General features: G+C 46.9%; 1 protein-coding gene and 1 pseudogene across 1 annotated transcript; one reads left to right on the forward strand and one right to left on the reverse strand.

The window, feature by feature from the left end:
- Positions 1–22515: 22515 nt before the first annotated feature.
- On the reverse strand, positions 22516–24596 carry LOC124655788. Its single transcript, XM_047194632.1, has 3 exons — positions 24338–24596; positions 23546–23807; positions 22516–23464 (listed from the first exon to the last, which is right to left on the reverse strand). The coding sequence occupies exons 1-3, from the start codon at positions 24594–24596 to the stop codon at positions 22903–22905; spliced, it is 1083 nt and encodes a 360-aa protein (XP_047050588.1). The 3' UTR covers positions 22516–22902.
- A 10340-nt stretch (positions 24597–34936) lies between these two features.
- On the forward strand, positions 34937–41343 carry LOC124655789 (annotated as a pseudogene).
- Positions 41344–72089: the final 30746 nt, after the last annotated feature.

The raw sequence follows: 72089 nt of genomic DNA on the forward strand, positions 1-72089 counted from the left end.
CAGCAGGACGTCTACAACAACTAGGATCACTCCTGACGTCAACAGTTGCCTGTGGAACAGATGGACCAAGATCACTACTACTTCGCTTCCACTATGTGTTTTGTATTTGAATCTCTAGATCCCCTATGTTGTAGTAAGACTGGATCAGGTGATCCTTTGTTGTAAGACGATGATGGTATGTAATGAATGATGTGTTGTGATATCAATCTATTATGTCTCGCAAAAACAATATTCCTGGGATTGCGAGGAATGGCATAATAGGCATCTGGACTTAAAAAACCGGTTGTTGACAAGTTGGTATCAGAGCCATTGTTGACCTTAGGAGACCCTAGTTAGAATGGACGTCTGAAAAACTTAGTTTCAAAACTAATGAAGTGATTATTTATGAAAACTTATTCTCACTCTTATCCTTGAGATCTTCTTCAAAATAAGAAAGTTATGCCCTATTCTTCTTATACTACTACATAAAATTTTGACACACTACTCACTTCTCTAACTTACTCATCATAATTCTTCACAGATGGAGTACACCTGCAAGTCCTATCAGCTTGGCCACGGAGGAAACCTCATGTTCGAGAAGGATCTGAAACAACTGGTTGAATATCTAGGACGCCCGTATCCCGAGTTCTTCGGAATACCCCTCAACCATCCATCAGGAAGACAACCTCGGTGGGAAGTTACTGCAGATCTGAGAGGAAAGCTCGGAGCCCCAATATGGGAAACCATATGGTTTTCTGTAACAGGAAACACTTGGAAGGAAGGACTAGTCAGAGCTATGCAAGAAGCAATTGCCCGTCTGTGCGGACAGAATGTGAACAAACTCAAGAATACCCGCTTCATCTACTACCCAAGACATGATCCCATGGGAAGACCAATAAACATGCCCCCGCACCCGGAGATGAACCACTATGTTGCATACCTCGACTTCATGCTGTACAAGACCCGCAAGGAGTTGGACAACGCCCTCGCCTTTCGCCAAGCACATTACCCGTGAAGACGAAGAATCCACCCTGAAGAGTAGTATCACTAAAACACTTGAGTAGGTGTGAGTTTGTATCAGGATCCCCTTGTATCGTAGAACGAATGAATGGTTCTTCAAACCAACGGTGTGTTAGATTTGTAATGTGTGATGCTTGGTATGAATGAAAAAGTGTTGTTGGTTTTTACCCCACAACACTACTCAAGTTTTCAAGTTATGAACTTTTAAAACTGTAACCAAACAAACCATAGAAATTTCCCTCTTATCCTATCATCTACCTCTATGTTCAGATGGCCCCTCCAACCCGCAGCACCAACCAAGACGCCATGCTGCAGATGTTGCAGATGATGATGGCAGACCGAGAAGCTGAGAGAGCTGAAAGACAAGCCAATATTGCTGCACTGCAACAGATAGCTCAGAACAATCAATGCCATGGAAACCACGATCACCCTGGATCGAAGCTGAAGAACTTTCAGAACACCAACTCTCCTATGTTCAGCAAGACCGAAGAGCCACTCGATGCTGATGACTGGCTCCAGACAATGGAGAACAACCTGGAAGTTGCGGGAGTAGAAGCCGCAGAAAAAGTACTGTTTGCCACCCACTACCTGTCAGGACCTGCCAGAGCCTGGTGGACAAGTGCCCGTGCCATGAATGCGGGACAGATGATGACCTGGGAAGACTTCAAGCTGAAGTTTAGCAAGTACCATGTGCCCCAAGGACTGATCAAGAAGATGAGAGACGAGTTCCAAGAACTCAAGCAAGGAAGGATGTCCGTGGTAGAATACCACGACAGGTTTCTTACTCTGTCAAGGTACGCCCCGGATGAGACCGACACCAATGAGAAGAGAAAGGAAAGATTTCTGAACGGACTGCATGATGAGATGCAAACTGTGTTAGTGAACATTCCGTTCGCTGACCTAGAAGCCCTTGTAGACTCAGCCATACAGATGGAAGGGAAACTGCACCAAGTCAACGAGAACCGCAAGAGAAGGATGATGAATCAGAATGGACCCCACCATACCCAGAAGTACCGCAACAACTCCTCTGGAGGATTCACCCCAAGATACAACAAGCCCACTGCTCAGACATATCGCCCAAACTACACCAACAACAAGGGAGGACCCCCGAAGCCTGGAGGTAACAACAACAACAGCCACCACAACAACAACAACCACAACAGCAACCAGAATGGTAACAACAACAACACCAACACTGGCCCAAGGACGGGAAGCAACGCTGTCCCCGTCACCCCAAAGGATAAGTCAACTATCATCTGCTATGAATGTGGAACTGTGGGTCATTACTCCAATGAATGCCCCAAGAAGCTCGCAAAGACTGCCCCCAATACTGCTGCACCTGCCCAGCAACAGCGCCGCTTCGCCGCCAGAAGGAACCAGCACAACCCCAACGACCGTCTCTACCACATGAATGCAACAGAAGCTCAGGAAGCCCCTCAGGCCATGCCAAGTATGTTTTCCTGTTAATCCAATTGCTCAATCTCTCTTAGGAACCTAACTTTTCATAAAATCTCGGGACGAGATTTGTTTAAGGGGGAAGGGTTTGTAACATCCCAAAAATTTCAAAACAAAGAAAATGAATTTCCCTTTTTCCAAATTTTGGAACCAACAAAAACTTTTATTAAATTAAGTTTGATACATAGTGATCATGCTTAATTCTTGTGCGATTGCCATGATTGTTGGTTGAAGTATTTTGAAAAGATCTTAAACCCTAAACCTCACCCCTCTTTTCACCACCCAAGATAAAACCAAATAAAAAGAAATTAAATAAGGAAAGGGCCTATGTGCCTATGTCTATTTTTGTGAAACTTTTATTTAGACCTTTCTACCTTGTGTAGAGGTTTTGAAAACATTAATCAACCCTACCTAGTGCTCAACACATCAAATCCAAGTTGAAAACAAAGTAAATTAAAAAGAAAATAAAAATGCATAGAGGCATAGGTGGCACTTAGCCATATTACCAAATCTTGCCCTATGCCCTCATACTCTACCCAAATGGTGTGAAACCATCTCTAAACCTAATCTCACACTAAATGGACCCTAAACCATGCCCAAGTAAAGCAAGGGGAACAAAATAGAAGATTAAGAAAAATTGGAATTTCACCTTTTATGTGCTTATGGCCATTTTTGCAAATCTTTGAGCTAGACCTTTTGGAATGGTTTCAATGGTTTGGAAATGTTCCTAAACTAATAAGAATCACTTTTGAGTAAAGAAAAATCAAATCAAATAGAGAGAAATAAAATAAGGAGAAAATGCCATTTTCCCTCACATACACTTTGGCCAACTTTTCAAATCTTTAAACAAGGCCCCAATTGCTTGTGCCATTGCTTGTGAAATACTTATATATCAAAAACAAACACTTTTGCATCCAAGAAACACAAATCAAATCAAAGGAAAAATCAGAATTCAATTACATGTGATAATGGTCACTTTGCCCTTTTATAAAATGTTACCCACTTTGCACCCCTGGTTTGGAAGATTCTTAAACCAAACTTGACCAACTCTTTCCACCTCATCCAAGACCATGTCAAGGTGAACATCTTTGGTGTTGACCATCAGGGTTGACTCTGCCTGGGTTGACCAAGTATAAAGGTGACAAGTAGAGACTTTGAATCAAAGAGAAGATCATCCCCTTTTTGAAATCTCACAAACTTACCCCATTTTGACCACCACCACCACCATTCTACTCCCCTATTTATTCAAAACAACTCCACCAAAAAGAATTTCAAAATTCAAAGAAAAGTTTCATGCGGCCATATTATCAAACACCTTGCGAGGCAACAATTTGGAATTGACACCCACCCTTTTACACAACAGATTTTAGCCTAAATCACTTTTGGTTTGTGATGATTTTGTCCCTCTGCATCTCCTGCATCGAGCCACGTACGAAACCTTGATGATTAAAGTCACAAAGCCACCACATCATCCCCATGCCGAGCTCATGCCAACACTCATGCCATATCTCTCTCTGACCCTCTCCTCTCTTTTTCTTCTTGTCCTGGAGAATCCCCTGGCACCACTGATGATCGTCGTGCACGGCCCTGGCTCATGAGAGGCTGGCACTGGCCAAACGACGCGTGCCCAGACCATGCCCAGGACGCCCAGTACATTGCCAGAGCGCGCACGGGCACAGCCCTGGACACGCCAGAGCGCACGCGTGTGCCGTCGCCTCCGTCAACCCCTATCCCTCTACTCCTGCATCAAGCTTCACCGCACCACCAGCTACACCGTAGACATGCTCAAATGCTCGCGGAAGCCCCGTCGACGTCGCCATGATCGCCGTCCTTCCGACAGTACACGCACGGACATGGAAGCAATCCGAGCCGTCCTCTCACCGATTCTCTGCGCCAGCTAGAAGTTGAGAACCACCATGATGCCAGGAAGCACACGCGCCCCTCACCTTACCCTTTCGCGACCCCGAACGCCATCGCCACCGTCGACCTCGCCCGCACCCCACGGCCACCTCGCGCTCCTATAAAAGGAGGGCCTCCCCGAGCTATCCAAGCACACCATCTTGCTCCCCTCCTTCTCCTTGATCTCCTTCACCCACTTCCCCTCTCCAATTTGCACCGTAGCTCGTCAATTGATCGCCGGAGTCCGCCGGAGCAGGAGAAGAAGGAGTCATCAAATTCGTCTACCCCCGACGCTGCCGCGACCACCATTGGCTTCCCCATCGTCCGCAACATCACCCTGCCTCGTCGCTGTTGATCGCCGGAGCCCTAGCTCGCCGTCGACTCCCTACCTCCGCCGTGCCAGTACACCCTTCTCGTCGACGACGACGACGAAGCTCCACCGTCCGATCTTCTTCTAATCCAGTGGCCCACGATCAAAGGTACCGTTTCGGTGAATTCGAGTCACCGACGCGCAGGCCCCACCCTCGTCGGGCGGCCCGTGGCGTGAGAAACGCTGCTGGGCTGGTTTTCTCCATTTTCAAACAAATTCGGCCCATTCGCTTTCCCGCCTAGCCCATTTAGCATTTTCGAATTAATTTGATTTAGTGAATTTCAATACTGGTCTTTGCTAGTTTTTAAATAGTTTCAAATCTACAAGTCCAAATTTAGTGATTCAAAATGTTCTAGAAAGCTTATGAAATGATCTAACTAATCCCACTGGTTTGAACCCTAGAACTATTATGAAATTTGAATGGTAAAAATAACAAGTCAGAGACTTTTCATATTTCAAATAATTATTAAAAATCAACCATTTTGAATTTTGAAATAAATCCAATTGCTATGATTCACATTTTCAATTCTCTAATTGTTTATGCAAAAATATCACATGGTTACTTTGTATGATCATGGGCTAGAATCAAAAATTGGCTATGTAGTCAATACTAGCCCATTTCAACTATTTCAAAATTTAGGAATTTAAATCTATGAGATGTAGCACCTCATTTAAATCACCTTCCCAAGTGTTATGAAGTAATGTGATGATCCCTATTGCATGGTCTCATAATTGCTCACTTGTGGAACTTAAATCAAAATAGTATTTAAATCACATGAGATGATGAATCTCATTTAAATCATGTTTCTCAACTAATAAGTGTGAAGTGTTGACCTTGGTCAACATGTGATCATACCTTGTTGTTTGAGAAGATTAAATCTTAACAAAGATTCAATGAGAGGAAATTATTACACCAAACTAAAGAGAAACCCTAATTCACATTTCAATAAGAGGAAATTATTTTCCTAATACTAAGTAAGGAAACCCTAGCATAATTTTGGATAAATAATAAGTAGTGATGCTAGATCATTTGAGTGGGCCATTAAGGCTAATTAAGACTACTTAAGTGTTGTTTGGTGATTATATCCTCGTATTCGTTTATAGACGCTAGTACCGGAGACTATCAAGAGGAGGAGGTTTTCTACCAAGAGGAAGAAGAAGAAAACTTTGATCACCTCACCAACCAAGGCAAGCTATTACCAATGCAAGCTAGACTAGTGCAAGGCTCTACAAGAGCAAGGCACCATTACATTTTACTTTATGCCTAATGATCCTATCCCAAGTTTTTACTTTACAAGTTTTATTGAATTTTATTTATCAAAGTTACTTTTTTTTTGATTTATGATTCACTTGGTTTAGTTATGGAGTAGTACAAGAGCATCACCCTTAGCCTAGAAAGCTATAAGCTATCTAGCACCCATCATGACTAGTTGCTAGTGCTAAACATTAAAAGTGACTACTCTAGTTGGGAACTGGTGAAATGAAATGACTTTGAAAACCTTGGAATGATGAGTCATTCTATTGAGAGATTTTGAAGGTGAATATGACTTGTGAAGGACTTGGTGAATTTTACCAAAACTGATGGTTGGGTTCGGATGCGATACCATTCCAATTTTACAAGTACCCCCACAATACCTGAATCTGGGTAAGGCTTAGCTGGAAACTTATGTATTTTAGTATGGGTTCCCTCTGAACAAGCGTCATAGGGGTTATGCCGAGGCTGCCTCCACTGAAAGTGAAATGACGTGAAATGAGGTGAATGTCCTACCCAAGCCCTGTGCAGTTCCCGGGTTGACGGTTTGTTTCCACCGGGAGGCCAAGCTCATGGGGAGAGGTGCCTATACTAGGATATGTAAATGAAAGGTTAGGATTGGTAGTTCGCGTCATCGCGTACGATAAATCAGGGCCGCTACTCCCCGACGAACTATTGCAATTGTTGTGGCACAAGTGTACAACCTCTGCAGAGTTTAACCTATTCGAATAGCCGCGTCCGCGGTCATGGACAGTTGGAAAGGCCATACTGTTCCGTCATCAGAAATTTTCTAAAAAAGTGAATGGTGACTGGTGACTTGAATTGAAAGGTGACTTTGACTTTGAATCACAACAGAGTTGTGGGAATGACACTAATGTTCCCACTTGAGCTAAGTTAGGCAAATGAAGAGGTTTTGATTATTAAAGTGCTTATGAAATAAAACTGGCTTTCCGCAAATGAAACTAGAGCTTAGAACCCCCTTACTATAGTTGATAGTATTTACATTAGTATTAGTTTGCGAGTACTTTAAAAAGTACTCATGGCTGTGTCCCTGGCTATTCAAATGGCCAGACTATGAAGAGGAATACCAGAACCCGGAAGAAGGACAACAGGACGTCTACGACAACTAGGATCACTCCTGACGTCAACAGTTGCCTGTGGAACAGATGGACCAAGATCACTACTACTTTGCTTCCACTATGTGTTTTGTATTTGAATCTCTAGATCCCCTATGTTGTAGTAAGACTGGATCAGGTGATCCTTTGTTGTAAGACGATGATGGTATGTAATGAATGATGTGTTGTGATATCAATCTATTATGTCTCGCAAAAACAATATTCCTGGGATTGCGAGGAATGGCATAATAGGCATCTGGACTGACACCGATCCGGTTCTTACCGCCAAGCGCCGCGAGCGAGCTTACCAAGTGGCCCATTATGCCTCCGTGAGCACTTTCATACCGTCGCCGGAAGATTTTGAAGATGCTGAAAGTGATGATGAAGTTGAAGAAACCGCTGAAGATGCCACTGCCAATGATGAACCAGCTGCGTCTAGCCAAGCTCCGGAAAGCTCTTCGCCAGAGTATGCGTGATAAACTTTGGTCCTGTCCTCAAAATCAATTCGTGAAATGCCCGGTATGCCGGGTTTGATGATGTAATATACAGTTTAAGTCCTTTCGGTCCGTTGAACTTATTAGGTCCGGTATGTTTGAACTTATTAGGTTCGGTTTGTCTGAACTTGTTATGTCAAGTACTCCGGGTTCGATCCCGAGTTCAATTTAGTGTTTGCTTAGCTTTTTGACTTTGGCTCTGTCTACCTCTTTTGGGTGTTTTGACGTATGAGGTCCAAAGTCTTTTTGCCAAACACACAATCTCTTGAACTTTAGAGAAAAAACTTCGAGTAACTCAAATTTTTTGCAAAAAACCGGTATAACCAGGGTTAGTTAAATTTTATTCTGGATTGTTTGTTTTCGTTCTCTCTTTCGTTTTTCATGTGTTTGGGTCCTTCCGGCTTTTCTTGCTTGCCATGAAGCCGGGTTGCGGATAGCAGCTAAGTCGAAGATCCACCTTTGGGTCAAACACTATACTAAACCGGAAAAGAAAATTTCAAACCAACCAACCGGCATACAGAAAAAATAAACACGTTACATGCTATTTCGGCAAAGGCAGTCCCCGAGATTCATTCGAGGTGCCGGCATTTCATTGATAGCAAATGTTCGAAAGGTACAAGAACTCCTTACATTACATCTTCAGGAATAGAAAGGGCGAAAGAAGGGCTACATTCCACGGTCGCTTTGTTTCCTCACCTGATGTGTCCTTCTTTCCTTCCTTCTCATCCTGTGCATCCATAAGATAGTAGGCATCATTGTGTAGAGCCTTGCTCACAATGAAAGGTCCCTCCCACGGGGGTGCGAGCTTGTGCTGTCCTGCAGTGCGCTACACCAGACGTAGCACTAGGTCTCCTTCTTGGAACACCCTTAGATTTACCTTCCGGCTATGATAGCGTCTGAGGTTTTGTTGGTATATGGCTGATCTTGCCAGTGCCAATTCTCTTTGCTCTTCGAGCAAGTCGACATCATTTTCTCTGGCCTCTTTGACCTCTTCCACTGTATATAGCTGAACTCGCGGTGAGTCATGGAGAATGTCGGTTGGTATGACCGCTTCTGCTCCATATACCATGAAGAATGGTGTATATCTGGTTGACCGGTTTGGTGTGGTCCTTAGACTCCACAGCACAGATGGTAATTCATCAAGCCAATATCCTGGCGTTTTTTCCAATGGCTCAATAAGCCGGGGCTTTATGCCGGACAGCACAAGTGCATTTGTCCTTTCCACTTGCCCATTGGCTTGTGGATGTGCCACAGAGGCAATATCAAGCCGGATTTTGTTATCCTCACAGAACCATGAATATTATCCCTTGGCAAAATTTGTGCCGTTGTCAGTGATAATGCTGTGCGGGTAACCATACCGCAGGATGATGTCCTTCAGAAACTTCACGGCCGTGTGCCCATCGCACTTCCGGATTGGTTTGACCTCCACCCACTTGGTAAACTTGTCCACCATGACCAGAATGTGAGTCATGTTTCCTCTCGCCGGCCGGAATGGGCCAACCATATCCAGGCACCAGACCGCGAACGGCCAAGTTATCGGAATTGTTTTTAGACCGGAGGCTGGGGTGTGGTTTTGCTTGCTTTATCTCTGGCATCCGTTGCACTTCCGGACCATATCCTCTGCGTCTTCCAAAGCCGTGGGCCAGTAGAATCCGTGCCGGAATACTTTGGCAACCAAGGCTCGTGATGAAGCGTGGTGTCCACATTCACCTTGGTGAATCTCTCGGAGCATTTCTTTTCCTTCATCCGGCTCCACACAGCGCTGCAGCACTCCTGTTACGCTTCTCTTGTACATCTCACCATTGATGATGGTGTAAGCTTTGGACGTTCTTTGGATCCTTCTCGACTCTGCTTCGTCAGCCGGCAAACCGCCATTGACCAGGAACTCCTTGATTGGTTTGACCCAAGTTGGTGCTTCTCGAACAACAAAGACCGGCAAATCTATTACCATGCAGTCCACCGACATAGTTTCTTCCGGCTTCTTTTCTAAAGTCCCCGGGATAGGCAAGGCAGTCCCCGGGTTCACCCTGTCAATGTCCATCGGAACAACATGTGATTCCGGAACAAAAATTGACTCGGACTCCGGACTGGGCTTAATTGACGGCTTCCTTAGATGGAATAGGGCTATTCCGGGAGGAATTTCTTGCCTGGATGAACCCAGCATAGACAAAGTGTCAGCTGCGTCGTTTTCTACCCGCGGCACATGGTGAAACTCGAACCCTTCAAAGAATCCGGCAATTTGTTGCACGTAGAACCGGTATGATGCCATGTTTGCATCCTTCGCGTCCCAATCTCCGGAACATTGCTGCACCACTAGATCCGAATCTCCGTAGCATATGATCTGGTGCACTCCGACGTCTTTTGCGACCATAAGTCCGTGGACCAAAGCTTCATATTCAACGACATTTTCGATGCCCTGAAGTGTATCTGCAGCACATATCTTAGGTTGTCCCCCTTTGGTGAGGTGAGAACCACTCCGGCTCCAAGTCCTTCCTTGAGCTTTGATCCATCAAAGTGCATCCTCCAGTACTCTATTTCCGGCAGAGGTGGCTTATACTGCATCTCGGCCCAATCCACCAAGAAGTCTGCCAGTGCCTGCGACTTAATCGCGTCTCTTCTCTTGTATAGCGGCACAGATGGTGATAATTGGATTGCCCATTTTGCGATCCTACCGCTTGCGTCCTTGTTGCCGATGATTTCCGAGATAGGAGCCTCGCATACTACCGTCATCGGGTGTTCCTCAAAGTAGTGCTTAAGTTTTGTGGCGGCCATGAACACGCCATAAGTCATCTTCTGGTAGTGTGGGTAGTTTTGTTTCAAGAGAGAGCACCTTGCTCAGGTAGTATACCGGCCTCTGCATGGTTTTTCCTTCCTCTTCCCTTTCTACCACAACCACAGCACTCAAAACCCGGTTTGTTGCTGCTATGTAAAGCATCATGGGTTCCTTTTCTAAAGGTGATGCCAGTATCGGCGCGGTGGCCAGCATCTTTTTTAGTTCCTTGAATGTCGTGTCAGCTTGGGAAATCCAGACAAAAGTGTCTGATTTTTTCATTAATGCATATAAGGGCAAGGCTTTTTCTCCCAACCGGCTTACAAACCGGCTTAAGGATGCCAAGCATCCGGTAAATTTTTGCACATCGTTTAGACACTGTGGTAACTCCATCCTTTCGATGGCTCTGATTTTAACCGGATTAACTTCTATGCCGCGGCTTGACACCAGGAAACCGAGCAATTTGCCGGCTGGTACTCCGAAGGTGCATTTTGCCGGGTTAAGTTTCATCCAGAACCTCCTCAAGTTATCAAATGTTTCCCTCAGATCATCGATCAGAGTGTCTTTCACTTTCATTTTTATCACGACATCGTCGACATACACTTGCACATTTTTACCGATTTGGTTATGAAGGCATGTTTGCATACAACGTTGGTATGTTGCACCGGCATTTCTCAAACCAAAAGGCATAGTGACATAGCAATAAGCCTCGTGCGGGGTAATGAAGGCAATTTTTATTTGATCTTCCTTTTTCAGTGGAATCTGGTGGAAGCCAGAGTAAGCATCCAGAAATGACAACAGTTCACATCCAGCAGTGGAATCGATCAATTGATCAATCCGGGGTAATGGGAACGGGTCTTTGGGACATGCCTTGTTCAAGTGCGTGTAGTCAATGCACATGTGCCAAGCCTTTGGTGCCTTCGGGTCTTCTTCCTTCATTTTCTTGACCAGCACGGGATTCACCAGCCACTCGGTATGCAGGACCTCGACAATGATGCCGGATACCAGCAGCTTGGTAACTTCTTCACCGATGATCTTCCTCCTGTCTTCAGCAAAGCGGCGCAAGGGCTGCTTCACCGGTTTAGCGTCTTTCCGGACATTCAGAGAGTGCTCAGCCAACTCCCTCGGCACACCCACCAAGTCATCAGTAGACCAGGCGAAGATGTTCCGATTCTCACGGAGGAAGTTGATGAGCGCGCTTTCCTATGCCTCACTCAGGCCGGCACCGATACGAACGGTGCGCTCTGGGTGAGCCGGATCCAGCACGGCGTCCTTCGTTTCCTTCGATGGCTTGAATGCCGTTCCTCCAATCGGGCTGCTCATTGCCGCTAAATTCAGTTGGGCTGACTGTGCCAGCGCGACAGCAGTTTGGATCCTCTTCTTTTCTTCCGATATGACCAATGATTCGGCCAAGTTTGATCCGGCTGAAGCGGTTTCCAGCAAGACCTTGTAGTTGCCCACCACGGTTATTGGACCATTAGGTGCCGGTATCTTCATTTTCAGGTAAGCTGTATGAGTAGAGGCCATGAACTTTGCCAACGCCGGCCTTCCAAGCAAGGCATGGTAAGGGCTGTCCAGATCAACCACTTCGAAGAGAATGTTCTCCAAGCGACAATTATCTCGGCCGCCAAACAGCACATCAACTCGGACTTTGCCCATCGGGGAGCAGGACAATCCCGGAACTATGCCGTGGAATGTCGTATGACTTGGCTCCAGCATGTTTTGAGTTATGCCGAGCGTGTGCATGGTGTGCCGGTACATGATGTTGATGCTGCTGCCATTGTCCACCAGCACTTTGCTGAACCGGACTCGCGATGACGGCCCGTGCATGATGGGATCCACCACCAAAGCGTATCCGCCCGAATTAGGCATCACCTTCGGGTGATCTTTGAAGGACCAAGTGATCTCTTGTTCTGACCACAACATGTATCTCGGTACCGCTGGTATGACAGCGTTCACCTCCATGGAATGGCGGTGCACACTTTGTCGGTCCATTGGCTCGGTCACGAAGACCACACAGCACATATCTGGGTCATGATACACATTCCGGCCTTGTGGTGCCTGAGGCGGGGCACTGTTGTTATTCCCTTGTACCACCTGGTGAACTTCTTCCTGCTGCTGCGGCCGGTTTGGCTGTGCATGAACCGGTTGCGCATTTGCCCCGGTAAGTGGAGGTGGTGGTGGTGACGTTTCAAAGCCTTCTTTCATCAACCTCTTGGTCCAGGAGCAATCTTTTGTTAAGTGGTTTGCCGGCTTTGTCGGGTTAGGAGTATGCTAGCGGCAACGCTGATCCATTGCGGATTCCATGATATACTTGGGCTGATCATGCCAAGGTTTCTTCTCCCCCATTGCTTCTTTTGGCCAGCCCACGGCTGTCCTCTAGTTTTCTGCCTTTGGCTTCCGCCGGCTTCCGAATTATCTTGCACCGCGGCCACTTGCTGCATTCCGTATCTTCTATCCGGAAAATCTTCCCTTCTTTTGTTGTGGTGGTTGTTCCGATATTGATCTTGACGCGGCGGAAACCTCGTCAGGGGGTCACCTGCGATTGCCGGCTGCATTGGATCTCCCAACGCATAGCTATCGGCCACCCGGATCATGTCAGCCAAGGTAGTTGGCATATTTCTCTGCAGCCTCAGCCACAGCGGTGAGCCTCTCCGGCATCAGTTACAGAACCAACTTATGGCCTGAGCTTCTATCACGCCCTCGCAGGAGTTTCTCGTTGAACTCCACCGGGTTTGATATTCCCGGTCGGTTTCGTTATCGCGCTGCTGGCACATGGCGAGCTGCTGCGGACGGTTTGGCCTCCGGTATGTGCTGCTGAAGTTGCTCACAAATGCCTCTTCAAAGTCAAGCCACCCATTTATGCTTCCTTTTGGCAAGTTGTTCAGCCAAATACGTGACGGTCCAACTAGCACCGACGGTATGAATCTTACCGCCCAGCGCCGGTTTCCTCCTCCAGCTACGGTTCCTCCACCTCCAGCGACATACACCGTTGTGATGTAATCTGCGAGCCAATCTTCCGGCTTAGTGCTGCCGTCATATGTTTTTGTATCCCGGGGCAACTGGAAGTTACGCACCGGAGGTTCTTCCCTCATGATCCGGGGGCCGAAACACGGCGGACCCGGTGGACCCTCAGAGTCAATCATCTCGGACAAGTATACTCTGTCCAATTTTTGTCACGCATCTTGTTCTGGCAGGCATCTTTCTCCGACACGTTCTCCCAGAGGATTCCTGTGATACCCGGCTCTTTCTAACCCGGAATTAGCCTCATTGTACCGGCTTGGCGCCGCGGCATTGCCTCTTGGATATCTAGGCGGCGGCATTTCAGCGCCGGCATATGCGGCTCTGGTCGGCCAATAGTTTTGCCCAGTTCCACCGTTTCCGGCATAGCCATTTTCGGCATAGCCGTGGCCTGCTCCCTGGATCCTCCTGCCGGCATTGTATTGCCCGGCTTTTTGTTTTCCGGCCAAAACCGGATCATACACCGTCATCTGTTGAGCATTCACATATTTTTCTCTTCTTCTGTCAGGATGGGGGGATGAGGCCTGCCCATGCGACTTACTTCCGGCATTTCTAGCCGAATGAACGATTTGGGATGCTCCGGTAGCTTTCTTGCTCCGAGCAACCTCTGCATTTTGCTCAACAGCCATATCAAGCAACTCTTTTACTCTGGCCTGTTGTTTTACAAGAGCATCACCCGACAGAGAATCACATGCTTCTACTGCAGCTCTAGCAGCCTTGAGAGTTTTATCCGGACTACTATATTTTGGTTTCTCTGCCGGCCCTAGCGACACCGACATAGTTTTACCGGAAAGAACTTCCCGGCGCAAATCCTTGTCTAGGTTACGACCTCTAAGCTGGGTTGCAGCTACTCTAGCGGGGTTTGCGCTAACTGAAGCAAAGCCATGTGCTGCATTGTACTCACGTAGGGTTAGGTTGAGCTCCTGCTGAGCTCGAGCGATGTCTGCGGCTCCGGTAAGAAGCGTCTGCCTCTGCACCTCCAGCTCGGCTTGAGTGGCCGTGGCATCGGCGTTGGGCGCGATGGGCGTGGCCAACACGCTCATGGCGGCTTGGAGCGGAGTTGCCATCGGCAGCATGTTGGAGGTGCCGGCGGCGTTCTCGTCCGGCTCGAGCGGGTGCTTCGCGTGGCGCCCGAACTTGGCGGGCCCAGCGTCTTCTGCTGCGCCGGCCATCATCACCTCGACGCTGCCAGCGGTGCGATCGGTGCGCGACCCGCGGATAGCTGCTGACCTTGGTAGATACGGTGCGAGCCGAAATGGACGATGCGGCCGTTCTTGGGGAAGCGGCCTCCGTTGGTGAAGCAGTCGGCGTTGTCGTTGACAAATTCCAGCGAGCCGAGGCGCTGCACGAGGCCAGACACCACGCGCTCGCCGGAGGCGGTGAGGAAACCCGTCCGGATTTGAACCCCAGCAAGCGTAGCTGCTGGCCCCACGGTGGGCGCCAACTGTCGTCGTGGTGAACAAACAGATGCCATGGGATGGATTAAGTTGGGGCCTGATGTGCGCAAGGGGATCCGGAGGAGGGGAAGGTTGAGAGAGAAAGCAGAAAAGCTCAAGGGGACCAGCCCAACACACTGTATGTATTAGGAGATGAACAGAGAGCTACAGAACTTGGCCTCTGGCCAGAGGTTGAAGACGTACGGCACAACTAGCCTAGCCCCCTGTAACTACTCAAAGGATTGATCGTCCCGCACAGGGGTGCCCCTCCTCTCCTTATATAGTGGAGAGGAGGCTTACAAGGGAAGGAACCCAAGGGGTATCTTTGATGATCTAAGCTACTTTATAAAGCTTTTTTGGCTCCAGGGGTGACGCTTCCTCCTGCATCGACGGTCTGGTGACCTCGTCCGGTACCTTTTACGTCATCTTCTTCTTTGGCCTCAGGGCTTCGATTAAAGATGAATTGCTTAGCTCCTCACGTTCTTTGGTCCTTGAGGGAATCTTTGACCAGGGTGCCGACATGCTACTGTTGAGGCTATGCCGGATCCCGGGTAATATGACCGGCATAAACCGGACTCTTGTTCTTTTTATCCTGAGACTTTAGTTAACCTAGGTGTTCCTCCGGCTTAGTTATCACCGGTTCCCCTTACTCCGGCATACCCCATCCGGTATACTGGATCATACCTTCCAATACTTTTAAACCGAGTTTTCATAATCCGGATTATCCTTTAATCTGGTTTATAAACATTTTATCATGGCATATTTGCCATAGTCTTGACCTACCGGGGGTCATCCCCCCGACAGCTCCACCTCAAGTGCTCATGGATAAAGAGTCTGAATATTTAGAAAGTCATCTTTTCCTTCATTTCATTGTCTTTGCATTTCTTTTTTTAAGTAGTATTGAATTTGAGAGTTTTACTCTTAATAGTTACACATGATCTCAAAGTGGAAACAACAACCGGTTGTCCAAACAAGTAATTAGTCAAGGAGCTCAAGTCTAGAGGAAAATAACTTAGGATCTTGCCACAATATCTTGCCGAAGTTGATTACGTGTATATTAGATATTCCCAACAAGAGTGCACAATATATGAGGAAAATGCTTAACCCTTGATTATGAGAGTGCTTAACTATAGATGGCAGGAGTGTTGAACCGGATTTAGTAACATGTTGTCATTTCCAGTCAGGCAACTATGGGCTTCACTCCTTTGTTTGTACACTTTACAGACTGTTCACATATGCCAAGATAGTAAGGATGGAAGCTATAGCTTTAGGCACACGATAGAAGATCATGGCGGAGAGTCTGATAATTTGCTTTTTTGTATTTGTACATTTAGTATGCACAAAACTTATTACTTTTTTTCACCATTATTATGATATTATGATTGGGGATAAAATACCATCTAATCTAGAGCAGAGTAACAGAGCTTGGAGAGAAAATATATGGATGCAATCCTATATAGCGAGTATATGACGATTGGAAACAAATAATTAGCCCCATCTGTATCAAGTTGTTAACCAATGGTGGTCAATCTGCATTTTGTAATATAACTTGATGGTCTCCTGTTTTTTTCCCTCAAAAGAACTATGAGCCAGTTCCTGTTTATGTTGTTGATGGTGAAATGGTGTTCGAGCCTTAATTTCTTTGGGTTATAGAGCCATTGCCAACACACGGGTCATTGATGTCATTGATCAAGGCAGAACTTAGAAGCTTACCGCGGCAACTGAGTGCTGGCTTCACTGGCGGTGACAAATGTTGAGCATCTGACAAAGGAAACAACAGTCCTCACAGTTATTCTGATGGCAGTCATGGCCATAGGGTAACATGTCATTCATTCATTGGATAGTTGACTCCAAAGCATGCATACAATGGATAGCCTGTACTAAGGCTTTTTGTAGAGATATGGGTGATTGCTCCACTAGGTTTACTTATCTATGCAGCCTACTAGATTATGCGGCCGGTTTTAGACAGATTGGCTGCATCATAGATCATATAAGTCTTAAAAGTGTAGGACCGTACGAGCATGTGTTATTTTGTGTGGGATAAGCCGCATTAACTGCTTACCACTGAACTATAGGTTCTGACTCATAGTTGTGTGCACCAGATATAGATTGATGAAATTTCAGTACATAGTTTATGTCACATATGCATAGAACCGCCAATGTTCTCTCACTGGCGCGGCATGCCGCCGCGCCCTGTCTTGCTAGTTTATTGAACTACAGAGCTTAACTGATGGCTCCAAACAGAATAGCCTAACTGATAGCAGGATACTTGCTCAAACAGCTGACCTAACTTATAGGAGCATGCTGAATATATGGAGTACTCAAGGTCAACACATGAAAAACCAAAGGGTTTCACAGTTGACGTCTCATCAAAAGCTGGCCAAACCGAAGTGTGGTTCAATAACAATCCCAGTCCACGCCAGCAGAGCCTGACACAAAATAAGCCCCCATATGCAGGTTAAAGCCTGCAATTAGATGCAATGAGAAATCATCGTCAGATGCTATACAAGCCATGTAATTTCTCGAAATAGGCTTTCGCCCCGCTTTATAAATAAAGCAACCACGTCCATATAAGGTTCAGATACAACACAGCCAGAACATATCAAGCACCAACGGTCTGCTGGGCAACAGCACAACATGCCCAAAGGTTCAGATACAAGCCATGTAATTCCAGTGAACTACTAGCAGTTAGTTTGCTGAAAATTTGAGTGTGCGTTTAGTTCCACTGGTTAAGTACAGGAAAACGCAAAATTGCACAAACATTTCTTAAATAGTTGCCTAACCAAGTAACCTTGTAATTTCATTTTAGGAGAAGGCATTCTACTGGGCCTATGTGTCAGAAAGACATCTGAATGCACAATTTACTGTCAAAACTGGCAATATGTCAACTGCCAATTCAAATAAAATTGAGTGTAATTTCATTTCAAGAGAAGGCATTCTACTGGGCCTAAGAGTCAGAAGGACATCTGAATGCACAATTAACCGTCAAAACTGGCAATATGTCAACTGCCAATTCAAATAAAATTGAAGATCATTTGCACACGATGCTCACAAGTGCATCATGAGATAAAAACACATATACTTACACAAATTTACCTAATATTACAAGAGGAAGCATCAATAGTGTGATCAGAAGTCCTAATTGCGCAAGAGCATCGTTCAAATTGATGCACAAATCATTACCATTTCTCATGTTATCCCACCAGGCTTAATAGCAAGGCAACTTCATAAAATCACAGCACCAAAACTCAAATTTAACATGCTAAATCTTACTCCTCAACTGAACTGTGGGTCTAACCAGCCAAGAGCATAACATTTACCACTATAAATGATGCAGACTGCAGCGCCAGCTATGCTCAACAACAAGTGGTTAAAAGTGCATGTTCTGATAAAAGGTGGGGTTTCCTGCTACAAGTATCATAAAACTCCATTTAATCTTAGCATGGAGAAACTTTACGAATAATTGGCAGGAGCATTGGCTTGAAATTAAGAAGAATATAAGTTTTTCTATAGAGAGGACAGTAAAACAAAGATGCTAAATCATCATGGAATAATCATGATTGACGTAAGAAAGGAATGCTAATCAGGCCTCGCGAACCAGATTGAGTGCTCGCCTTGGTGTGTAGCGGCAGGTTGCAAAGCCTCTGCCTGTAGCTTTTTTTCCTTCGTTTTTTAGGTTCTGTTCCTTTCTCTTGTTTTGTACCCAGGAAGATCTTCTTCCTTTTGTACTCTCTCTTATCTAATCGCAATGAAAGCAGCCTTGCTGCCTTTCGTCAAAAAAATATTGCAATGTGAAGTAAAAATAAGAAAAGACTGAGAGCAAGCTTACCGCATTAAATAGTTGGTGCAGACAAGGACGGTGGGAAACCAGCATACAAGGTGTTGTCCTCATAAATCGTGTCCGTGGCACCACAGAACGGCTCAAGCTGGAGAGTCTGCATATTGACTGAAAAAATGTCGATTTCATCACCTTCCGGCGAAGGGGTGGAGGGCAGATCTTTTGGGACCGCTTCTAGGAGGAGGTATCCCCCAGCTACACCAATAATTCTATAATGCCGACACGTTGAAGGCAAAGAAATCATCGCCTTCGATCGCCACCGGGTTGTCCTGTCCCGGCGTTTTCGCAATATGGCATACCCAAGATGGAAGATTTTTCCACCTTGCTCCTCATCAAAATCATCATAGATAGTGAACATCCCAAGCCTTCCTTTGCTTGCCTCCACAAAGGTCATATCATACTCTTCGGGCCAGGGCTCGGGTGGCAGGTCGACAGCACAGAACTCCATCTTGTCCGTGTTAAGCGTCAGCAACTTCTTCTCCGGCATAACTGCCCAGCAAAAGAATCTACGCCAATAGTAGCATCTGGATGCCCAATGCAACTTAAAACCTGGATCATACTCAATATAACGCCATTGTCCAGCACCCCGAGAGAAGGCGAACAGAACCAGCTTGGATTTGCGCTTCACCAAGCACATCACCCTGAAGGACACACCGTCGTCGTCCCCGGCGGCAGGAGGTGCAAGGAAGTACGCACCGTCATTATCAGTGATGTTCAGTTCATGGACTAGGTCATCAGGGATGGCAGGTAGCACAAGGTAGCGGCGGGAGAGTGGGTCGCACAAGGCGAAGTGCCTTAGCATGCCGTTGCTGCCCCAAGGGTAGGTCTTCCCCTCGGGGACGCCGACGAGGAGGACGCGGCCGTCGCGTATGTCCGTTATGCCCCAACGCTCGCGGGACGGGAGGAAGGAGCACCAGAAGTCGGCGCCGTCGGCGACGGCCCGGGCGGCAGCGGCGGACGGGTGAGGCGGCTTGGCCAGCAGGAATGGGTGATTGAAGATACCTAGGAGAGGCGGTGGGTGGAGCGCGCGGAAGCGGCGCAGGAAGGCGTGGCCGGCGATGACGCGGCGGAAGGAGACGCACGCCGTGGAGGCGCGGGCGAGGTCGGCGGCCGTAGTGAGGCGGAGGAAGATGTCCTCGAGGAGCTCATCCAGGATCGGTTGCTCCGACGGCGGGGATTGGAGTTGCCGCGGCGGCGACTGCTCCGGCGGTGCCATCGGGGCAGAGGAATGGAAATGTAAAAAAGGGGGATTAGGGTTTGAGGGGCGTGCTGTGTGCGAAGGCGGTCATGGCGGCTGCGGTTCAGCGATTTGGTTGTGGTCGCCGTCGGGACTGAAGCAGCGAATGTTCCATATCCAGATACAACAGTTTATTCTGTCAAAAAAAAAAGATACAACAGTTCCATATCCAGAAAAATGTTCAAAAAAATATTTTATAATAGAGGGAGTCGTGATTTTTCTAAATAATTAAATTAAATGCAAAATCTGAGTCTACATATAGGTGAATAAAATAAATAAGTTTTTTTTAAAAAAAGTGGAAGATCACAACCTCCGCTCTAGCAGCAAAACTCAGATAGCTCCATGATGCTGGTGAATGATGGCCCCGGCCCTTTATGAGGGTGCTCCCAGATTTTTTGGCAAAAAGATCACCTCTATGAGTAAATTGTTAAAAATGATCACCTTTGAGTGAAATTGAAAAAAAAGACCAGCTACACCATGGCGGCAAGCTCCCCAAGCAACACGTGCCACCTACACCGATGTTCCCTTTGCCATTGCACTTTTCGGTTTTGGGCTGATACATGGCACACTTTTACAAATTCAAGTTTGTGGTTACTAGAGCCCCTTAATATTTCTTGTACGCTATTATCAATAATTATCACTAAAGCAGGCAAATTTTATAAAAAAAAACTAAAATTAGTATGTCCATATTCCCCTCTCCAATGTATCGGTGTACATATTTCATCTCATTTCAACGCCAGGGAAGAATTAAAGTTACACAAATGACATGGTTTTGTGTTGGTATTCTGAACACCGGGGCCTCAAACTTTGAACACTTACACCAGAGCCACATCCACATAAACAAATTATGCAAACTGCAACCGTAAGCGTGCAGGATCTATCACATATGTAACGTCTTCTTTCAAAGTTATGAGTATAGATTGAGCTAAACAAGGAGGACATATTCTTATAGAAGAAGCTAAATGAGCTGTAATTTCGCGTCCGAGGAGATTCTAACCCGGGTTGTGGGATAACCACCAACTCAAGCTAACCATCTGACCATCCGGTCATTCTCTAAACACTACAAAGTAACGCGTGGGAGAAAGAAGAGAGTAGCAAACCAATGACAACAGGTATGTGATTATCACCAAATCAGCGTAAACTCAAAGTAGCAGAATAATCAGCGGTGGCCTCCGATGGCGCAGTGGTGATACGAATCACCCGTATCCGCTTATGTTTCCCTTCTGCTACATGCCTTCTTCCTCTCCGTCTACGTCCGCCGCGGCAGCTATTGGAGGGTTTTCACTTGCACCCATAGTCTAAGAAACGTTGAGCCCAGCCACTTCGTCCTATAAAAGGGAATCACTTTTTTTAGAATATGCATGAAACGGAAAAACTTTACTCGGCAATGAAGAAGACATAATTCTACATGTAAAAAAAGAAGACGGATTAGCCGGTTTGTGAAACAGGGAAGAGAAAAACCCTAGCGCCGCCTCCTTCATAGGTCGGTTCACCCTCCTCTGGTCTACCTTGTCGTCGTCGAGAGGGGTGGGAAACCTGATCTATATGTGATTTTTTAAAATAAAAGTAGTGTTTTCTGGGGATCTAGTAGCTGCCATTTTTTGGCTTCTCCATCAACAGAGATCGCACCGTCTACAATAAGTGATATTGGGTTCTTCATTCGACGTCGAGATCTCCTTCATGATGTCAATGGTGGTGTCATAAGATTATATTTTCTTTAGTTATATGGGCATTTAGATCTTGCTTCGCCGGATCTATTATGGATCTTTCTCATGGTTGCCGCGTGGAGGATTATCCTCGTAATATTTTTCCCAGCTGCTACGTCCTCGACAATGGTGATTCGTACTCTCAGCTCTCAGCTATATCGACCAAGATGTTTGGTTGTTTTTTCCTGATATACGGGTGTTGGTATTCTTGCAGATGTTGATTGACTATCCTAGTGGTTGTGCGTGTGCATTCAGACTTAGCATTGCGACTCAAATTATAATTATGAGAGAATCTTCGTTACTTTTTTCAGGTCTATAGTTTGGTATCTCTCTTTGGCTGCCTTCAGAAAATTACAAGATTATGTCACGAAAGACGAAAGAGTTTGTAAACCTCGAAGACTTGCTCATTTTTATTGCACTTTATTTTGCAATCGCTGGAGAAATATCATGTATCACTACCATGTAATATTTGTTACTATAAATATATGGTATTGGTTGTAAAAAAAGTCAGATTCTACAAGTGCCTAAAATTTGCACCAATGTTAAAAAAGAGAGTTAGATATCAGATTATGGAAAAGAAGAATTCTATGTGGAAAGTTCATGCAATTGAGATGCTCTGTTCTAGTTGCCTGCATAGCAACTGAATGACTCCATAAAGTGTTAGTTGGTCATACGATATCAACACGGGCTGTTGCAAACAAATGGGTTGGAAAACATGACACAGTCGGTATATATAAATAAGAGACATGGCATGTCGACTTGTCTGCCAATTTAGCGCAGCAGCAACAAGAATAGCTAAGGGAAAACAGCTATCTAGTTAGTTAGACAATGTGCTAATACAAGAAGGGAAGAAATTTATCAGAAGAAAAATATATTACGATGTTGGAGGGAACTGATATTGAGTTATCTTACTGGCATGTGCACTACGGGAAAACACGACTTTGCCGTGTTGGCAAAATACACAGCAAAGGCCCTTCGGAACACGGCAAAGCCTTTGCTGTGTGGCGGAACACAGCAAAGTTCACACGGCGAAAAACAGCTCGGCAAAGAACCTTTGCCGTGTGCCTTTCCGCGTGGAACACAGCAAAGCCTTTGCCGTGTGCCTCACTTTGAAGAACACGGCAAAAATTAACTTCACGGTTTCTCCACCTAACTGACGGTGCTACGTCAGGCCACCTTTGCCGTGTGCCTTGGAGGACTCACACGGCACTACCCTGCACCCTTTGCCGAGTGTTTTACAACCAACACGGCAAAGGCTAGTTTCAAAATTAAAAAAAAAAAGCTGTCTTGTCGCGTCGCCAGAGACGAGCTCAAGCCCCACCTTTGTCATTGACGATGCCGGGTAGTCGGGTACCCCCGCCGGTGACCCACGTCGTCGTTCTGGGACGCATCTCTACCGGCGAGTGTGAGCACCTGGCAACGGCAACGGTCGGCGGAGGGGCGATGGAGGAGTAGGCGCGACTGTGGCCGACGGGCCGCTGAATCCTGTACCAGGGCGTGCCGGGCAGGAAGCCAATCGCCGCCAGGAGCAGGCAGAGGGCGGAGACCCCGAAGCCGAGCGCCCATGACACGTTCTGCTGCAGCCAGGACACGAGCGTCCCGGTGACGAAGATGCCGAGGTTGATGGCGCCGAAGAACCAGGTGAAGAAGGACTGCTTCCTCGGCGCCTGCTCCGGGCCGCCGTCCACGTCGTACTGCTCCGCCGCGAAAGGGAGCAGCGCCGACTTGACACCCCCGTGCCGATGGAGGTCAGGTACAGCGCCGCGAAGAAGAGGAGAACTGCTTCCCGGTGGCCTGTGGGCACGAGATCCCCTCGCACGACGCCGGCCGCAGCGGCGAGATCCCCGCGGACAGGGCGAGCAGCACCAGGCCCTGCATCCAAAATAATTTCAGCTAATTGCTTCATAGAATCGCAGGGGATAGATAGTGAATTAAGAAGGGGAGGATACTGACGGCGAGGTAGAAGAGGAGGGAGGCGACGATGGTGTTGTACTTCCCCCAGCAGCTGTCGGCGAGGAAGGCGCCGATGACGGGGACGATGAAGGTGGTGCCGTTCCAGGTGTCGACGTGGGCGGCGTTGAAGGCGGTGGTGCCGTGGAGCACGGCGTAGGTGTCGACGTGGGTGGCGTTGAAGACTGTGAGCACGAATCAGAGGGAGGCGGCGGCCGGCGGCGAATCGGAGGGACGGGGCTGGGAGCGATGCGGAGGGCCGGGGCTGGGAGAGATGAGGCTTGTGCGGCTGGGAGAGAGAGAGGGGAGAGGATAAGGGTTGGGGTGGGCCTTTTTCTTTTTCTTTTGCTATGTCATCAGATCTCGTATTGAACTATTGATACATGTTTGCCGTGTTCTATCCTGGAAACACTCGGAAAAGACACGTTTGCCGTGTGTTTTGGAAGGGGACACACGGGAAAAGCCTTTTTTTATTTTTTTTTACTATTTCAGTTTCCTATATTTCTTTATTATTAAAGCTTGTACTATTATATAAATGTTGGTACTTCTATTGTTTTCACTTTTATTTTTCTTTAATTTAAAGGCTTCTTCGTTAGGGTTTCTGTGCGCTCTACCTATCTTGATTTCTCTGAACGATGGCGGTCTACCCTGCGAAACTCTCCAAACGACGGTTCGCCAATGGGATACTATATTCGTTTGTGTTTGTTTATCTCACAGAAACATGGAAATCAAAGGTTGATCCTAAGATAGCCTCATCCGTTTGTGTGCCTTTTCTCTTTTACACCACCGAATCACCCGATAGCCTCATCCGTTTTGATGATATGTTCGAATTTATTTGACCAATGATGAAGGAGAGATACCTCCTCCACATTCGAAGAAACCGAGGGTCATTTCTGAAAAGATGATGACCACGGGAGCCGAGGAGCCGGTGAAGGAGGCGTCGGTTCCGCCAGAAGACAAGGGCGTCTGAGCCCAGCTCGTGCCTGTTGTCGCAGCCGATGTAGTAGTAGGACGTTAGATCCGACGACCCCGAGTCGTCAGACCCGACAAACATCGTGGAAGGAGACGCGGTTCCGCGCGATGATGATGCTGATGAATAAGCTGATATGATCACGAGATCCATCCCGCCAAGTAGGCCTGAAAAGGCTGAGCACGGCGAGAAGGGCTGCTGAGTGAACACGAAGGATCCGAAGCAGATCGAATCCTCTAGGGCCGACAAAGACGATGCCGACGCAGATGTAGCCGACGCGAGATTTACCCATGTTCGGGGCTCTCGTAGAGGTAATATCCTTACGTCCTGTCGGTCTGATCTTGATTATGGGTGAAATTGATTACAATGGAGCAGCTAAAGGACTGCATGATGGTGTTCACGCCGAGAGGCAAGGTTGCTAGGGTTTGGTGCGTGCGTGAGTAGTAGAGAGAGAGAGAGAGAGAGAGAGAGAGAGAGAGAGAGATCTTCCAGGCTCTCTCCTAGCCTTTATATAGGACGCCAGGTTCCGAGAGTCCTGCACTTCAAGAAATCGTCACCTTCCACCTTTCCACCGCACAACCGACGTTTTGGACCTTCTTGGGCTGCGGCGTCCACATGGGCCCCTTGTTGGGCAAGAGGAGGTAGGGCAATATCGAGTACCCGAAGGGTAATGCCCACATCAACGACCCTGCGAGGTTGGTGGTGGCGGTGAGAGGGGCTATTGGAGGTGGGAACTGGTGGAGGAAGAACTGAGTGGTGAACCTTGTGTTCGATACATGGCAATATATAGTGGTGCGAGGACGAAACGATGGCAGGAGAAAACAACAGGGTTGCGAAGAGAAAATGGAGGAAAAAATAGGCGGGGATACCGTTTGTCGTGTGCCGGCGAAAAACACATGGCAAAGAGAAACACTTCATCTGGCCTTGCTTCCCGTCGCAAGGCACACGCACGTGCCCGATATGGGCTCGTTCCGACAAACTATGTGTGTCCGGAGGGCAATACCTAGCTCTTTTGCCCTAAAAGCCATATAACTCCAGACGTGATAGCTCATTTCGTGAAGGGGTTTTCAGAAGAACATCCATATCCCACATCCGTCTTTTTTCTCGCTACTAGGTCACATAAAACGACGTCCCACAACATCTCGCATATTTTTGACTTTGTTTCAATACATTTCTGCCCGAAATGGGACCAACGTGAAATGACGGGCCGCCATAACCGCTGGCCGGGGTTCACTGGGTTGGGAACGCGTGAAACCGAGGTTACCTTTACACATAAAATAACGTGTCCCGGTTCTAAAAATGATTTTTCCAAAAATTTTGGGGCGACAGAAAGTGGACGCTTAGTTCAAATCCGGGTAGTTTTTCCAGCGAAATCGACTGGACACCGCACGGAGCCGTAGGTCTACCAGGAAAGCTAACCTGTGCGGCACGCATGTGATCCGTGGTGTATATGTGTTCCTCTATCAACGTGCAGAGGTCCCGCTGAATTGTTGAATGTGCCTTTTGTAGCTGCTTCACAAAAATAGCCCGCTTCGGCACTCAGGAAATGGGAAACGGGTTTTTCGTGGCACCTAAAGGGAAACACTTCATACGGCGTTGCTTCCCGTCCCAAGTTACACGCACGTGCCCGATATGGGCTCGTTCCGACAAACTATGCGTGTCCGGAGGGCAATACCTAGCTCTTTTGCCCTAAAAGCCATATAACTCCGGACGTGATAGCTCATTTCGTGAAGGGTTTTTCAGAAGAACAACCGTATCCCACATTCGTCTTTTGTTCCCTCTACTAGGTCACATAAAACAACGCCCGAGACATGGGTATATATAGGTAGGACGAGTGATGGTGGTATTTGGAGGAGAATTGAAGGTGCCAGTGCTAGAGAGGGAGAAGTGCTGGTGGATGTGGAGGAGAAATGCCCGAGAGATGGGTATATATAGGGAGGGCGAGTGCTGAAACGGCGCGAAAGAAATGGGGAAAAGAAACGGCGGCCGAGAAAAAATATGGCGGAAAAGAAACGACGGAAAAGAAGAGAGAAATGGTGGGGAAGAAGAGAGAAATGGACCTTTGCCGTGTGCTTTTTAGAATAGCACACGGCAAAGCCATCTTTGCCGTGTTCTTTTTAAAATGGCACACGGCAAATACATCTTTGCCGTGTTCCTTGCTCTTTTGCACACGGCGAAGGTTTCACGCCAAAATGTTGCCGACATGCGGCCTTTGCCGTGTTTCCGTTAGGGGCACACGGCAAAGCCATGCCGTTATGACGGCGCCGTCTTGAGTGCTCGCCCGAGACACGTGTCGCCGCCTTTGCCGTGGTTTGGACCTTTGCCGTGTGTCTTGTACGAGTTTCGCTGTGTTCAACTCTTTGCCATGTTCTTTTTTGAACCTTTGCCGTGCTGCTTTTTTTGCCGTGTTCTTTTCCCAGATTTTGCCGTGTTTTTTTATCTTTGCCGTGTTCCTTTTTCGTGGAACACGGCAAAGCTCGTAATTGCCGTGTTCCGAGGTCTATGGCACACGGCAAAGGTTGGGCAACACGGCAATTGCCGTTTTTCCCGTAGTGGTGTGCGCCTCCGGTGGTAGCTCCCTGATCTCCGGTGCGGAGCTCAGCGCCCTCCAGGATGGTTGGCATAGGGTAGCTGCCCGCTCTGGTCTACCATCCGTTTGCCGGCGGCACCAGCAGGCGGTTCTCGTGGAGGATGAGATCCCCTCCCCAATACAGATGTTGTGCAAGTGGTTGATGCCACCGCCATGCCGCCTAGCTTCCTCGTTGTTACGCGCCACCGGGAGGCTGTGAGAATTACCAAATAAGTGGTCAGAGGTGACGAGCTTCGGTGAGTATGCTTTGTTCTTCGGGCCAGGAAAGTCTAAGGCGGTGCACGTGCCGATGGGCATGTAGCGTTGCGGTTTCGAGAGAAACCACATCTACTATTCTAAAGCTGCTCTTTTTAAAGAAATCCATGATGTCTGAAATATATATACTTTTTCTAATAGTACATAGCCCTGCGCTCTGGCCGGTACTCACCAGCCTATTTTGGTCTGCATTAATCTGCATCCGACTGATTCAGACAAAGGTGAGCTTTACTCGAGAGAAAAAGCCAATGACCCCCAACCGTTGGCGGCTTGGGGGCGAACACGTCGCTAGTCGCAGGAATCCTCCTCCCACACCCCCTTCCCGCCAGCGCCTGAGATCCATCCAGGAAAATCTCGGCCTGCGACGACGGAGACACAGACCTCTCCATGCACGTGCGGCGGTGGTGTGAGGTTCCGGCAACGAGGCAGCGGCGAGGTGCTGCAGGCTTCCTGAGGCAAGGCGTTTTGGCGCTGATGATCCTTGCTCGGCCGCCTCGGAGTAGAAGCGCTCTTGCAAGCGCGATGGTGAGCCCCGGGCCGGCTCGGGCCCAGATGGGCTTGGGCTGTCCAGGGTTTCTGGTCGTGGCAGCAGTCATGCGCGGTGCTAGCGCCGGTAGCGCTTGACCGCGGCGTCTGGCTGGCAGCGAGGTGGTGCTGGCCGCGGGGTGGTCTAGGCTTCGGTGGCCGTGGTGGTGCCATCAGAGCTGAGACGGATACCTTCCATGACTTGTGAACATCATCAAGGAAGTAGTTTACTTTGACTTCGTCGGGGAGTTCAACAGTAGTAACAACTGACCCAAAAGGTGTGTTCGGAATCCAGTTGTCTTTCAGAAATCAGAACAGATTTCGACCCATCCCTAACTCGCCAAAACAGTCCAAGCTGGAGCAATTTCTTTCCCTTGAGAATGCTGCGCCAAGTATATGATGCAGAACGAGGTTTTGATGCATTCAAGAAATCCTCATTCGGAAAATAACGCCCTTTCAAAACACGAGCACACGAAGAGTTTGGCTCGGTTAGAAGGCGCCAACATTGCTTCCCAAGCATTGCAAGGTTGAAAGTAGGCATGCCTCTGAAGCCCATGCCACCATAGTGTGCACATCCACCTTCAGGATCTCCAATGCATTTTCTTTTTGCCATCCTCAACTCCCCACCAGAAGTTGGATATTGGCCTTCTCATTTTATCACAAACTGCAATAGGGACCTCAAAGCAGCTCATAACAAAAGTTGATATGGCCTGTGCAACAGTTTTCAATAAAGCTTCCTTACCAGCACGCGAAACTGGACGGTCTGACCATCCATTTAAGTGTTTCCAAAGACGCCCGGTGAGGAAATTAAAGCAGCTCGTTGGTGAATTACCAATCCATGTAGGCATGCCCAAATAGGTGGATTGCAAAGTCTCATCATCGACATGTAGGAGAGCTTTCACCTCATTCTTAACTTGAACATTGCAGTGCCTCCCAAAGAAAATAGAGGATTTACTCATATTGACCTTCTGTCCGGAGCCTTGACAGTAGGTTGTTAGAGCATCCTTCAAATGTTCCACATTCCTCTTATTAGCTCTCGTAAAGAACACACTGTCATCAGAAAACAAAAGGTGGCTGATGGGTGGACCAGAACGTCCATTTTTCAGTCCAAGAAGATCTCCGGTTCTCTCCTTTTGTTGCAACAAGCACGATAAACCTTCCGCGCAAATAAGAAACAGATACGGACTAATTGGGTCCCCTTGACGAATACCTCTTGATGGAATAACGAGGTCTGTTAATTCTCCATTTACATGGACATAATTACGTACTGTTGTGACGCATCTCATCACCATATTGATCCACGACTGATCAAAACCAAGTTTCTGAAGAACATCGGCAAGATAACACCATTCAACTCTGTCATATGCCTTCATCATATCAATCTTTAGTACGAAGAAAGGTTGTTTAGATCTTTGTTTCCTAATCGTGTACAAGCACTCATAGGCAATAAGAACATTGTCGGTGATTAACCTTCCAGGCACAAATACACTTTGTTGCTCTGACACAATCTCCGGGAGATAAACCTTCAGTCTATTAGAAACAACCTTTGATGCAATTTTGTAAAAAACGTTGCATAAGCTTATAGGCCGGAAATTAGTCAATGATGTCGGCTTCCATACCTTGGGAATAAGGACCAGAACTGAATCACAGAAACCCTCAGGTATCACATCACCAGAAAGGAAGCCCCGAACAGCTGCACATATGTCATTCTTCAGCAGGTTCCAGTGCTTCTGATAGAAAAGGGCGGGGAAGCCACCACGGTTTACTTGGACGAATAAGAAAAAAATGAGTACAAGCAAGAATATGGATTAAGGCAAGACCTTTTTTTAATCGTGTACGGTTCTTCATATTTTGACGTAATCCAGTCCGTTGGTCAGAAATCGTGCCCTCTTGATTCACTTTTTTATGACAATTGATTGTTACGAATTGGATAATGGCAGGCCATGTAAATGCATATTCTTAGGACATCTCCAACGGGGCGACGCAAGTGTGACATGGAGCGATCGTTTGCGACCGCGCCGTCGAAAAATGTGCACATAGTAACCGGGCTGCCCGTTGAGACGCAAACACGGCTCAAATATGCGTCTCGGATGCGTTTCTGCGGACGCTGCGTGGTCGCGCCGCGTGACCGCTCGCGTCTGGGAGGCTAGTGCGCCTCCACCGTTGTCTCCACCTCCGACAATCCACCACCCCCGACCGACAGCTCCGATGAGGAGAAACGAACATAGCATGGACAACTTTATCGACGCGGCCATGGGCGCTTCGACGCGGAGCAGGAACGCCACAGGAGGCGGCGGTCGTAGAGGACGAGTCCGACAACAACGACTTCGAGTGGGACTGGAACATGACCTGGAGGAGAAGGCGGCGCAGCAGAGGGCTTTAGTCGAGTCCTTCGAAATGCTCAAGAAGGCCGAGGATGCCACCAACAAGGCGCTGCGGCAGCGGATGCTGGAGGACGCGGCGACCCACCGAGCTCTGGCGGCCGCATGGCGGATGGAGCGGCTGGCGGCGGAGAAGCTGAGGAGGAGGGAGGGAGGCAGCGATGGGGCCGGGCCATCAACCGCCCCGAGTGGCAACAAGTAGTATATGACCTTGTTCTTCCTTCTTGTTTTTCGTATGTACATTTCAAGCGTTTGAGTTATGAAAAAATGTTGGAAAAATAATATGGGTCGTCCCGCTGGGAGCACACCCAGACGCAAACGGATACGCGTTAAAGACAATCATTTTTGTGTCCACTAAAAGAACATGCGTGGCCGTTTTGAACATCCGAAATGTGTCACCCGGTGGAGATACCCTCAGTCTGAGAGCGTAGGAAAAAACACATGCTTAAGCATAGGTTTAAAAGAATGGGACTGTGGATGTGAAAAGTTTCACAATTTTCATTATATAATTAACTGCTTGACAAAAAATAAAATAAAGGCCCTCTAATTGAAAACAAAGAAATATCCTGGAAATTTAATTCAGCTCTCGGGTGCATATGCTTCCTCTACCAAAAAGTTATATTTTTTAATATCGAAATTTTTTGACAAAAATTCTACTTGTACATCTCCATAATATACGTGTGTTTGTCAAGTATCGCGAGGAAACAATATTTTGTGTGGTCTATTGAAAAACAGAAAATATATCACCCGAAAAGCCTTATTTATACCATTAAATTTTGTCTATTTTACACAGGCCTCACGAAAAATCGATTTTTTTTGTGATACGACTTTGTGAGCGCGTAGCACGTGAAGATGTACGTGCTAATTTTTCATCTTAATTTTTTAAATTTTTAAAATATGTATAACATGTATTTGAAAATAGAGGGAGCATGTGCTCCCATGTGCCAAAACACCTCTCTCGAAATGTCCAATTATCCTTTCCTTTTGAGGACCGAAAAAAGCTAATGTCGTGTACTACCTCTGTTTTTATAAATAGTGCACATGTATTTTAAGACGAACTTTGACAGAAAAAAAAATTAAGCAACGAAGTTTTGGTTATATTGTACGTAATTAGCAATTAGTATCGTTGGATTCGTATTGAAAAACACTCTCTAAAGATGCTAATTTTATACCAACAATCTTTACATGTTTGGAGCAATTCGTGATAAAAAAAACTCAAAAAATAAGGACGCTTTATTCATTAGAATGGACATCACAGACTGTAGGTGCTTTGGGTGCTTCGCTATCATCTTGTGCGTCGTCTACAGTAGGGTTCTGTGACAGTTCTTCATGGCCGGTCGCGTAGCGTGTCATTCTACACAACTAGTTACTCGAGCTGCGCATACGTCTGCACGAATCCAAACCAAAACTTGGGAGAGTTCTTCACGACGACGATCTGACAAGGATCGGATCGGAGTCATAAGTACGTACGTATGTTGTTGGAGTAAGTAGTAAAATATATAGAGCTGTAGGGTCTAAAGTGTAAAAGGGGTAGTCCATATAGAATAGCTTAGAAGGATCGAGAGGATAGAGGAGAAACAGAGAAGAACTCTCCCGTCCTCAACTCTGTAAGCCTAGCTAGTACAGACTACAGATCCAAAAATCAAGAATCTGAATATTTTTCTTCGTGTGTTTCTTCATGGTATCAGAGCAGGACGGTTCCTGCACGTCCTCCCTACTTTCTTGAGCGGAAATCGCTATCAGGCGAGGTGCTGTGTCACCGGCAACTGAAGAAGTTGTGGCAGCGGCTGCTTGATTCGCTTGGATCCAGGGGGAATTGGCTAGAAGAAGGCGGATCCCTAGTTATCTACTGTTGCCCTTTATCGTTTCACAGGTCACAAGCTCCAGCTGGCTGCTGCAGTGCTCCACTCCAAGCTTTTTATCTTTCGTCAGATCTTTCACAAGAAACAGAGGAAGGTATGAACTACACTGGCATTTATTTAGTATACGAGAGTTGAGCTGAGAGGTCGAAATTGCAGCCCTGTCTTGAAAGACAAATCAAATCAGATTAGCATACTGCAATTATTATCTGCTAGTGTGTGATTTCCCTGAAAGATGGGAGAACCAAACAAGGACTCGAGTATGGATAAGATGTATGAACTTTTTAGCAAGTTCTTTGAACAGCAACAGCTGAAAGCAATCCCTGAGGTGACCAAGTATGCCCTTGAACCCAATCCTGTGCGATTGTCAGGTCCAGGGAACTACATTAGCTGGGCAAGGCATGCTCAGCTCATTTTGAGCTCTCACGGATGTGAGAATCTGATTGTTGAAGAGGATGAGAAGCAAAAGAGTGGTGATATTACTGCAAAACAGGCTAATGATAGAGTTCTAGTGTGGATGCTAGGAAGTATGGACCCCGTTGTGCGACGAAGCAAGTGGAGATTATGCCAACCGTGTATGAAGTTTGGGCAACACTAGAGAAACAATTTGCTGGCAAGTCGAATAAGATGCGAGGCTACACGAATTATGGATGAGTTGACTCATCTAAATCAAGGGTCCAAGTCTCGTTACTCGAATTTGCAGGGCGAGGTCAAAAGATTGTACAGGGATCTTCACTATTATCATCCGTTCCAACCTGTTGATAAGAAAGATATGGCTGTTCACCATAAGTGGTTTGAGTCACTTGTAGCCAAACTTTTCTTGGATGGGTTAAACGAGGAACTGAATCTTCGGAGACAACTCATATTTTCACAACCAGAATGGCCAAGTCTTGATGACATTATATCTAGTGTGATTGAAGAAGAGACACGCTTGGCTCAACGCAAGGAGGAAAATCTAAACTACAAAGAAGAAAGAGCGGCCCTGTCAATGCGAGTCACGGCGTGGTCCAAGGTCCTTCAACAAGATTGACAAGAGCAGATTGTTCTGTGATCATTGCAGGAAAAATGGACACACAAAAGAAATGTGTTTTGAGCTGCATGGTTATCCATCTTGGTGGGACAAGGGAAAGCCACGGACAGGGGGAGTTCAGATAGAAAACAAGAAGCAAGCCAGTCATATTGCATCTCTACAGCAGCGACCCGTGGTAGATGTTCGAGCTCTTGAGGAGTTCAGTTCCAGGCTTCGCCTCTCAGAAGGATCTTCTTCCTCCCAGGGTTCCTCTAAACCAGATTCTTGCCTCGCCGCCACCTCTCATCAAGGTATGACATGTCCTCAGATTTACACTTCCACACATCTCCGAAACCCATGGATTATCGACACCGGAGCTACAAATCATATGACAGGAGCCTCCAACTTATTCACATCCTACACACCGTGCTCGGGTATGGACAAAGTGCGTGTTGCCGATGGATCGATGGCACCTATTGTAGGGCGCGGATCCATCAAGTGCACCAAGAATTTGTCCTTATCACCAGTGTTGCATGTTCCTAAGTTCCCAGTTAATCTCTTATCAGTTAGCTCTATGAACAAGTCCCTCAATTGTGGAAGTTGGTTTGATCCTACTCGTTGTGTGTTTCAGGATCTAGGAACAGGGAGACTGTTGGGGACTGGGACCGAGCATGAGGGGCTCTACTATCTTGACGAAGGAAGTGATGAAGTGGCGTTTGCATCCTGTTTGTCTCCAAGTCAAGAAATATTGTTGCATCATCGCAGGCTTGGACACCTCTCTTTTGCTGTTATGTCCCGCATATATCCTACTCTTTTTAAATCATGTACTAGAGAGTCCTTCGTTTGTGATGCATGTGAACTAGGTAAACATACTAGGGGCTCTTATCCTAGTAGGGGTTTAAGAAGTAAACAACCTTTTGATGTCATTCACTCAGATGTCTGGGGACCCTGTGAGGTCCACTCAATCTCTGGACATCGATGGTTTGTAACTTTCATTGACTACTTTAGCCGATATACTTGGCTGTATCTTTTGAAGCGAAAGAGTGATGTTCTATCCGTCTTTAAAGATTTGTGTGCTCTCATAAAAAATCAACATGGAACAACTATTAAAGTTCTACGTTCAGATAATGGCACTGAATATGTCAATCAGGAGTTCGAAAATTTTCTTTCTGAGAGTGGTATTGAACATCAGACTACTTGTGTTAATACCCCAGAACAAAATGGTGTCGCAGAGCGCAAAAATAGACATCTTCGTGAAGTTGCACGCTCACTTATGTTTACTATGAATGTTCCAAAATTTCTTTGGGGAGAGGCTATTAAAACTGCAGCATATCTGATAAATCGTATGCCTCTTCGCTCACTAGGTTATAAAACTCCCGCTGAATGTCTTTTGAATTCAAATGAATTTGTTGTTCCTCCAAAGATTTTTGGATGTGTTTGTTTCGTACATGATTATCGTAATTCCGTTGGGAAACTGGATCCACGTGCTTTAAAGTGTGTTTTTATGGGCTATTCTCCTTCTAAGAAAGGCTACAAATGTTGGTGTCCTTCTGAACATCGTTTTTTTGTGAGTATGGATGTGACATTTCGTGAACATGAACCTTTTTATGAGTCAATTAATGATACTGGTATTGCTTTATTACCACCTGAAGTGGAACAAGAGGGGGAGAGTGGAACTCGAGGTTCTTTGAGTAGCCCTGTTCTTGCTCCCACTCCAGGTGGTACTCTAACTTGTGATCGCATTTCAAGCCAGGGGGAGCCAAATGGCAATGCTGACAATAATTCCTGTCATGGAAACATAGAGGATGCAACAGCAAATTCACCACTTCCACATCAAGGAGCAGAGCCTCCATTGCATGAGGATCCAGGTACTGATAGTAATTCTCTTAATCCTACAAATCCTAGTAGCACTATGGGGCAGGGTCATAATCTACTTCCATTTGTTAACCCACAAGATAGCTTGCCTATTGCCTTACGGAAACAAACCAGAACACGTAGTGCCCCAGGATACCTCAAAGATTTTGTTACACAAAAACATGACATAGAAAATTATATGTCCTATAAATACTGTAGTCCTGTCTTCCAAAACTTTATTGCCTCGTTAGACTCTGGTTCCATACCATCCCACTGGAAACAAGCCATAGAGGACCCAAAGTGGAGGGAAGCAATGCTGGATGAGATGAGAGCTTTGGAAAAAAATCAGACTTGGGAGCTCGTGGATCTACCACAAAGTAAGCAAACTGTAGGATGCAAATGGGTCTTTACCATTAAATATAACCTTGAGGGTAAGGTTGAGAGATATAAGGCTAGACTTGTAGCAAAAGGTTACACACAAACTTATGGGATTGATTACGAGGAGACGTTTGCTCCTGTAGCAAAGATGAATTCAATAAGGACACTCATTTCTTGTCTTGTAAATCTTGATCTGGAATATTTATCAGATGGATGTTAAAAATGCTTTCCTTCATGGTGATCTCCACGAGGAAGTGTATATGGACATTCCACCTGGTTTTGAACCAAAGCAAAATTCTGGGAAGGTGTTACGACTATGTCGATCATTATATGGTCTAAAACAGTCACCAAGGGCGTGGTTTGATCGTTTTAGACAAGCCATGCTGAAAAGAGGCTACAAGCAGAGCAATGCTGACCATACATTATTCTACAAACATGTTGATGATAAAGTTGCTGTGTTAATAGTGTATGTTGATGATATTGTGATAACATGCAATGACCTCGAGGAAATCAATGAGCTGAAGCATCATTTAGCACAAGAATTTGAAGTGAAGGACCTTGGTCAGCTGCGTTATTTTCTCGGCATAGAGGTCTCAAGGGGCTCAAAAGGTATCTTTTTATCACAACGAAAGTATACATTGGACCTACTCAAAGAAACAGGTATGCTTGGGGTTCGTCCTGCGGCAACTCCTATAGAACAGAATCACCGCTTAAGCTATGATGCTGGCATACCTGTTGATCGGGAGCGCTATCAGAGACTAGTTGGAAGGCTAATATACCTCTCTCATACTCGTCCTGACATAGCATTTGCTGTGAGTGTCGTTAGTCAATTTATGCATGAACCAAAGACATCTCACATGAATGCTGCGAATAGAATTTTAAGGTACCTCAAAGGGTGCCCCGGGAAGGGCCTGTTATACACTAAGCAAGGGAACTTATTAGTTGAATGCTATACGGATGCTGATTGGGCTGGATCCCTAGATGATCGCCGTTCCACCTCAGGCTATTGTGCATTTGTTGGGGGAACCTCGTGTCATGGAGAAGTAAAAAACAGTCTGTGGTAGCGAGATCAACAGCGGAGGCAGAATTTCGGTCTATGGCTCATGGGATATGTGAGCTATTGTGGCTGCAAATTCTTCTAGTAGAGCTAAGGCTTTATAAGCATGGTCCATTAATGCTCTACTGTGACAATAAAGCTGCCATTGACATTGCAAACAATCCAATCCAACATGATAGAACCAAACATATTGAGATAGATCGCCATTTCATCAAAGAGAAACTTGACAGGGGGATTGTTTGCTTACCTTATGTAACCTCAGCAAGTCAGATAGCTGACATTCTTACTAAAGGTTTACCTGAAAAAAATTTCTCTGTATTTTGTAGCAAGATGGGTCTATTTGATATATTTGACCCATCTTGAGGGGAGTGTTGGAGTAAGTAGTAAAATATATAGAGCTGTAGGGTCTAAAGTGTAAAAGGGGTAGTCCATATAGAATAGCTTAGAAGGATCGAGAGGATAGAGGAGAAACAGAGAACTCTCCCGTCCTCAATTCTGTAAGCCTAGCTAGTACAGACTACAGATCCAAAAATCAAGAATCTGAATATTTTCCTTCGTGTGTTTCTTCATATGTATCTGAGCAGGCCAGTGAAAATGAGCCAAAGGCAGCAACCGCGGGTAATTAAACGATGGAAATGGGAATCACGCACTAGTAGAAAAAGAGGCTTCCGTTCACCCCTATTAGTCCCGGAAATATTTGAACCGCGACTAAAGGGGGCTTTAGTCGCGGTTCGGGAGGCGACCCGCGACTAATGCTCCATCCGTGACGAAAGGGTACCCCTTTAGTCGCGGTTGGTAACACCAACCGGGACTAACGGGCTATGGAGGGATGCGGCCGGTGGAAAAACCTTTAGTCGCGGTTGGGGACACCAACCGCGACTAAAGGTACTCTTAGTCGCGGTTGGTGTCCCCAACCGCGACTAAAGGTTTTTCCGAGTTTTTTTACTCCCACGCACCCTGCACACCCCCACCGTGGATCGCCTTTTTTTGGTTTGTAAAATACAAAAGAAAATGGTAGAAAATTCAAAAAAAAAATTGTTTTCAGATTCTTGTATGTTATGCAACCTACTATTCGGAGAAATTAAGAAATTCGAATTTCCACTTTTTTGCAAAAAAAGTTTAAAAAATGGTAAAACCGCAATAACTTTTGCATACGACGTCGGAAAAAAACGTATAATATATCAAAAAAATCCTGGGAAAAACGTATAATATATCAAAAAAATCCTGGGAAAAAGTTTACCCGGTTAGCCAATTTTTAGATTCTCAAAATTCCAAATGGAAATACAAAAGCAGGAAGATTTTAGTTTTTTCTGTAAATTATGGATTTTATATTTTTTTAATTTTTTAAAACCTAAAATTAATAATTTCATTCTGCATAAAGATTACTATCAGTTTTACCCAATTTTTAGATTTTCAAATTTTTAGATTTTAGGTTTGGCAAAAAAAATATTTAATTAATTAATAAAATTAAAAATAATACAAATTAAAAAGTTAATGTTTATTTATTTATTCAATATTATTATTACATCATTACTTTTGTTTATTAAAAGAATTATTTGAAATTCAAACAATAAAGAAATGTGACATCGATCAACATGTTAATAGGATTGATATGATACTACTATCACATACATGCGCGCGAAGCACTTGGATGCGGAATGGAATGGAACTTGGAAGTTAAGCGTGCTAGAGGTGGAGTAGTGGGAGGATGGGTGACCGAGCGGGAAGTTTGACCACGAGTAAGTAATTTGACTAGAGATAAGTGTAGTTAGAGATAGAGACTAAGCTATGCAAATAACTGAAATGAGAGAAATTCTGAAAAAAAAAAAAGGAAAAAAAAAACGGAGTGAAAAAAAATTAGAAATCCAAATGAATTTAAAAAATTTAACGAAATAGCCTTTAGTCCCGGTTGGGGACACCAACCGCGACTAAAGGTCCTTCGCCCGAGCGCACGGTAGCCGCCCACGTGGACGGGCCTTTAGTCGCGGTTCGTAAGCAACCGCGACTAAAGAGGGGCCTTTAGTCGCGCTTAATTAGTCGCGGTTGCGCAACCGCGACTAATGGCAGTTGCGAACCGCGACTAAAGGCCATTTTTCTACCAGTGACGAGCCAAGAGGCGCAAGCTCGCGCCAGGCGACCGCGGCCCTCGCCGCCGGCGCTGCCGTGCGCGGTTCATCTGCAGGTCACCGCGTTCTCGGTCGGCATCGACGCCATCAGCTGCCGCCGCGACGGCACCGTCAATCGTTGCCTCTACTCCGTCGCCGACCGCCTCCTCCGAGTGCGCGCGGATAACCGCCCGGACTCCTCCGGCGTCGGCTCGGCAGATTTCACGGTGGACGCCTCACGCGGCCTCTGGGCGCGAGTCTTCTCGCCACGGGCCGCATCTTCTCCCCGGCCGCCCCTCCCGCTCGTCGTCTACTTCCACGGCGGGGGCTTCTGATAGAATTTGCCCAAGGATCAACACACACATATGCTCATGGTAGAAGAAAAACACGCAGAGTTTTGTGGCACCGCACACTTGTGCCCTTTTCTCTTGTTCAACTTAGGAAACTCAACACATTACATGGGCTTAAATAGCCAACTCACACTCACGGCCAAGCCACACACACACCGGCTTGATCCGTATTTCACTCACACACGCACGCACATTGCATGCAACAACTTGATCCTATTTTTACTCCACTAGCTAGCTATCCAGCTCCGCAGTGTATGGGCATGCAGCTAGCTGACTCAACATGATTAGCTTTGTATTGTGCACGTGAACACAACTATACGTGCACACACTACCGCAGCTCTGACTACATGTATGACTGACGAAATTAAAACATAATAAACTATTAACTATCAAGATTAGTTCCAACAGCTTCGCGGTGTTCTCCGCGGCCCAATGCTACTTCGACCGTCTTTGCCGCCGAATCTGATGTGGCATCGGCGCCGTCGTGGTCTCCGTCGAGTACCGCCTCGCTCCCGAGTACCCTTACCCGGCCGCCTACGACGACGCCACGGACACGCTCCTTTTCATCGACGCCAACGCCGTCCCGGGCCTTGGCGACGGCGTCTCCTTGGACCTCTCCAGCTGCTTCCTCGCCGGGGAGAGCGCTGGTGGCAACATAATCCACCACGTGGCCAACCGCTGGGCTGCAGCCACGCACCAGCGCACCTCCGGCTGCGTGCGCGTCGCCGGCCTCCTGTCCGTGCAGCCCTTCTTCGGCGGCGAGGAGCGGACCGAGTCGGAGCTGCGGCTGGACGGCGTGGCGCCGATCGTGAACCTTCTGCGGTCGGACTTTGGATGGAAGGCATTCCTCCCGGCGGGCGCCACCCGCGACCACTCTAAGGCTGGACACGAGCTGGCTCGGTCCAGGCTCGGGCAGAGCCACACTTTGGCTCGCTCAATTTCAGCTCGGCTCGGTCTGGCTCGTTTTGCTGTCGAGCTGGAAAAATGGGCTCGGCTCGGGCTTGTCGCTGGCTCGGGCTAACTCGGGCTGGCTCGCGAGCCAGACGGCTAACAGTCACTGACACTGGGACCCACCTCATCTTCTTGTCAAAGGTTCGGTCTGCAGCTCATGGAACGCAGGAGTACGCCCAAAATTCTCCTACGTTACTTCACGGCAACCATGGCAAAGCTTGTGTGCGCCTCCCACGACTGAATTAGCATGCTGCTTCATAGCACTTGGGGCTGCGCGCCGCCGCTCGCCGGAAAAGAAAGACGGATCGAGCAAGGCGCCAGCCACCGCCTGCCGCCGTCGTCTCACGAGTACCACCCCTGCAGCCGCGAGCACCGCGCTGGCCCTGCCTCCGCACACTTTCGCGGTTGCCGCCTCAGCCCGTACGGGACGTGCCGCTGCCCCTCGACCACCCGGCGGCGCTACAGAGAAGAACGAGCAGATAGATCGAGCGATTGCTGAGGAGCGGAGTGTGACCTAGTCGCTTGCTCGATCTCCTCACAGGCCTGAAATCAGCCCACATCTCTCCCTTCAGTTAATTCGCAAAAAAAATATCTCGAGCTTTCGGGCTGGACCACTCAAACCAGGCCAGATCACGTCCCTCTGTTAATTCGAAAAAAAAGTCACGAGCTAACGGGCTGGCTCGAGCCGAGCCGGACGAGCTTTTAGCCCGCTGCGGTCCAGAAAATTAGGCTCGACTCGGGCTGCGTCTTACGCGGGCCGAGCTCAACTCGGGCCGAGCCGAGAAAAGCTCGGGCCGAGCCAAAAACTCGTCCCGTACGTCCAGCCTTAACCACTCGGCGGCGCACGTGACCGAGGAGAACGCCGAGCTGGCGGAGGCGTTCCCCCCCGGCGTTGGTGGTGGTCGGCGGGTTCGACCCGCTGCAAAACTGGCAGCGGCGGTACGCTGACGTGCTGCGGTGGAAGGGGAAGCAGGTGCAGGTGGTGGAAATTTTGACAGATCAGACCACCTGAGACCACCTGCCTCAAGTGAAATGCCAGAAAAGACCACATCTGAGTGCAAATATCAAAACTAACTACCGTGGTGGCACGTTGGCCAAGCGACATGTCGCACATGCCGCCGTAGCCGGTGGTGGCAGGGCTTGCCGCCGTGTGTGGTGGCGGCACGTTGGGCAGCTTCGTCCACGTCAAAGTGCCGCCACAGCCGGTGGCAGCAGGGCTCACCACCCGGCATTCGTCCAACGTGCCGCCACCAATCACGGCGGCAAGTCTTGCCGCCACCGGCTACAGCGGCATGTGCGACGTGTCCCTTGGTCAGCGTGCCGCCACGGTAGTTTTGACATTTGCGCTCATAGGTGGTCTGATCTGTCAAAATTTCCAGGTGGTGGAGTTCCCGGAGGGCATCCACGCCTTCTACCTCTTCCCGCAGCTCGCCGCCAGCGCCAAGATCATTGAGGACATTGGGGCGTTCGTGGAATGCAACAGTGTGTCGTGGTCGACGCCGGAATACTCCGCGTAGTGAATAGGCACCATGCTGCAACCGACGGGAACGAAGTTGATTTGAGATGGTCTGTAATTAACTTTCGAAAATGTATTTTAACCGTTACATACACTCATCCATATAAACGAATGCATCGACATTCTACCTCTATGAGCACCTTCAAAAAAACCGAGTGTAAGAATTTGGTTTGATGGGTCTTGAGATTTGACAAAGTCATCACATGCGTCCACTGAGGTGCAACCACGAGCGACCCCGCCTACTGCTGTCTAAGGTAGCGCGGTGCTGGTCAACGCTAGGCCACCGTCAGCACTCTGTGTTGACCGGGCCGGTATTTTGCTGCTGGGTCGCACCATGGTGCAGACGAGCTAGCTGCTAGGATGGCCGGCTGCTGATGAGTTGGTGACCGGGGGTTCAACTGCGACGCCCGATGGTACAACGAGGGTTGCTGCTTCCACGTCGCGGACTATGGGGGTGGTGCCTCCACCCGCACAAACCTCCCCTTTGTTCACCACGCCGCCATTCACACCTTCTTCGTCTAGGACTACTAGCGGTGGGTCTTCACCGCCAACGCATATCCCGATACCTTCTCCAGCGCGCTCGCCACGTGCCGCAACCCCGGCTCGGCGCAGCACTCGCCATACGGTGGGGGCGGATGGGTCGTCGACGACATATGATGACACTCTATCTATGATGTTGCATCGTAAAGCCGCATCCAACCTTGACTCTATAGGTACAATTAAATCGTCTCGATCCTTTTTGCCTTTTTCTACTCCTTAAATTTTAGCAAAGTTAAGTAGCGTAGGCCTTGAGTAAGTCGGATACCTCCCTGACAGATGTTGAAGAAGAGCTGCATGCCGATATTGATGGTCAGCTCCTTTCACATCTGGTAGGTGAGAGTATCTGAGGTTAATTTTGATGAGGCGAAGCATGGATCAGTCTTCGATCTAAAAGCATCTCGACACAAATCAAAATCCTCCCCCACAAAGATTTTTCTGGGTCTAAAAAATAGGACCGAACTTTTAAAATCTACAATGATTTCCACGGCATGTTTGACAATAACAGAGGTATTCGTAAAGTGCATAAACATCTTCACATTGTTGAATGTATTCGGGGTCATTCTTTAGATTTTGTTGCTATCTTCGAGACGGGTAAACGAGATTACTCACCAAGTCTCATGTCGTCGTGGTGGAACGGCAGATGCCATATGATGACTTAAATTGGGGCTGGATGTACGCTTGAGGATCCGGGTGAGGGTAAGGTTTAGAGAGAAAGGGAGACAGAACCCAAGATTGTATTGATCGCAAGAACTTGGCCGAAGGCCAGAGGTTGAAGAAGGTACGGACTAACAAACCAGAGTCTATTTCCTACAGAGTGCACTCTTTCTTCGCATATGTCTCGATCTCCCGCGCAGGGGTGCCCCTCCTCTCCTTATATAGGGGAGAGGTGGCTTACAAGGGAAGAAACCCTAATGGCATCTTTGATGACCTAAGCTACTTTATAAAGCTTCTTTGGCCCCAGTGACGACGCTTATGTCTTTAATCAGGGGCTGATGACCTCGTCCGGCTTCTTTTACGTTATCCTCGGCTTTGGCTTCAGGGCTTCGATTAAAGCTGAAGTGCTTCGCTCATCTTGTCCTTTAGTCCTTGAGGGAATCTTTGACCAGGGTGCCCACATGCTACAGTTGAGCCTATGTCGGATCTCCGGTATCTTTGCCTGTGAGTTCCGGCCTCTTTGCCTTCGTATCTCTATCTCCTCCGCTTCCCGTACTCTGGTATACCCTTCTTGGGATACCGGATTGTACCAGCTTAGCGTTATTAAGCTTAACTCTTAGGATCCGGATTAATCTTTAATCCAGTACACAAATGGTTAAACATGGCATATTTGCCATAGTCTTGGCCTGTCGGGGGTCATCCCCCGACATTAGTCCCCGAAGCTGGTGTGGTACGGCTGATTCATCCGACGGACCACGCTAGTTTCCTATTCCGAACGTACCAGACTAATCATTCCGGTTTCCATTTACACTTAACCGATTTCATACCGGTTTTATACCGATAAACCGGATTCTTCCAAACCCTTCCGGTTTCTTTCCGACGGTTTCTTTGTCATTAAGTTCTCCTCGGTGAAGTCGAGAATATCTCCATGACTGTGCCTGCCGCGATGACATGCGCACTGTAACTGACACCCCAGTGTCAGGGTGTCAAATCCCTCGTCTCCCGCGCGTATTAAATGCGCCGCATCTGATCCATGTGGCCCTCGGTGTGGTGGCTCCAGAACCGCGTGTAAGGCGGCGCCACGTGGCGGCCCATCTGCCGAAGGGACATGGGCCGGGCGGTTTCCGGCCCATCACGCCCTGTGCCTATATAAGGGGCGACGGTTCATCGTCGTTCCCCCACGCCTCCATTCTCGCCATCTCCAACCTCAAAGCTCTCTGCATCCCGGACTTCTGCGCCACCTCTCATCGCCGAAGCCGTTTCCTCCGGCGAACCTTTGCGGGGACTGCACTGCTCATCTCAGGCTCTCGCCGTTTCTTCCTTTCTCCATCCCATCTCACTGACGCACGCTGCCCCTGAGCTCCCGCGCCGTCGCTCGTCGCCAAAGCAACTTCCTCCGGCGAACTTCTGCAGCGCTGCCGCCGGGAACCTCCGCCGCCCGTTTAAGGTCAGTGCGGCTAGATCCGCACCCTTTTCCTTTCTCTGTGTTCTTCGTGTTCATCATAGGCGCGGTAGGTTTATTCACCCCTTTTTCTTTCTTTTTCTCTTGTGTCTAGATCTTCGCAAATTGAGTAGAGGTTCAAAATCTTGTTGTTAGGTAGCTCCGGTACCTTTGCTCAATGGCATCAGAAGGATCCGGATTAGATCTTTCCGGTAGCTCGCGGGTTAGCGAGGAGCCCGAGGTCTCTTTGGGTGAAGAAGACGCCGTGGATCAAGAATCCGTGGCGTTGGAAGAAGAAATTGACCAGATGATGGAAGAAGCCGGCGGACCGGATCAAGACGCTAGGCCAAATCTTGCGGATTATACGCGCGGCTCCCAGAGGGGCTCCGACGTGAGTCAAGCGGAGATCGACTGGCTATACCGGTCCCGGAGGATACCGGAAGAGGTGTTCTGCCGGATCCCCGGCAACGAGCACGAGCCCGCGCCCCATCCGGGCGAAGTTGTGGTCTTTACCGCTCATTTTGAGCGTGGCTTAGGCCTTTCGGCGTCGGATTTCTTCCGGCGCTTCCGCGATTTCTACCGGCTTCAGCCCCATCATCTCCCCGCCAATGCTATTTTCTACCTTTCTTCCTTCGTTTCTTTCATGGAAGGATTCATTGGCCTCTGGCCCACAACCGAAACCTTCGCCCATTTCTACAATCTCCGGATCAACTCTGTAACATCCCAAATTTTAAAACAAAGAGAAAATGAAATTTCCTTTTTTCCAAAAAATGAGAACCAACAAAAACTTTTCTTACATAGGGTGCTATGTATAGTGCTCATACCTAATCCTTGTGCTTTTGCCATGATTGTGTGTTCATTGCATTACACACATTTCCAAAACCCTAAACCCTAACCTTCTCAAGACAAAGTGGATCAATTTTGAGAAACCAAAATAAAAAGACATATGTGGGCATATAGCCCTAATATGTAAATCTTGAACCCTACCATTTCTTACTTTGCTAAATGGTGGTGAACCATTGTAAACCCCACTTGAACCCTAAACCTCACCCCTCTTATCACCATCCATTGAAAAACAAAATAAAAAGAAATGATCTTAAATAAGAAAAAGGCCTATGTAAGCCTATGGCTATTTTTGGCAAACAATAACTTTTGCCATGGCTACCTTATGTAGATATTTTGAAATACCTCAACACATCTAACCTAGTACTTACCAACAAATCTAAGTGAGAAACAAAAATAAAAGAAAACATATGCATAGAGGCATATGTGGCACTTAGCCATAATACCAAATCTTGACCTAGGCACCTACACTTTCCCCAAATGGTTTGAACCCTTTACCCAACTCAATCTAACCCTAAATAGATCCTCACCCATGCCAAAGAGAAGCAAAGAAAAAGAAAAGAATAAAAGTTAGAAAATCACAAAACCCTCACATATGGTTTATGCCATCTTTACAAATCTTTGACCTAGACCAATTTGGCTTTCACCATTAGTTGTATTATGTTACCAAACACTTATTCACACTTTTGGAAGCAAAGAAACTCAAATCAAATCAAATTTGAACTCAAATTGTGATCACATATGATATTGGTCAAATCTGCCAATTTCGAGTCCGGTCACTACTTTGAGCCCCTGTATCTCAAGATTTTCAAACCAAACAATTCCAATTCTTTGCACCTCATCCAAGTACACATCAAGGTGAACAACTTTTGTAAAGACCACCATATCAAATTCATCTTGGATCAAAAACTATGCTCATGCAAAGTTGAGACTTTTTAACAAATTCAACAATCTCACACTTTGCAAATTTTGCATTTCTTCTGTTTTTTTAAAATTCCACCACCACCTTTGAGTGCCTCTGGTCTATTGCAACTCATCCAAACAACTCAATTTCAAATTTTGGAACCACATTGCATTAACCAAATTTGGCAAGAATTTGAAATTTGCAACTAGGCATCAATCTCAAACACTATTCTAAATAGTGTTTGGCCCAACCTTTAACACCACTTGGTCCTCTACTGCCCCTGGTCCCCTCTCACCCAACCCATGCTATTAAAACCCTAGAGGAAGGCCAAACCTAGCCATGGCAAGGCCATGCCGGCCATGTCCTCCCTGGACATGCCAACCCTAGACCCTCCCCTCTCTAGCCTTGGACACCTTGTCCCTCTGCTCCCCCTAGCTTCCCTCAACACGCCTGTGCCCGCCATTGCTGGAGAGGAGGTCCCCAGTGCTGGCACGTGTCGTGCCCAGAACTACCCAGGCCATGCCGATCACGGCGTGGGCACGCACCAGAGCGCGCCACGGCCACCTGTCGCCCCGACGAACGATGCCTCCCCCGGACCCCATTCCTGCACGCTGGGCTTCGCCACCGCACCCGCAGTCCGCCAGACACGCGCCCGTGCCCTCGCGCAGGCTGTCGCCGTCGACAACCTCACCACTTCTCCGCCGCCGTGCCTCACGGCATTGCACGCGCAAGCACGAACCCGACCGTCCCCTACCTCGCCAGCACGCGCTCTAGCACCACCTGGATGTCGCCTACCTAGCGCCACCCTCGCCTACCCCTCTAGCTCACCGGAAGCGCCGCGCCATGGTCAACCTCGCCAGCACTCCACGGCCACCCCTCGCATCTATAAAAGGAGCAAGCCCCGACCCTCTCTCAGCACACCAGTCGCCTCCCCTCCTTCCTCTCGCTCGCCAATACCCCTTCCCCTCCTCGATTTGGCCCTCCATCGCCGGAATTGCGCCGGAGTTCGCCGCGCCAGTACCTCAGCAACGCCAACGATTGGCGCCATCCCCGGAGCTCCCACGACCACCGTTGAGCTCGCCGTCGTCTACAACGCCGCCCTGCATCAACGCCGCCGCTCGCCGGAGTCCCTGCTCGCCGTCGACCCCCTAGCCTCGCCGTGCCCGTAAGCCCTTCTCGTCGGAGGAGACGACGATCGTGCGCAGCACGATCGCGTTTTAATCCAACGGCCCGCCTCCTCCCGTACCGCTTTGGGTTTTAAATCTCACTGACGCCTGGGTCCCACCGTCAGACGGCCCGCTGAGCGCAGAGCGAAGCTGGGCCGGCCCGTTAAGCTTTTCCCGCGTGGCCTGTTAATTCAAAATTTGGTTTAAATCAAATCTGTTAAAATGCAAACTGGTGTCCAATTCAAATTCAAATGGTTTCAACTCTGCTGCACCAAATTTAACAAACTTTATATTGTTGGAAAGCTTATGAAAGGCTTGATCCAACCACACTGGTCTCACATTGAAATTCTGTGTAGAATAAAGCTGACAAAAATAACAAGTCAGAGACTTTTGCACATTCAAATAATTATTAAAAATCAACCAAAGGTGATATTAAGTTGATTTCAACTCTCATAGCTCAGTTTTCACTTACACTAATTGTTTCTGCAAAAATATGGTGTGGTTACCTTGAGTGATCATGGCCTAAAGTAAATAAAGGACTATATGGCTAGTTAGTCAAGTGATATTGTCCAAAACTATTATGAAAATCATATGAAGGGTTTTGCTTCATTTAAATCTTGTCCCAAGTACTTTCATATGAAGTTGTGACCCTGGTCTAAATGCTCTCACATGAAAATTCTTGGTGATATTAAATCATAATTAGTATTGTTAAATAGTATGAGGTACTCTACCTCATTTAAATTATTTTCCCAAAGGATGATGATGAATGGTTGACTTAGGTCAACATGATTTCATGCATGATTGTTGAGGAAATTATATCTTAAGAAGATTCAATGAGGGGAAATTATTTCCTCAAAGAACTAAATGGAAACTATCATTTACATATATAATGAGAGGAAATTATTTCTCTAACACTAAATACGAAAACCCTAGATTTATTTTAGGTAGCAATGTTAAGTGATGATGTTAGATCTTTTGGAGAGAGCCATTAAGGCTAATTAAGGCTACTTAAGTATTGTTTGGTGATTGTATCCTCGTATTCGTGTATAGACGCTAGTACCGGAGAATACCAGGAAGAGGAAGGATCTACCCCGAAGAAGAAGAGGACTTTGCTCATCTCAACCATCAAGGCAAGCTAACACCAATGCAAGCTCTATTGTTGCAAGCTAATATTCTTGCAAAGTGCAAAGCTCTACCCGAGCAAGGCACACTTACCTATTACTTTATGCTCAGGATGAATCCCAAGTTTTACCTTTCCAAGCTTTTACCTTGAGTATTCAAGCTTCCTTTTATAGTTAACTTTGGTCTAAGTATGGAGTAGTACAAGAGCATCAAACTTAGCCTAGATAGCTAAAAATAAATTAGCACCCCTCATGATTAGTGCTAGTGCTAAATACTAAAACTTGACTACTCTAGATAGGAACATGTGACTTGTTTTGAATTTGAAACCTTGGAATGATGAGTCATTCCATTGAATGATTTTTGAAGGTGAATATGACTTGGAGAAGATGGTGATTTTTGATTAAAACTGATATTGGTTTGGATGCGATACCTTTCCAATTCTTGAGTACCCCACAATACCTGATTATGGGTAGGGCTTAACTGGAAGTTTATACATTTTAGTATGGGTTCCCTCTGAACACACATCATAGGGGTTATGCCGAGGCTGCCTCCGTTGTTGAGAAATGATGTGAATTGAGGTGAATTGTACGGCCAAGCCCTGTGCAGTTCCCAGGTTGACAGTTGGTCTTCACTGGGAGGCCAAGCTCATGGGAGAGGTGCCTATACTAGGGTTTGTAAATGAAAGGTTATGGTTGATGATCCGCGTACTGTGTTACGATGATTCGGGGTTATCCCGACGGATGAAATAAAATGTTGTGGCACAAGTGTGCAACCTCTGCAGAGTGTAAACCTATTCGAATAGCCGTGTCCACGGTTACGGACGGTTGGAAATGCCATACGATTTCCGTGTCAGATTCTTGAAAAGGTTGGTGAAGTGAATGGTGAATGGTGACTTGTTTTTGAATCACAACTGAGTTGTGGGAATGACACTAATGTTCCCACTTAAGTTAGTTAGCACATTAAAGAGTCTTTTATCAAATACTTGTGAACTAAAATTGGCTTTATGCAAAATAAATTAGAGCTTAGCACCCCCTTACTAGAATTGATAGCTTTTACATTAGTATTAGTTTGCGAGTACTTTAAAGTACTCACGGCTGTGTCCCTGGCTATTCAAATGGCCAGACTATGAAGAGGAGCAGAACTATCAAGATGACGGCAACCAAGATGTCTACGACAACTAGGGAATCTTCTGACGTCAGACGTTGGCCTGTGGACTAGAGAGTCCCTTCTATTTACGCTTCCGCTATGAACTTTGTGTTTGTTGATCAATAGATCAACTATTTGTGTAATATGGATCATGTGATCTGAATTTATAAGACGACTATGCTATGTAATGAATGATGACTTATGATATTCAACTGTTATGTCTCGCAACAACAATATTCCTGGGATTGCGATGTATGGCATAACAGGCATCTGGACTTAAAAATCCGGGTGTTGACAAGTTGGTATCAGAGCCATTGTTTGACCTTAGGAGACCCTAGTTAGAATGGACGTCTGTAAAACTTAGTTTCAAAACCAAAGAAGTGAATATTTGTGAAAAACTTATTCTCACTCTTATCCTTGAGATCTTTTTCAAAATGGGAAATTCGTGCTCTACTTTTTCTTTGTAGAACTACCTAAAACTTGGCACACTTGACTACTTCTTTAACTTACTCATCCTAATTGCTGACAGATGGAGTACAAATGTGAGTCCTATCAGCTTGGCCACGGAAGAGACCTAATGTTTGAGAAGGATTTGAAGCAACTAGTTGAATATCTAGGACGCCCGTATCCCGAGTTCTTTGGAGTGCCACTCAATAAACAGTCGGGAGGACAACCTCAGTGGGTAGTTACTGCAGATCTGAGAGGAAAGCTAGGAGCCCCAATTTGGGAAACCATCTGGTTTTCAGTTAGGGGAAATACTTGGAAGGAAGGAATAGCCAAAGCCATGCAGGAAGCACTTGCCCGTCTGTGTGGGCAGAATGTGAACAAGCTCAAGAACACCCGTTTCATCTACTACCCAAGACATGATCCCATGGGAAGACCAATAACCATGCCACCGCACCCAGAGATGAACCACTATGTGACACATCTGGATTTCATGTTGTACAAGACCCGCAAGGAGTTGGACAACGCTCTCACATTTCGCCAAGTACATTACCCGTGAAGACGAAGAATCCACCCTGAAGAGTAGTATCACTAAAGCACTTGAGTAGGTGTGAGTTTGTATCAGGATCCCCTTGTATCGTAGAACGAATGAATGGTTCTTAAAACCCCCTGTGTGTTTGTTTGTAATGTGTGATGCTTGGTATGAATGAAAAAGTGTTGTTGGTTTTTACCCCCTCAACACTACTCAAGTTTTCAAGTTTTGAACTTTTTGAACTTTAAACCAAACAAACCATAGAATTTCCCTCTTATCCTATCATCCACCTCAATGTTCAGATGGCCCCTCCAACTCGCAACAACAGCCAAGATGCCATGATGCAACTACTGCAGACCTTGATGGCCGACCGAGAAGTAGAAAGAGCTGAAAGACAAGCCAATATTGCTGCACTACAACAGCTAGCTCAGAACAATCAAGGCCATGGAAACCACGACCATCCCGGATCAAAGCTGAAGATTTTTCAGAATACAAACCCTCCGATGTTTAGCAAGACTGAAGAGCCACTGGACGCAGATGACTGGCTCCAGACAATGGAGAACAACCTAGAAGTTGTGGGAGTAGAAGCCGCAGAGAAAGTACTGTTCGCCACCCACTACCTGTCAGGACCTGCACGAGCCTGGTGGACCAGCGCCCGCGCAATGAATGCGGGACAGATGATGACCTGGGAGGACTTCAAGCTCAAGTTTAGCAAATACCATGTGCCCCAAGGATTGATCAAGAAAATGAGAGACGAGTTCCGTGAACTCAAGCAAGGCAGAATGTCCGTGGTGGAATACCGCGACAGATTCCTCACTTTGTCAAGGTACGCCCCGGACGAAACCGACACCAACGAGAAGAGGAAAGAGAGATTTCTGAATGGACTGCATGACTAAATGCAAACTGTGTTAGTGAACATTCCGTTCGCTGACTTGGAAGCTCTGGTGGACTCAGCCATCCAGATGGAAGGCAAGTTGAACCAAGCCAACGAGAACCGCAAACGCCGGATGATGAACCAGCATGGGTCCAGCAATACCCAGAAGTACCGCAACAACTCAACTGGAGGGTTCACCCCAAGAAACAACAGGCCACCTGCTCAGAATTTCTGCCCAAACTACACCAACAACCACGGAGGACCCCCGAAGCCCGGAGGCAACAACAACCCCAACAGCAACAACAACAATGGGAACAACAACAACAACAACACCAACACTGGTCCGAGGACTGGAAGCAACGCCATCCCCGTCACCCCCAAGGACAAGTCGACCATAACTTGTTACGAGTGTGGAATTGTGGGACACTACTCCAATGAGTGCCCCAAAAGGTTAGCCAAGATTGCCGCCAATACCGCTGCACCTGCTCAGAACCAGCGCCGCTTTGCCGCAAGAAGGAACCAGAACAACAACAACGGCCGCCTCTACAACATGACTGCAACTGAAGCTCAGGAAGCATCGCAGGCCATGCCAAGTATGTTTTCCTGTTAAATCATATCACCCAATCTCTCTTAGGAACCTAACTTTTCTTAAAATCTCGGGACGAGATTTGTTTAAGGGGGAAGGGTTTGTAACATCCCAAATTTTAAAACAAAGAGAAAATGAAATTTCCTTTTTTCCAAAAATGAGAACCAACAAAAACTTTTCTTACATAGGGTGCTATGTATAGTGCTCATACCTAATCCTTGTGCTTTTGCCATGATTGTGTGTTCATTGCATTACACACATTTCCAAAACCCTAAACCCTAACCTTCTCAAGACAAAGTGGATCAATTTTGAGAAACCAAAATAAAAAGACATATGTGGGCATATAGCCCTAATATGTAAATCTTGAACCCTACCATTTCTTACTTTGCTAAATGGTGGTGAACCATTGTAAACCCCACTGAACCCTAAACCTCACCCCTCTTATCACCATCCATTGAAAAACAAAATAAAAAGAAATGATCTTAAATAAGAAAAAGGCCTATGTAAGCCTATGGCTATTTTTGGCAAACAATAACTTTTGCCATGGCTACCTTATGTAGATGTTTTGAAAAACCTCAACACACCTAACCTAGTACTTACCAACAAATCTAAGTGAGAAACAAAAATAAAAGAAAACATATGCATAGAGGCATATGTGGCACTTAGCCATAATACCAAATCTTGACCTAGGCACCTACACTTTCCCCAAATGGTTTGAACCCTTTACCCAACTCAATCTAACCCTAAATAGATCCTCACCCATGCCAAAGAGAAGCAAAGAAAAAGAAAAGAATAAAAGTTAGAAAATCACAAAACCCTCACATATGGTTTATGCCATCTTTACAAATCTTTGACCTAGACCAATTTGGCTTTCACCATTAGTTGTATTATGTTACCAAACACTTATTCACACTTTTGGAAGCAAAGAAACTCAAATCAAATCAAATTTGAACTCAAATTGTGATCACATATGATATTGGTCAAATCTGCCAATTTCAGTCTGGTCACTACTTTGAGCCCCTGTATCTCAAGATTTTCAAACCAAACAATTCCAATTCTTTGCACCTCATCCAAGTACACATCAAGGTGAACAACTTTTGTAAAGACCACCATATCAAATTCATCTTGGATCAAAAACTATGCTCATGCAAAGTTGAGACTTTTTAACAAATTCAACAATCTCACACTTTGCAAATTTTGCATTTCTTCTATTTTTTTAAAATTCCACCACCACCTTTGAGTGCCTCTGGTCTATTGCAACTCATCCAAACAACTCAATTTCAAATTTTGGAACCACATTGCATTAACCAAATTTGGCAAGAATTTGAAATTTGCAACTAGGCATCAATCTCAAACACTATTCTAAATAGTGTTTGGCCCAACCTTTAACACCACTTGGTCCTCTACTGCCCCCTGGTCCCCTCTCACCCAACCCATGCCATTAAAACCCTAGAGGAAGGCCAAACCTAGCCATGGCAAGGCCATGCCGGCCATGTCCTCCCTGGACATGCCAACCCTAGATCCTCCCCTCTCTAGCCCTGGACACCTTGTCCCTCTGCTCCCCCTAGCTTCCCTCAACACGCCTGTGCCCGCCATTGCTGGAGAGGAGGTCCCCAGTGCTGGCACGCGTCGCGCCCAGAACTACCCAGGCCATGCCGATCACGGCGTGGGCACGCACCAGAGCGCGCCACGGCCACCTGTCGCCCCGACGAACGACGCCTCCCCCGGACCCCATTCCTGCACGCTGGGCTTCGCCACCGCACCCGCAGTCTGCCAGACACACGCCCGTGCCCTCGCGCAGGCTGTCGCCGTCGACAACCTCACCACTTCTCCGCCGCCGTGCCTCACGGCATTGCACGCACAAGCACGAACCCGACCGTCCCCTACCTCGCCAGCACGCGCTCTAGCACCACCTGGACGTCGCCTACCTGGCGCCACCCTCGCCTACCCCTCTAGCTCACCGGAAGCGCCGCGCCATGGTCGACCTTGCCAGCACTCCACGGCCACCCCTCGCATCTATAAAAGGAGCAAGCCCCGACCCTCTCTCAGCACACCAGTCACCTCCCCTCCTTCCTCTCGCTCGCCAATACCCCTTCCCCTCCTCGATTTGGCCCTCCATCGCCGGAATTGCGCCGGAGTTTGCCGCGCCAGTACCTCAGCAACGCCAACGATTGGCGCCATCCCCGGAGCTCCCACGACCACCGTTGAGCTCACCGTCGTCTGCAACGCCGCCCTGCATCAACGCCGCCGCTCGCCGGAGTCCCTGCTCGCCGTCGACCCCCTAGCCTCGCCGCGCCCGTAAGCCCTTCTTGTCGGAGGAGACGACGATCGTGCGCCGCACGATCGCGTTTTAATCCAACGGCCCGCCTCCTCCCGTACCGCTTCGGGTTTTAAATCTCACTGACGCCTGGGTCCCACTGTCAGATGGCCCGCTGAGCGCAGAGCGAAGCTGGGCCGGCCCATTTAGCTTTTCCCGCGTGGCCTGTTAATTAAAAATTGGTTTAAATCAAATCTGTTAAAATGCAAACTGGTGTCCAATTCAAATTCAAATGGTTTCAACTCTGCTGCACCAAATTTAACAAACTTTATATTGTTGGAAAGCTTATGAAAGGCTTGATCCAACCACACTGGTCTCACATTGAAATTCTGTGTAGAATAAAGCTGACAAAAATAACAAGTCAGAGACTTTTGCACATTCAAATAATTATTAAAAATCAACCAAAGGTGATATTAAGTTGATTTCAACTCTCATAGCTCACTTTTCACTTACACTAATTGTTTCTGCAAAAATATGGTGTGGTTACCTTGAGTGATCATGGACTAAAGTAAATAAAGGACTATATGGCTAGTTAGTCAAGTGATATTGTCCAAAACTATTATGAAAATCATATGAAGGGTTTTGCTTCATTTAAATCTTGTCCCAAGTACTTTCATATGAAGTTGTGACCCTGGTCTAAATGCTCTCACATGAAAATACTTGGTGATATTAAATCATAATTAGTATTGTTAAATAGTATGAGGTACTCTACCTCATTTAAATTATTTTCCCAAAGGATGATGATGAATGGTTGACTTAGGTCAACATGATTTCATGCATGATTGTTGAGGAAATTAAATCTTAAGAAGATTCAATGAGAGGAAATTATTTCCTCAAAGAACTAAATGGAAACTATCATTTACATATATAATGAGAGGAAATTATTTCTCTAACACTAAATACGAAAACCCTAGATTTATTTTAGGTAGCAATGTTAAGTGATGATGTTAGATCTTTTGGAGTGAGCCATTAAGGCTAATTAAGGCTACTTAAGTATTGTTTGGTGATTGTATCCTCGTATTCGTGTATAGACGCTAGTACCGGAGAATACCAGGAAGAGGAAGGATTCTACCCCGAAGAAGAAGAGGACTTTGATCATCTCAACCATCAAGGCAAGCTAACACCAATGCAAGCTCTATTGTTGCAAGCTAATATTCTTGCAAAGTGCAAAGCTCTACCCGAGCAAGGCACACTTACCTATTACTTTATGCTCAGGATGAATCCCAAGTTTTACCTTTCCAAGCTTTTACCTTGAGTATTCAAGCTTCCTTTTATAGTTAACTTTGGTCTAAGTATGGAGTAGTACAAGAGCATCAAACTTAGCCTAGATAGCTAAAAATAAATTAGCACCCCTCATGATTAGTGCTAGTGCTAAATACTAAAACTTGACTACTCTAGATAGGAACATGTGACTTGTTTTGAATTTGAAACCTTGGAATGATGAGTCATTCCATTGAATGATTTTTGAAGGTGAATATGACTTGGAGAAGATGGTGATTTTTGATTAAAACTGATATTGGTTTGGATGCGATACCTTTCCAATTCTTGAGTACCCCCACAATACCTGATTATGGGTAGGGCTTAACTGGAAGTTTATACATTTTAGTATGGGTTCCCTCTGAACACACATCATAGGGGTTATGCCGAGGCTGCCTCCGTTGTTGAGAAATGATGTGAATTGAGGTGAATTGTACGGCCAATCCCTGTGTAGTTCCCAGGTTGATAGTTGGTCTTCACTGGGAGGCCAAGCTCATGGGGAGAGGTGCCTATACTAGGGTTTGTAAATGAAAGGTTATGGTTGATGATCCGCGTACTGTGTTACGATGATTCGGGGTTATCCCGACGGATGAAATCAAATGTTGTGGCACAAGTGTGCAACCTCTGTAGAGTGTAAACCTATTCGAATAGCCGTGTCCACGGTTACGGACGGTTGGAAAGGCCATACAGTTTCCGGTGTCAGATTCTTGAAAAGGTTGGTGAAGTGAATGGTGAATGGTGACTTTTTTTTGAATCACAACTGAGTTGTGGGAATGACACTAATGTTCCCACTTAAGTTAGTTAGCACATTAAAGAGTCTTTTATCAAATACTTGTGAACTAAAATTGGCTTTATGCAAAATAAATTAGAGCTTAGCACCCCCTTACTAGAATTGATAGCTTTTACATTAGTATTAGTTTGCGAGTACTTTAAAGTACTCACGACTGTGTCCCTGGCTATTCAAATGGCCAGACTATGAAGAGGAGCAGAACTATCAAGATGACGGCAACCAAGATGTCTACAACAACTAGGGAATCTTCTGACGTCAGACGTTGGCCTGTGGACTAGAGAGTCCCTTCTATTTACGCTTCCGCTATGAACTTTGTGTTTGTTGATCAATAGATCAACTATTTGTGTAATATGGATCATGTGATCTGAATTTATAAGACGACTATGGTATGTAATGAATGATGACTTATGATATTCAACTGTTATGTCTCGCAACAACAATATTCCTGGGATTGCGATGTATGGCATAACAGGCATCTGGACTTAAAAATCCGGGTGTTGACAAACTCGATCCAAGACCCCCAACTTCCTCTTCCAAAACCAGTAGTGCAGTGCGGGGCGTGCATACTCACGCCCCGCCAGGGGAGCCCTTATTATAAGCTCTCCGGCTTCGAGTCCTGCCGGAAATGGCTGCAAACCTTTTTCTATGTGAGGAACTCCGGGCCGGTTGATTTTATCAATCTTCCGCCATATGTCCCTGGCGCACCCGCCAGAACCAACTGGCAGTACAACCCCAAGGATAATCACGATGAAACCAACTGGATCGTCCGGTATATCAAGAAGCTGAAGAGGGACACTGATCTCTCAGCTGACAATATAGTGCGCGCTTTTATCGCACGCCGGGTTCTCCTGTTGCAGCGCCGCGCCCACAAAATCTGCCAGATGACCGGACGGTTCGATCCCACCCGGATCACTACCTTCCGGCTCTCTAAAGCCGACGTGGTCGCCAAGGCCAAGCAAATTTGTAAGACAAAGATGCCGGTTGACTGGAAATGGGGCCTGGAGCCTCACTGCCACGTACGCCCGCCGCCGTCCAAAGTAAGATCTTGGGGACTCCGGAATAACTTTTCCGGAACAACGAATTTCATCATCTCACTTGTTTCTATCTTGTGCTGCAGAACTTTCCCCGCATCAACGCCGAGGAGCCGGAGTCTTTCACCCCCAGGCGCACCCACGAGGACGGCGAGGATCCGGCTCCCTTCCGAACCGGATCTTTGCACGAGATGGGCTCCAGCTACACCAAGCGTACCGGTAACACTTCTGCATCCCGCCCTTCAAGTGCTCGGGCCGGTGATTCCAGCAACGAGGAGGACGATTGCGTAATTATTGGGGTACTTGATCCATTTCCCTTATCTTATGCTCTCCCTGCGACGCCGGTTTCAGCTGACCGGGACCGCCAGGTGCTGGAACACGTTACTCCGCTCGAGGCCAAGGTCAGGGATCCTCCGGCCTCTCGAGTCCGGAAGGCTCCTGCCCCAGAAACCGGTTCAAGCGGTGCGCCAGCATCCAAGCGCCAAAAGATCCTAAGCTCCGGGCCTCCCCGGAAGAAGAAGAAGAATAGCATTCCCACCTCCTCCGGGTAAATTCCCTTGACGCACCTTCTCGGTTTAAATCTCCACATTTTGCACATCTTGCGGCTAACTCTTGCTTTATTTCCTTTTTCAGACCAGCACTTGAGCTCACCAGGAGCGCGCTCGGCATGAAGCCGGAAGCCCCCAAGGATACCGGCTCACGCCAAGAAACTCCTCGGAAAAGTCCGACACATTCTGGTGACGGCAAAGATCCTTCCTCCCCTCGGGGACGTACAACAAGTGCAGGGAACGCGGCCCCTGATATTGAATATCACCGCGCCGAGGATGATTTCACTTCCCCTTCGGATTTTGAAATCCCGACGACAGCAACACGGGCGCCGGTTCAGAACAAATCGGGCGGTCAGAACCTTTGGTTCCGCCCGTCCTCGCGAAAACAAGCAAAGCACCATCTGCTTTCCCCTCCAAGACTTCTTCTTCCGCACCATCGAAGCCGTCTTCTCCGGCCAAGGGCGCGGCTGCGCCGCCGGTACCTTCCAACAAGCCTCCTACTGGCCCTTCCGGCAAGAAGTTCTCCCGGAAGGTTGCTAACATTACTGCGGAGCAGCTCTCCGGCGCAGTCCAAGCTGCAGCGGCTCAGCCCACCGGCCCACAGGCCCTCACATTACATGCCGGGCGTGCTGCGCTCACCGTCAGCGAGAAGTTCTCGGCTCAAACAGGCCGGATCATCGAGCTGAACCGTGGCGCGGACAACATAGGCGCGCTTCAGAAATATGTCAACGAGTGGAACACCGCCGACATGACTGAGGCCACCCTTGGCGTGGGCAAGGATGGGAAAGTGGTGATGGACGCCCGCAGCGCCCGTTGCACGGTGCAGCACCTGACGTGGCTCAAGCGCAGCGTGCGCGAGTTCGACAATGCCTGGCACGACGTTGACAAGAACGTGCTGGTAAGATCTTGTCCCGGATTCACACTTTACTTATTCAAAACTGTTTCAACTTATATCTTGTAGATATATCCTCCTAGTCCCCGAGTTTCGGGTTAAGCACGTAGTACTTAGCGTGAAACTGCTCAAAAAACCGGCATACGTAGTCCCCGAGTTTCGGGTTAAACGTGCAGTACTTAGCACAAAACTTGCCGAAAAACCGGCATCCCTTACGGTTTCATTTAACCTCTTTCAGGGCACACTGGACTCGCGCAAGAAACTTTTTGAAAATCTGCTGTGGGAGCACCGCGACCTTACGGAGGCCTTCGCCGCCCTCCAGCTTACGCATAGCCAGTGCCAAGGTTTGTGTGAGCTAACCGGCTTCTTTTGTACCAGTTTTGCCTCTGAAGAATTTTTACTAAACTGTTTCTTTTGGGCAGCCGCGCTTCCGGAAGCTTCCCTTGATGAGCTCACCAGCCAAATTGCTGCACTCAAAGGTGAGCCGCTTCCGTCGGTTTCTTTTTTTTTCGCTGTTGTTTCATTTCACCAACTCCATATATGTCGGATTTCAGCTGAAAAGGAAGAGCTATCCCTCCAGCACCAGCAGGAGCTGCATGCCCAACGAGCGGAAACCTCCAAGATCAAGGAGCAGTTGTTCCAGGCCGGAGTGCAGCAGGCTGTAGCGCTGAAGGACGCCATTGCTGCCGGCAAAGCGGAGGTGGAGGAGGCTAAGGAGCAGTTGCGCTAGGAGCTGAAGGAAGAGAAGAAGCTGCGGCAGCTCGAGAAGGAGCGGAACAAGGAGCTTGCGGTGGTCCAGGACTCAATTGCCCAGTTCATCAAGGAGCTGGATGAGAAAGTCCGGAGTAAGTGTTTTGTCTTTGCTTATAAGCTTTCTTTTCTTGCCGGTTTATTCTTACACCATCCTCTTTTTATTTTTCTGCAGAGATCTTCCCGGACTCATAGGTACGTGCCGAAGCGGCCGTTGCCAAAGTCCGTGTCGAGGCTTCGGCTTCCGATGCCAACTCCCCCTGGACGACAGAAGATTACTTGACCGCTCTCTCCTCCCGCGTTCTGCACATGAAAATCGTTGACCGGCATCTCGCTCAGCTACCGGAGGCCGCGCTCAAAATCTTCAAGTGCCTCTGGCCTGGAGAGCCCGTTCCGGACAACGTCAGCGCCCTCGCCGACCGGTTTCTGGATACCGGCAAGAGGCCGAGCGAATGGCGGCGTTCTGCTGCACGGGCCGGAGCTGACACCGCTCTGCGGTTTGTCTGCTCGTGGTATGATTCTTTGGATCTGGATACCCTCACCACCATGTGTGGCGATGCTCCAACCAACACCGATCTAGCCAAGACTGCCGCGCGCCGCTACCGGGCTTACCGCATCGCCAGCTATGCCTCCACCAGCACTTTTATTCCTCCTCCCGCTGATGTCGAAGATGAGCTTTCTGAAGACGAAGAAGAAGCCGGAGATGGCGAAGAAGAAGAAGAGCTTCAGGGAGATGCCCCAGAAGAAACCGTTGCCACCAACATTGAAACCGTCACCACTGGTCCTGTTCCGGAGAGTTCCTCTCCGGAATACGTGTGAAAAACTTTGATCCTGTCTCACCATAAACAATTTGTGAAATCCCCCGGTATGCCGGGTGGGAAGGTGTAATATACTCTTAAGTCCTTTTGGTTTGTTAAACTTCTTAATTTGCTAAGTTTGAGATGTTTGAACCTTGTTACATTTGGTATGTTAAACCGGTAGGTTTGGTTTGACAGAAACCTTTCGGTTTGCTCTCTTTCCGATTTTCGTGGTGAAGACTCCGGATTCATTCCCGAGTTCAATCCAATGCATGCTTAGTTCTTTTAATTTGGCTCTGTCTACCTTTTTTGGGTGTTTGACGTATGAGGCCCAAAGTTATTTTGCCAAGCAAACACCTTCTCAAACTTAGAGAAAAAACTCAAATTTTTTCACAAAAAACCGGTATAACCAGGGTTAGTTAAACTTTTTCTGGATTTTTTGTTTTTGGTTTCTTTCTTGTTTTTCATGTGCTCAAATCCTTCCGGTTTGTCTTGCTTGCCATGAAGCCAGGTTGCGGACAGTAGCTAAGTCGAAGATTCACCTTTAGGTTAAACACATTACTAAACCGGAAAGGAGAATCTCTAACAAACAAACCGGTGTACGGAAAAAATAAACACATTGCATATGATTCCGGTAAAGGCAGTCCCCGAGATACATTCGAGGTGCCGGCATGTTATTGATAGCAAATAGGGTACAAAAAGAACCCCTTACATCACATCTTCAGGAATAGAAAGGGCGAAGTAGAGCTATGTTCCATGGGCGCTTGGTTTCCTCTCCTGACCTATCCTTCTCTCCTTCCTTGGAATCCTGTGCATCTATTAGGTAGTAGGCATCATTGTGCAGAGCCTTGCTCGCAATGAAGGGTCCCTCCCATGGAGGTCTGAGTTTGTGCCGTCCTTTAGTGCGCTGCACTAGACGTAGCACTAGGTCTCCTTCTTGGAACACCCTTGGATTTACCTTCCGCCTATGATAGCGTCTGAGGTTTTGCTGGTATATGGCCGATCTTGCCAATGCCAGCTCTCTTTGTTCTTCGAGCAAGTCGACATCATTTTCTCGGGCCTCTTTAACCTCTTCTTCGGTATAGAGTTGGACTCGTGGTGAGTCATGGATGATGTCGGTTGGTATGACCGCTTCTGCTCCATATACCATGAAAAATGGTGTATAACCGGTTGATCGGTCTAGTGTGGTCCTTAGACTCCACAATACTGATGGTAGTTCATCAAGCCAACATCCTGCCGTCTTTTCGAGTGGCTCGATAAGCCGCAGTTTTATACCGGACAGCATGAGTGCGTTTGTTCTTTCCACTTGCCCATTAGATTCCGGATGTGCCACAGAGGCTATATCCAACCGGATTTTGTTATCGTCACAAAACCACTTGAACTCTCCTTGAGCAAAGTTTGTTCCGTTATCAGCGATTACACTGTGCGGATAACCATACCGGAGGATGATGTCTTTCAGAAACTTCACGGCTGTGTGCCCATCACATTTCCGGATCGGTTTCACTTCCACCCACGTGGTGAATTTATCAACCATAACCAAGATGTGAGTCATGTTTCCTCTTGCCGTTTTGAATGGTCCAACCATGTCCAGGCACCAAACAGCGAATGGCCACGTTATCGGGATTGTTTTCAAACCGGATGCTGGGGTATGATTTTGCTTGCTGTACCTCTGGCACCCATTGCACTTCCGGACTAAGTCCTCAGCGTCATCCAAAGCCGTGGGCCAGTAGAACCCATGCCGGAATACTTTTGCCACCAGCGCCCTGGATGAGGCATGGTGCCCACATTCCCCTTGGTGAATTTCCCGGAGCATCTCTTTTCCTTCTTCCGGTTCCACACAGCGCTGCAGGACTCCGGTAACACTTCTCTTGTACATCTCACCGTTAATGATGGTGTACGCTTTGGACCTCCTTTGGATTCTTCTTGCTTTGGTTTCATCAGCTGGCAAACCGCCATTGACTAGGAATTCCTTAATAGGTTTTACCCAGGTTGGTGCCTCTCGAACCACAAAAACTGGTACATCGATCTCCATGTAATCCACCATCATAGTTTCTTCCGGTTTCGAGCCTGAAGTCCCCGGGTTAGATGGAGCAGTCCCCGAGATAAAAGGAGCAGTCCTCGGGTTCACCTCATCAATGTCCATTGGTACGACATGAGATTCCGGCACAAAAATTGACTTGGATTCCGGACTTGGTTTGATTGACGGTTTCCTTAGGTGAGCCAAGGCTATTCCGGAAGGAATTTCTTGCCTAAATGAGCCCAGTTTGGACAATGTGTCTGCGGCTTCATTTTCTGCTCGCGGCACATGGTGAAATTCGCATCCCTCAAAGAATCCGGCAATCTTCTGCACATAGAACCGGTATGCGGCCATGTTGGCATCTTTTGCATCCCAAACTCCGGAACACTGCTGGACCACCAGATCCGAATCACCGTAACAAATGATCCGGTGCACTCCGACTTCTTTTGCGACCTTGAGTCCATGGACTAAAGCCTCGTATTCAGCGACATTGTTTGATGCCCTGAAGTGTATTTGCAGCACGTATCTCAGGTGATCTCCTTTTGGTGAGGTGAGAACCACTCCTGCACCGAGACCTTCTTTGAGTTTTGATCCGTCAAAGTGCATCCTCCAATAATGCACTTCCGGTTTGGGCGGCTTGTACTGCATTTCAGCCCAATCAACCAGGAAGTACGCCAAATCTTGTGATTTTATGGCGTCTCTCCTTACGTAGGTGGGTACATAAGGCGATAGCTGAATTGCCCATTTGGCGATCCGGCCACTGGCATCTTTATTGCCAATGATTTCCGAGATAGGCGCTTGGCACACCACCTTCATCGAATGTTCTTCGAAGTAGTGCCTGAGCTTAGTGGCGGCCATGAACATGCCATAGGTCACTTGTAGGGATTCGTAGCATAGAAAACAAAAAATTTCCTATCGTAAGAACGAAGAACAAGCCAAGATCCAATCAAGAAGATGGTAGCAACGAGGTGAAGATCAACATACCCTTGAAGATCACAAAGTGTTAACGAGATCAGATCTCGTGGTGGATGTAGACGATCACTTGCCGCTTGCAAAAGCGCGTAGAAGATCCTGACGGTGCCACGAACGGGCAGCACCTCCGTACTCGGTCACACGTTCGGTGTTGATGACGACGGCCTCCTCCCCGTTCCAGCGGGCAGCGGAAGTAGTAGATCCTCCTCGGAATCCCGGCAGCACGACGGCGTGGTGGCGGTGGTGGTGGAGATCTCCGGCAGGGCTTCGCCAAGCGTATGCGGGAGAGGTGGAGGAGGAGAGGCGGCTAGGGTTTGGGGAGAGGGGGTTCTTGGGCGCCGGCCACTTGGGGGCGGCGGCCAAGAGAGCTTTGGTGTGGCCAGCCCCCTCCCCTTGCTCCTCATTATATAGGTGGAAATCCCCAAGTGTTGGTATCCAAGTCTTCGAATAAGACCCGAAACCAAAACCTACCAAAGGGACAAAACCTACCCAAGGGGGGAATCCTATTCAAGGTGGGACTCCCACCCCTTCCTTGGGGGGGTTGGCCGGCCACCAAGGTGGAGCCCATCTGGGACTCCTCCCCCTTAGGGTTTGGCCGGCCATGCAAGGTGGAGTCCCTCCGGGACTCCACTTTCCATGGTGATTTCTTCCGGACTTTTCTAGAACCTTCTAGAACCTTCCATAAATGCACCGGATCATTTCCAAACTTGGAATATGACTTCCTATATACGAATCTTATTCTCCGGACCATTCCGGACTTCCTCGTGATGTCCTGGATCCCATCCGAGACTCCGAACAAACATTCGAACTCCATTCCATATTCCATATCTACTTAAATGACATCAAACCTTAAGTGTGTCACCCTACGGTTCGTGAACTATGCAGACATGGTCGAGACTCTTCTCCGACCAATAACCAATAGCGGGATCTGGAGATCCATATTGACTCCCACATATTCAACGATAACTTAGTGATCGATTGAACCATTTACATACGATACCGATTCCCTTTGTCACGCGATATTTTACTTGTCCGAGGTTTGATCATCGGTATCTCCATACCTTGTTCAACCTTGTCTCCGACAAGTACTCTTTACTCGTACCGTGGCATGTCATCTCTTGTGACCAAGTCACATGCTTGCAAGCTAATCAGACGACATTCCACCGAGAGGGCCCAGAGTATATCTATCCGTCATCGGGATGGACAATATCCCACTCTTGATCCATATGCCTCAACTCATACTTTCCGAATACTTAATCCCACCTTTATAACCACCCATTTACGCAGTGGTGTTTGATGTAATCAAAGTACCCTTCCGGTATATGTGATTTACATGATCTCATGGTCGAATGACTAGGTAACTATGTATCGAAAGCTTATAGCAATTTGAACTTAATGATGTGATCTTATGCTACGCTTAATTGGGTGTGTCCATTATATCATTCATCTAATGACATAACCTTGTTATTAATAACATCCAATGTTCATGATCATGAAACTATGATCATCTATTAACCAACAAGCTAGTTATACAAGAGGCTTACTAGGGACTCCTTGTTGTTTACATAACACACATGTATCAATGTTTCGGTTAATACAATTATAGCATGGTATGCAAACATTTATCATAAACATAAAGATATATAATAACCACTTTGTTATTGCCTCTTGGGCATATCTCCAATAGTCTCCCACTTGCACTAGAGTCAATAATCTAGATTACATTGTAAGGTACCTAACACCCATGGCATTCTGGTATTGGTCATGCTTTGCCCTAGGGAGAGCTTTAGTCAACGGATCTGCCACATTCAGATGTGTGTGTACTTTGCAAATCTTTACTTCACCATCTTCGATGTACTCGCGAATCGAATGAAAACGCAGCTTGATATGCTTCAGCTTCTTGTGTGATCTTGGTTCTTGTGCATTGACGATGGCACCCATGTTGTCACAATAGATGACTAATGGGTCCAATGCACTAGGAACCACACCAAGCTCAACAATGAACCTCTTCATCCATACCGCTTCCGATGAAGCCTCCGAAGCCGCTATGTATTCAGATTCGAGTTGAAGACTTCGCCACCGTGCACTTGCTTGGAACTCATCCAGCTAAGCTGCAGCACCATTCAATATAAACACGTACCCGGATCGAGACTTAGAGTCATCAGGATCAGTGTTCCAACTTGCATCGGTGTAACTGGTTACAACGAGCTCTTGGTCACCGCCATAACAAAGAAACATATCCTTAGTCCTTTTGAAGTACTTCAGGATATTCTTGACCGCTGTCCAGTGTTCCATTCCTGGATCACTTTGATATCTCGCTGGTCAAACTAACGAGCATGTGCGATATCCGGTCTAGTACACGGCATGGCATACATGATGGAGCCTACTCGCCGAGGCATAGGGGATCTTGTTCATCCTCTCTTTCTTCTGCTGTAGCCGGACCTTGAGTCTTACTCAAGATCTTACCTGCAACATAGGCAAGAACCCTTTCTTGCTTTCATCCATTCTAAACTTCTTTAGAATCTTGTCCAGGTATGTACTCTGTGAAAGCCCTATTAGGCGTCTTGATCTATCTCTATAATCTTGATGCCTAAAATGTACGCTGCTTCACCAAGGTCTTTCATTGAAAAACACTTATTCAAATAACCTTTTACACTTGCTTAATAGTTCTATATCATTCCCAATCAATAATATGTCATCTACATATAATATCGGGAATGCTACGGAGCTCCCACTCACTTTCTTGTAAATACAGGCCTCTCCATGACATCGTATAAACCCGAAGTCTTTGATCACCTTATCAAAGCGTCGGTTCCAACTCCGGGATGCTTGCTTCGGTCCATAAATGAAACGCTGAAGTTTGCATACCTTGTTAGCATTTTTAGGATCGACAAAACCTTTGGGTTGTACCATATACAACTCTTCCTCAATGTCACCATTAAGGAACGCCGTTTTGACATCCATATGCCAGATCTCGTAATCGAAAAATGCAGCTATTGCTAACAAAATCCTCACAGACTTTAGCTTCGCTACAGGTGAGAAAGTCTCATCGTAGTCAACTCCTTGAATTTGTCGGAACCCCTTCGCGACAAGTCGAGCTTTATAGACAGTAATATTACCATCAGCATCTATTTTTCTCTTGAAGATCCATTTATTCTCGACAGCCTTGCGGCTATCAGGTAAGTCTACCAAAGTCCATACTTGGTTATCATACATGGATCCCATTTTGGATTTCATGGCTTCATGCCATTTGTTGGAATCTGGGCTCATCATTGCTTCCTCATACGTCGCAGGGTCTTCATCATTGTTGTCCACAATCATGACATTTAGACTGGGATCATACCAATCAGGAGTGGTACGTTCCCTCGTCGATCTGCGAGGTTCAGTAGTTTTCTCGTTCGAAGTTTCATGATCATTATCATTTGCTTCCTCTCCTATCGGTGCAGGCTGCACAGGAACATCTTCCGGTACTGCGCTACTCTGATCTACGAGAGAAGGTTCAGTAACCTCGTCGAGTTCTACCTTTCTTCCAGTCACTTCTTTAGTGAGAAACTCCTTCTCAAGAAAGGATCCGTTCTTAGCAACAAAGATTTTGCCTTCGGATCTGTGATAGAAAGTATACCCAATTGTTTCTTTAGGGTATCCTATGAAGACGCATTTTTCCGCTTTGGGTTCTAGCTTGGCAGGTTGTAACTTCTTTACATAAGCTTCGCAACCCCAAACTTTAAGGAACGACAGCTTAGGTTTCTTGCCAAACCATAATTCATACGGTGTCGTTTCAACGGATTTAGATGGTGCCCTATTTAAAGTGAATGCGGCTGTCTCTAAAGCATAACCCCAAAACGATAACGGCAAATCAGTAAGAGACATCATAGATCAAACCATATCCAAGAGAGTTAGATTACGACATTCGGACACACCATTGCGCTGTGGTGTTCCCGACGGTGTCAACTGTGAAAGTATTCCGCATTTCTTTAAATGCATGCCAAACTCATAACTCAGATATTCACCTCCGCAATCAGAACGCAGAAACTTAATCTTCTTGTTACGTTGATTTTCTACTTCACTTTGGAATTCCTTAAACTTCTCGAAAGTTTCGGACTTATGTTTCATGAAATAGATATACCCATATCTACTCAGATCATCTGTGAAGGTTAGAACATAACGATAACCACCGCGTGATTGTACACTCATTGGTCCACACACATCGGTATGTATGATTTCCAATAAGTCTGTAGCTCGCTCCATTTTACCAGAGAATGGAGTCCTAGTCATTTTTCCCATTAGACATGCTTCGCATCTATCAACTGACTCAAAGTCAAGTGACTCAAGAAGTCCATCGGAATGGAGTTTCTTCATGCGCTTCACTCCAATATGACCAAGACGACGAGTGCCACATATAAGTAGAATTATCATTTAATTTAATTCGCTTAGCATCAATGTTATGAACATGTGTCTCACTACTATCGAGATTTAACAAGAATAAACCATTCATCTCAGGCGCATGACCATAAAAGATATTATTCATATAAATAGAACAACCATTATTCTCTGACTTAAATGAATAACTGTCTTGCATTAAACAAGATCCGAGATATAATGTTCATGCTCAACGCGAGCACCAAATAACAATTATTTAGGTTTAAAACTAATCCCGAAGGTAGATGTAGAGGGAGCGTGCCGACGGCGATCACATCGACCTTGGATCCATTTCCAATGCGCATCGTCACCTCGTCCCTCGCTAGGTTTCGTTTATTCTGCAGTTCCTGTTTCGAGTTACAAATATGAGCAACCGAACCAGTATCAAATACCCAGGCACTACTACGAGAACCAGTAAGATAGACATCTATAACATGTATATCAAATATACCTTTCTTTTTCTTTACAAGGCCACTCTTCAGATCAGCCATGTACTTGGGGCAATTCCGCTTCCAGTGCCCCTTCTCCTTGCAGTAATAACACTCAGTATCAGGTTTAGGGCCAGCCTTAGGCTTCTCAGGAGGCGCAGCAACTTTCTTGCTACCCTTCTTGAAGTTGCCCTTCTTAGGTTTTCCCTGCTTCTTGAAACTGGTGGTCTTGTTGACCATCAACACTTGGTGCTCTTTCTGTATTTCCACCTCAGCAGATTTCAGCATGGAGAAGAGTTCAGGTAACTCCTTGTTCATGTTCTGCATGTTGTAGTTCATCACAAAGTTCTTGTAACTAGGTGGCAGTGATTGGAGTACACGATGAATAGCTTGTTAGGAATCACTATTCCCAAGTCACTGAGCTTCTTCGCATGCCCGGACATAGCGAGCACGTGCTCACTAACAGAGCTACCCTCTTCCATCATACAGCCAAAGAAGTGTTTCGATGCCTCATAGCTTTCCACGGCCGCATGAGTTTCAAAGATAGTTTTTAGCTCATGGACCAGCTCATAAGGGTCGTGGTGCTCAAAACGCTTTTGGAGCTCCGCCTCTAGGCTGCACAGGATGGCACACTGAACTTGAGAGTACCGATTTACCCGAGTCTCGTAAACATTCTTTTCGTCCTCGGATACTGCAGGTGGTGGTGGGGGACCTAGCGGTGCTTCGAGCACAAATTGCAGATTTCCACCATTGAGGAAAATCCTCACATGATGGAACCAGTCGGTGAAGTTGCTACCATTGCTTTTAAGCTTTTCTTTCTCTAGGAACTGGTTAAAATTGATGGAGGGGGGCGCCATGATCTACAACATATTTGCAAAGAGTTTAGACTATGTTTATGATAAATTGAGTTCAAATTTTAATTCTTAAATTAACTAGGTGAACTCCCACTCAAAATAATATCCCTCGCATTGTCTTAGTGATCACACGAACCAAATCCACTACACCAATTCCGATCATCACGAGAAAAGATGTAGCTTAAAAGGCGAACACTCAAAGTGTTCATCATATCATCCATATGACTCATGCTCTACCTTTCGGTATCCCGTGTTCCGAGACCATGTCTGTACATGCTAGGCTCGTCAAGGCAACCTTAGTATCCGCGTGTGCAAAACTGGTTTGCACCCGTTGTATGCACATGTAGAATCTATCACACCCGATCATCACGTGATGCTTCGAAACGACAAGTCTTAGCAACGGTGCATACTAAGGATGAACACTTTATTATCTTGATATTTAGTGAGAGGGATCATCTTATAATGCTACCGTCGCGATCTAAGCAATATAAGATGCATAAAAAGGATTAACATCACATGCAATTCATATGTGATATGATATGGCCCTTTTGTCTTTGCGCCTTTGATCTTCATCTCCAAAGCACGGAGATAATCTCCATCATCAACGGGCATGATCTACATCATCGTCGGCGTAGCGTCAAGGTCAATGGCGCCGTCTTCATGGTTGTGCTCCCATGTAGTAACTATTACAACTACTTTGAAATAATACTTCAACATGAAATTTAAAGACAACCATAAGGCTCCTGCCGGTTGCCACAATACAATAATGATCATCTCATACATATTCATCATCATATCATGGCCATATCACATCACCAAACCCTGCAAAAACAAGTTAGACGCCTCTAATTTGGTTTGCATATTTTACGTGGTTTAGGGTTTTCGAGTAAGATCCAATCTACCTACGAACATGAACCACAACGGTGATACTAATGTTGTCAATAGAAAGAGTAGATTGAATCTTCACTATGGTGGGAGAGACAGACACCCGCAAAGCCACTTATGCAATCCAAGTTGCATGTCAAGCGTGGAGCAAATCTCATGAACGCGGTCATGTAAAGATAGCCCGAGCCGCTTCATCCCACCATCCCGCAAGATGCAAAGTACACGAACTAAAGACAACAAAAGCATCAACGGCCACAAAACCATTGTGTTCTACTCGTGCAACCAATCTATGCATAGACACGGCTCTGATACCACTGTAGGGATTCGTAGCATAGAAAACAAAAAATTTCCTATCGCAAGAACGAAGAACAAGCCAAGATCCAATCAAGAAGATGGTAGCAACGAGGTGAAGATCGACATACCGTTGAAGATCACAAAGTGTTAACGACATCAGATCTCGTGGTGGATGTAGACGATCACTTTCCGCTTGCAAAAGCGCGTAGAAGATCCTGACGGTGCCACGAACGGGCAGCACCTCCGTACTCGGTCACACGTTCGGTGTTGATGACGACGTCCTCCTCCCCGTTCCAGCGGGCAGCGGAAGTAGTAGATCCTCCTCGGAATCCCGGCAGCATGACGGCGTGGTGGCGGTGGTGGTGGAGATCTCCGGCAGGGCTTCGCCAAGCGTATGCGGGAGAGGTGGAGGAGGAGAGGCGGCTAGGGTTTGGGGAGAGGGGGGTCTTGGGCGCCGGCCACTTGGGGGCTGCGGCCAAGAGGGCTTTGGTGTGGCCGGCCCCCTCCCCTTGCTCCTCATTATATAGGTGGAAATCCCCAAGTGTTGGTATCCAAGTCTTCGAATAAGACCCGAAACCAAAACCTACCAAAGGGACAAAACCTACCCAAGGGGGGAATCCTATTCAAGGTGGGACTCTCACACCTTCCTTGGGGGGGTTGGCCGGCCACCAAGGTGGAGCCCATCTGGGACTCCTCCCCCTTAGGGTTTGGCCGGCCATGCAAGGTGGAGTCCCTCCGGGACTCCACTTTCCATGGTGATTTCTTCCGGACTTTTCTAGAACCTTCTACAACCTTCCATAAATGCACCGGATCATTTCCAAACTTGGAATATGACTTCCTATATACGAATCTTATTCTCCGGACCATTCCGGACCTCCTCGTGATGTCCTGGATCCCATCCGAGACTCCGAACAAACATTCGAACTCCATTCCATATTCCATATCTACTTAAACAACATCAAACCTTAAGTGTGTCACCCTACGGTTCGTGAACTATGCAGACATAGTCGAAACTCTTCTCCGACCAATAACCAATAGCGGGATCTGGAGATCCATATTGACTCCCACATATTCAACGATAACTTAGTGATCGATTGAACCATTTACATACGATACCGATTCCCTTTGTCACGCGATATTTTACTTGTCCGAGGTTTGATCATCGGTATCTCCATACCTTGTTCAACCTCGTCTCCGATAAGTACTCTTTACTCGTACCGTGGCATGTCATCTCTTGTGACCAAGTCACATGCTTGCAAGCTAATCAGACGACATTCCACCGAGAGGGCCCAGAGTATATCTATCCGTCATCGGGATGGACAATATCTCACTCTTGATCCATATGCCTCAACTCATACTTTCCGAATACTTAATCCCACCTTTATAACCACCCATTTACGCAGTGGTGTTTGATGTAATCAAAGTACCCTTCCGGTATAAGTGATTTACATGATCTCATGGTCGAAGGACTAGGTAACTATGTATCGAAAGCTTATAGCAATTTGAACTTAATGACGTGATCTTATGCTACGCTTAATTGGGTGTGTCCATTATATCATTCATCTAATGACATAACCTTGTTATTAATAATATCCAATGTTCATGATCATGAAACTATGATCATCTATTAATCAACAAGCTAGTTATACAAGAGGCTTACTAGGGACTCCTTGTTGTTTACATAACACACATGTATCAATGTTTCGGTTAATACAATTATAGCATGGTATGCAAACATTTATCATAAACATAAAGATAGATAATAACCACTTTATTATTCCCTCTTGGGCATATCTCCAACATCACTTTCTGGAAGTGCGGGTAGTTTTGCTTTGAGAGGGAGAGCAGCTCGCTTAGGTAGTATACCGGTCTCTGCACGGTTTTTCCTTCCTCTTCTCTTTTCACCACGACCACAACACTTATGACCCGGTTTGTTGCCGCTATGTAAAGCAACATGGGTTCCCTTTCCAAAGGTGAAGCCAACACCGGAGCTGTGGTTAACATTTTCTTCAACTCCTTGAATGCCGCGTCTGCCTGTGTGGTCCAAACGAAAGTATCCGATTTTTTCATTAGGGCGTATAACGGCAAGGCTTTTTCTCCTAGCCTTCTTATAAACCGGCTTAAAGATGCCAAGGATCCGGTAAACTTTTGCATATATTTGAGGCACTGAGGCCGCTCCATCCTTTCGATGGCCTGAATCTTTACCGGGTTAACCTCTATACCGCGGCTTGAGACTAGGAAGCC

The sequence above is a fragment of the Lolium rigidum genome, chromosome 5 (assembly GCF_022539505.1).
Source record: "Lolium rigidum isolate FL_2022 chromosome 5, APGP_CSIRO_Lrig_0.1, whole genome shotgun sequence".
Taxonomy (NCBI): domain Eukaryota; kingdom Viridiplantae; phylum Streptophyta; class Magnoliopsida; order Poales; family Poaceae; genus Lolium; species Lolium rigidum.

Bases quoted from the DNA above. Each gene is read 5' to 3' on its own strand.
- LOC124655788 (XM_047194632.1), bottom strand. From the start codon at position 24,596: ATGTTTGTCGGGTCTGACGACTCGGGGTCGTCGGATCTAACGTCCTAC. The intron at 23,808-24,337 runs GTGATTCGGTGG...CATCTCTCCCAG, and splicing joins AAAACGGATGAGGCTATCGG to CCCCGGCCCTCCGCATCGCT. The intron at 23,465-23,545 runs GTCAGTATCCTC...TTTTGGATGCAG, and splicing joins CCCTCCTCTTCTACCTCGCC to GGCCTGGTGCTGCTCGCCCT.